The sequence below is a fragment of the Miniopterus natalensis genome, chromosome 19 (assembly GCF_054644295.1).
Source record: "Miniopterus natalensis isolate mMinNat1 chromosome 19, mMinNat1.hap1, whole genome shotgun sequence".
Lineage (NCBI taxonomy): Eukaryota > Metazoa > Chordata > Mammalia > Chiroptera > Miniopteridae > Miniopterus > Miniopterus natalensis.
Genome location: NC_142099.1, coordinates 14,190,011 through 14,257,081, shown reverse-complemented (window position 1 = coordinate 14,257,081; position 67,071 = coordinate 14,190,011). Strand labels below are relative to the sequence as shown.

General features: G+C 52.7%; 2 protein-coding genes across 2 annotated transcripts; one reads left to right on the top strand and one right to left on the bottom strand.

Moving 5' to 3' along the window:
- Positions 1-31,367: 31,367 nt before the first annotated feature.
- Positions 31,368-36,919, top strand: LOC148090896 (protein CROC-4-like). Its single transcript, XM_087828176.1, is given in 6 exon segments — positions 31,368-31,382; positions 31,546-31,634; positions 31,987-32,016; positions 32,018-32,147; positions 35,132-35,187; positions 36,847-36,919. Coding segments are annotated over 6 exon segments (393 nt in total).
- A 17,011-nt stretch (positions 36,920-53,930) lies between these two features.
- RHBG (Rh family B glycoprotein) lies at positions 53,931-65,330 on the bottom strand. The gene is made up of 10 exons (XM_016221358.2): positions 65,144-65,330; positions 59,727-59,913; positions 59,068-59,218; positions 58,782-58,929; positions 57,021-57,187; positions 56,574-56,711; positions 56,329-56,462; positions 55,421-55,542; positions 54,330-54,403; positions 53,931-54,141 (listed from the first exon to the last, which is right to left on the bottom strand). The coding sequence occupies exons 1-10, from the start codon at positions 65,328-65,330 to the stop codon at positions 54,073-54,075; spliced, it is 1,377 nt and encodes a 458-aa protein (XP_016076844.2). The 3' UTR covers positions 53,931-54,072.
- Between the last annotated feature and the right edge of the window lie 1,741 nt (positions 65,331-67,071).

The following is a 67,071-nucleotide window of genomic DNA, read 5'->3' as shown; positions in this document are numbered from 1 at the left end:
AGGTGATGGCGGGGAGCTCTTGTGTATTTTATCAATAAGGTGGAAGCAAGGGTGCGTCTCCAATAAGGGGGTGGTACAGCAGAACTATGGGTTGCTGGCGATTTTAGAGACATTATTCTTTGTTGGCTAAACTCCTTTTCCGTACCCTGTTGTTTCCTGTGGGTTCTGTCTTTGGCTGCCCGCTCTTTACTCCTTTTCAGAAAACTGTCCCCTATTCCTGCAACCACCTGAATGCTGTTGTCTCCCAATCTATGTCTGTATCTTAAATTGCTCTCTGGAGCTTCATGTCTGTATATCCAGCTACATATGTAACATATTCCCAGGGTATTTCACAGGTTAAATTGAACAGGAACTCAGTATCTTCAGGACTGAAACTTAACTTCTCTTAAGTTCCTTACCTTAGCTAATGGTCACAATGCATTCCCAGTTGCCCAAGCCACCAGATACACATCTTCATTTCTCTTTCTCTCTCTCTCTTCAAATATGTGTGTATATATGTGTGTGTGTAGGAAGGTATTTAATAGAATAGGAACATACACTTTGTGTATTATGTTTTCTTTTCATTTAATAATGTGATTATTTTATGTCTATAAATACTTTTCTACATTTTTAGTGGCGGCATAGGATTACCTCATACACGTACTATATTCTACTGTCTTATTGAAAATTCTGTTTGTTTCCTTTTCCTATTATGAATAGCACATTATATATTATAAATATATATTTGTACATATCTTTTATTTCCTTAGATTGAACATTAGAAGTCAAAATGGAGGGCCAAGGAGTATGCACATTTGAAAAGCTTTTAATGCATGCTGCCAAATTGACCTTCCAGAAAAACTGTACCAGAATTATATGGTAACATTCATTTATTTGCCTGTACCTTTTAATATTATTATTATTTAAATATATATCTTTATTGATTTGAGAGAGGGGAAGGGAGAGGGAGAAAGAGATAGAAACATCAATGATGAGAGAGTCATTGATCGGGTGCCTCCTGCACGCCCCCTGCTGGGGATCGAGCTGAAACCCGGGCATGTGCCACAGGGAATCAAACCAAGATGCTCAACTGCTGAGCCATGTTCAGCCAGGCTGAATATTATTATTTTGAATTTTTGCTGATTTAATAAATTGTATCTGACCCTCCAACTCTCAGTCCGTGACTTTCCAGTAAATCCTTCATCATTCCCTTCTGAGTATTCCCACAACTCCCCAGGGACACACCATTCCCTTCAAAGGCAGAAAGGGAAGCAACACCAAATTTCTCACGGGTAATTCTCAATCTTCTGCACTTTCCTTAAGCCTTGAGCCTCACTTCTGCTGCTCTTGTGCACAGTGGTTTCTTTTGTGTGATTCCTTTTTTTAAAAATCCTCCTCCGAGGACATTTTTTCCATTGCTTTTCAGAGAAAGTAGAAGGGAGAGAGAGAAACATCAATGTGGGAGAAACACCGACTGATTGCTTCCCGCATGGCCCTGACCCAGGCTGGGAATCGAGCCTGCAACCGAGGTATGTGCCCTTGGTTGCAATTGAACCCGGGACCCTTCCGTCTGAGGGCCAGCATTCTAACCACTGAGCAAGACCAGCTAGGACTGTGTGATTCTTCAGCATCTTTCCTGTCTCCCTCTTTTCCTAAATTCCTGTCTCTAAGAGGTGGTTTTTCTCTCCCTTCTCATCAAGGCTGGCCCTCCAAAAGCACCCCTGTTCTTCCCTCCTCCCCTAGAACTTTTGTCTTGTGCCAGCACCATCTCCCACTAATAGAGTATTAATCTTCCATTTGGCAACAAATATATTTAAATCTCTCTTATACAAGAAAGAAAAAAGAGTTCCATTACCCCTTTTAACCTTTCAAGCTACTGCCTTCATTTCTCCTTCCTGCACCATCAAACTTTTCCAACGAGTATCAAGAAGCATCTATTGACTCTCACTCACCTCTGTGTTGCAGCCCCAAGGTCCCGAGCAACCTCACAGCCATACTGGAAGTCTTGGGCTCTGTTCTCTTCCTGACCCCTTTGCAGCTTCTCCTGCACTAACCTGCGGCTGTCACCTGGCTGCTCAATTCTGCCCTCGCCCGGTTCTCCTCTCAGAACAGCCTCTGCGAAGCTAAATGTTTGTGTGCCCCAGGCCTCATCTCTTCTCTCTCTTTGGATTTCTCCCTTCTGTGGCTTCAGTGACCTCCTTTACATTGATGATTCAAAGCCTCTCTCTTGAATTCTAGACCCAAATTATGCAGTTGCTCTACCTGGATGCAATTCCTCAGGCTCCACAGGTCCCAGGCTGAGTTTATTAGCCAGCAACTCTGCTCCCGACACACGCACGGTTTCCGGGTTCAGCTAACGCCGTCACCACACTTCAAGTCATCATGTTCAAAACCATAATCTAAGAGTTGCCATGTACTGAGTACCTACTATATGCCAGGTGCTTTCCACTCATAATCAAATCCTGTCCTCCCACAGTAATCGGGCCAGGTAGATAGACTATCCCCATTGTTATTATGAGGAAACTACTAGAAAGCGGTGGTATTCAATGAGTCTAGTTAGTGCTAAAGTCTCTGTGTGGTATTTTGTTTGTTATTTTTGTTTTGGGGAGTGTTTTTTCTCTGTGTGCTATTCCACCACATAACCTCCTTCCCCCGCTCCTCTGTATATATCCAGCCAGTTTCCAGGTCCCTGTGCATCTGCCTCCTCCCTACCTGCCCCACACCAACTCCTTAGGTGAGGCTCTGCTCTTTTTCGCCTGGCAATTAGCAAACCCTCTTCAACCATAGCTGCCAGATTTCATTCTAAAGCATAGTTTTAAATACAGGGGTGAGCAAAAGTAGGTTTACAGTTGTGAGTACCAAACAGGCAGACAGGGCGACGAGAGCCAGTGGCATGGCCACCGCAGCCACCAGGCCTCTCACCCCAATGGACTTCTTTTGGGGTGTTGTCAAAGAGAAAGTCTTTTTGCCCTAACAGGTTTGGCTCAGTGGTTAGAGCACTGCCGAGGACTAAAGGGTCTCAGAAGGATCTCAGGTTCGATTCCAGCCAAAGGCACGTCCTTCTGTTGCAGGCTGGGTTCCCCAGCCCCTGTCAGGGCATGTGTGGGAGGCAGCCAGCCGATGTCTCTCACATTGATGTTTCTCTCTCTCTCTCTCCCAGTCTCTCTGAAAAGCAATGGAAGAAATATCCTCTGGTGAGGATTAAAAAAAAAAAAAGATAAAGTCTCTTTACAAAAACCACATATTGTGGATGATATGATTCACTACATTAAGAGAAGCACGTCAAGAAGCTGATGACAATAAAGACCTCTGAGCCAAAGTGTGCTTGAGTAGACAGCAAGAATGTAAATGACGAAGGCCGGCAGTTGGAGCACTCAGGAGATCGTACCTAAGCGCACTGTGCCATTGCGACATTCTTTTGAGTTAATAAAGCTATTGTAATAATTATAACCTGCATGTCTTTTTGCCATACGAGCAACTGTAAACCTACTTTTGTCAACCCCCTGTATATCACTCCTTGAAAGTAAAAATCCTAAATGTCTCTTGGTGCTGAGTGAAGTTTAACCCTTTAGCGTGGCATCGAAGGCCCTCCACCCTCTAATGCCATCCTTTCATCCTGCCGGTGCCCTTTGTGAACCTTAGATTCCATCTATTTGAGAACAAGTCTTCCATGTGCCCTGCACTCGCCCCCGCCCCTGCTCCTGGCCTTTGTTCTTGCTATTGCTTCCCCCTATAATTCCCTTTCATTTTAGCTAACACACACACTATTAGGAAGGTATTGCAGAGCACCTCGCCTCTACTTCTGCTAGCAAAAGGAATGGGTTGGAACCACAGCAAGAGGGACTGGAACTGAAGAGATCTGGAATATTTAGGGGAGAAAGGGACAGACTGGGCAGCATGAAAGCAGGGACACCTAGAAACGAGCGGAGTGATGGAGTGACTGGCACCACAATTGGCTAGAGGGAAGGCTTAGTATATTTTTGCCAAAAGATTAAGCAAATCAGTGAATAAAAAATGAGTGTACTGCCATAACATAGATTGATATCTTAAAAATAAAAATAAAAAATGAATGTACTGTATAAATGAATCTGAGTGAATGAATGAAAGAACCATGGTCCCTCTCTAGGGTCAGGCATTTTAAGGTTCGCAGACACTAGGTGGCAGCATGAGACAGCAAACCAGAGGGGGGCGCCTCTTCCCAGCTGCTCAGGAAGGAGGGGCACCGCATCCGCCTTCCCGGGCTGTGAAAGCACCTCTTCCCTTTCTCTACCTATGTTCTTTCTAATCACAACACTCTCTCTCATGGCAAAGACACAGAAGCAGGCAGGGAGAGAAAACCTGGAAGGGAGCCAAATGCATATTACCTAGGGTTGTTTTCAGATAGTCCCTGGAAGCCCCCGAGAGCTGCTTCCAGCTCTCAAAGGGGTATAAGAAAGACAAAAATTTGGAACACTGAGGAGAAATCTGGATTAGGTTAAGGAAATATTTAGATAGAACACCCCCCCCCCCCATCTAGACTGACTGAAGAAAGAACTGGTGGCAGGAATCTTTTTTTTTTTTTTTTTTTTTTTAATTAAATAATGGTAACCTAGAAAGTTACTGCCTCATCCATTCCTGCCTCAGGACTCCTCAGACATCTCTAATTTCTCCATAGACAGAGAGCCTGTAGCCTTTCTTAGCAAAGCAAAGGCAAAGCAGAAATCAGGCCATCTAGTTCACTGGAAGCTCAATATTATCCTTCTGTCAAGTATTAATTCTTTGCTAGAGGAAAGAAGTCTCTGCCAAAAGCCAGGGGCCATTGAGTCAACCCTCCTCTCAGCCAGGAAACCCTGTAAAGCTGCCGTGGTTCTAAGCAGGGAGTTGGTCTTTACCACGTAGCGCAAGTCATGAACATAGTTCCAGTGGGAAGATGCCGCCTTCTCTTTAGCTTCACTCTGCTTGGCTCTACAACTCTATGACAAAATCCCCCTTTCTGTACCATTTCCACTCCTCCTGTTGCTCTGTTCAACATCTTATTTTAGCAGCCACCCCTGGATGTGCAGCCCAGCCACACCCCTCCCAATTTCCTTTAGCACAATAGAACCAAGACCATCTTATCCTATCTTCTCGTCTGTGGCCTGTGACTCCCTGGTTCTTCCTGTGTGCTCCAGACCTCACTTCTTCTTCCCATGCTTTTCCTTTCACTGAATTCCTGCAACACTTACTGCCTTTATAATAGTGCATACAAAGCACTTGAAACAGAACACAAGAATAGTGATTATCATTGCCACTTCTAACGATCTGCAATATTTTACAGTTTACAAGAAATTTTTCATGCACTGTCTCATTCATTCATTAAACGAATATTTATCAAATGCCCATTATATGCCCAGCACTCCTCCGGGCACTTCATAAATAAACCAAATGAGCATGATCCCTGCCTTCACGGAACTTTCAAGGAAGCCTACGGTTTTCTGTTTATGTTGGTATATCCACTGCTTTGTACTAGAATCTTGGCATTGGGAAGAAATGTTAGGAACTGGCTAGTTCAACCACTTAACCAAAACAGAATTCCTTCATCTACATCTTTGATAAGTGGCCACTCTTCACCTGGCATTCTCTATACTTGGTCTTTTCCAGGCATTGGTACATCCTGTGTCCTGCCAACCCTAATCTGCTTATTTTCATTTGCTGATTCTTCTTCTTCCACACCATTAAGTAAGTCGGCCCCTCTTCTCGGGTTGGCCCATTAAATAATTTATTTTTTTAATGTATTTACTTGAGAGAGAGAGGAAGAGAGAGAGAGAGACATCGATTTGTTGTTCCATTTTTTAATGCATCATTGGTTGCTTCTTGTAGGTGCCCTGACCAGGGATCGAACCCGCAACCTTAGCGTGTCAGGATGAAACTCTAACCAACTTAGTTACCCAGCCAGGCCCTGGCCCATTAAATAATTAAAGACAGATACCATGTCTCAGGCATCCATTGTGTTTGGGTTTTTCCCCACCGTGCTTTATTTTTGAAGAGTTTCTCCTTTTCAAGATCATTTCCAGTATTTCCCATTGTTACCCATTTAACCTCACTCTGAACCTCTGCGGTAACCGGCATTCCCACTTTACTGATAAGGGGGGAACCCACCAGCGGTCACAGGCCGTGAATATGGCAGAGCCCCTTATCTTCTCGGTGCTCTCATATGTCAGCATTTCACTCCAGGTGAAACCTTTTCAAAGAATAGGAACACCCTTCCCCTTTCTTGATCTGGATGTGATTCTTCTGCACACAGAGCCAAGGACGCGCTCGCTCTCAGCAGCTCCATCCTTGCTGACTCGCAGTGAGCTGGGGTCACCCAGTGTTGGGGTCTTACTGATCAGCATCCTCTCTGGTCAAGCGGGGCTCCCACATTCTCTGTCTTCCCAACATTCTGCAGGTTCAGGTCCTATCCATTGAAGGACGACCCAGCTCGCGCCGCCTCCTTGATGAAAGCTTTCCTGATTCCACATTACCCCAGTTGAACGTGATCTTTCTCTCTCCATAGAATTTCTATCTCATTTCCTGAACACGTACCATGTTCTGCTAAGTAATCTGTTCCCTTGTTTCACTCTTTGATCAGGGCACCAGCCTCATCCCCCTGTGGGTTTCTTAGTGCCTCGTTGTACCTAGAGGTGGCCAAGCAAACACCTGTCAAATGAACAAATCTTGTTCATGTTTTGTCCCTAAATATATAAATGCTTCACACATCCCCGTGAAGTCTCTTGAGCAAATCCTTTCTAACTTCTCCGTGGCGTGGGGCTGAGTCCCTGCTCTGTCTTGCACCCCCAGGAACTGGATATATCTCGCTGATTTTTCACAGCGGTCCTGTGAGTTAGGCATAGTCTCTGTTTTACAAATGAGGAAATGGAGAGTCAGAGACCCAGGATCCAGACCCAGGATCACACACTGAGGAGCAAAGCTGGGACTGATTCAAAATGACACCTTTCTGACTCCCATGACTGTGTTGTTTCTGTCACTCGGTTGCTTTTCTAAAGTAAAACGTGTGCCCCTGCTGGAGACCAGGTGCGTTTGGGGCTGTCATCCTCCCCCCCCCCCCCAGCTGTTTGGCAGAGTTGGAGACAACCCGCAGAGGATCAGACAGGCTGCTGGGAGCCCCTGTAAGTTCTTGAGCAGATTAAAAATAGCCAAGAATGATGGTTGAGGGACAGAATGGGATAGAAACAACCAAGACAGAAGGAAACCGGGGAGAGAGGGCTATTCTTTGTGTATGAAACTCTCTCCTGATTCCCTTTTGAATAACTGTTATCTCCCATCTTTGCTCAAATGCCACTTTCTGAAGGAGGCATTGCCCCTCACCCCCTTACCCTGTTTTATATTTTATTTTCTATGGCAGTTATCTTTTTTAAAAAAAATATCTTTACTGATTTCAGAGAGAGAGAGAAAGAGATAGAAACATCAATGATAAGAGAGTCATTGATGGGCTGCCTACTGCACACCCCCCACTCAGGATCGAGCCCACAACCTGGGCATGGGCCCAGGCCTGGAATCGAACCTCGATCTCCTGGGTCTCTCCTGGATCTTAGGTCGGTGCTCAACCGCTGAGCCACACTGGCCGAGCACAGCCGTTATCATCTTTTACTGATAACTTGCAGGATCTCAGTCCTGAGCCTGATGCGCCTACACGGTTTTCCTGGTTCTAGCCAGAAGCTTCCCAAGAGGCTCCTCCTAAGCCTCCCTGCCCCCCCCATTTATGAAGCCCCTATAACAAATAAGAGAATAAATGTGAAAAGCCTATAGAATAAATGCCTTTTAGATCGAATCAAATTAGTGTTTATGTGGATTTTCATGGCCTTTTCCCCAACAGTTTGGCCAAGGGAGAGAGGAAAGTTAGATTTCAATAATTTTTTCCCAACAGTCACAGGTGGGAGAAACTCAGAAGAGACTAGAGAGAAAGAGACCAGAAATGAGCTGGGGCTAAGGTGGCCTCAGAGCTGAGACAGCAGGGCTGTGGGGACAGGCTGTCCCACACCTCCGCAGGGAGCTGATCCTCCGAGACCCCCAGAGCCCCGGGCCCGCCCCTCTCCCCATTCCCATCAGCGCAGGCTCCCGAGAAGAATGCAGGTCAGGAGCATAAGTGACCTTTCACACCTCAGACAAACTAAGTTTGTTTTCGCCTTTTCTGTCCAGCCCGCAGCGGGAGGGCGGGGGAAATGGGATGGGCCTTGTCGAACTTTCTTGGGCAACAATACCCCAGAGGAGTTGAGGTGGAGGGAGTAAAGGATCTATTTATTTTGGCTCAGGAAGGACAATGTAAGCAGATGGTCTTTGATGGGATTAGCGGCGTAATCTCTAAGACCCTGGTAAATTGGAAAATGATCCATTATATTCCACAAACCTTTGGCGGCTTCAGCTCCTGAGGAAGGAGGGGCAGGGTTGGGGGGGCACCTTGTTAGAAAGGATCCCCCTCTGGGAGCAGCCAAATCCCCCGCACAGAGAATTTGGGAAGAAGTTCGTTAGCGATGCAAGCCCCTCTCTTCTTGAGAGAGCACAGAAATGAGAATTCTCCCTGTGCCCTGAGCCTCTTCTTTCCCTCTCCCCCTCCCTCTCACTGGGGTGTGCTGGAGTGTCTTCACTGCCATCCCTTACCCCCAACCCTTTCCATTCCCAGGGCATTCAGGAGACTCTTCTTTGAGAACAAACTATATTGGGCCTCCTGCATTGGGAGGTCAGAAAATTCTTCTTAGAATCCAAATTATATTCCTGCACTGTGATCTCTGTCCATTTCCCACTCCACTGCTACAGCTCGGGAGGACCCCTCCACTCTCCATAGGCTTGAAAGCCATAGGGAAAGAACCAGGAGGAGGGGGACTGGGTAAACTGCACCTGGGAGCAGGGATTAGGGGAGAGGGGGAACTGTGAAAGGGGCGATAAGGTGATAATGAACCCCTTTGCCCAACCCTCCATCCCTTTAACTCACCTCCATCCCCAAGAGCCCAAGTGCCTCTAGGCCTAGGATCCCCTCCATCTGGAGAATCTGGGATGCTGAGTTGGGAGCATATGGGAGACCCATTCAGTAGGAGGTGTGGTGCAGTAGGAGGCATTGATGTAGGTTGGATCATATTTGTTATTTACAGTATGTGTGATGTGTTGCAGTCATATGTCACTTTGCAGTTGATAAAGAAACTTTGATGTGCAGAATGTCATTCAGACCTTGTAACGACTAAGTGAGGAGGGCATGTGAAAAATTGGAAAGCAGGTTTAGAGAGGGTAAGTGACTTGCCTAAAGTCACCTAGTTTAGTGACAGAGCTAAGGAATGAAATTTAACTTAATCATTATACTATGAGATCTATTCATGTTGATAAATACAAATCTAGCCCTGGCTGGAGTGGCTGAATTGGTTGGGGTGCACCAAGAGGTTGCTGGTTCAGCTCCTCAGTCAGGGCACACGACCGGGTTGCAGGCTTGATCCCCGCAGCAGGGGTGGTGCAGGAGGCAACTGATGGGTGTTTCACTCTCACATCGATGTTTTGCTCTCTCCCTCTCCTTCCCTCTCTCTCTAAAAATCAATAAAAATATTTTTAAAATATATGTCTAAATTTTTCTTTTAACTACAGCATATTTTATTTATTTATTTCAACATTTAAGTTGTTGCCAAGACTTTATTGTTACAACCATTGTTGGACAAGTTCTTTCTCACTGGAATCGTATCAAATTTATAGAATTAACTTGGGGGATTAAAAACCAAACACAAACTATCTAAACATGCATTTTTCCATACATAGTTACCACCATTCTCTGAAAATAAATATGTAAGTGAATAAAGTGGGAGGGAATGGACAGATAGAAAGGCAACACAAATTACTCAATTCCAAATAGAAATTCCAACACTTCTGAGTGTATTAACTTTAAGAGATGTAGTGGGTGACTGGTGGAGACTCTAGGAGGAATTTCACTTGTATTTTACTTCAGGCTAGTTCAATGAACTGAGGGATGTTTTATTTTATTTTAGTATCATTTTTAAAAAGAATGACACTTTGTGTTATATATTTGTGTATTTGAGGTCATCTGAGGCTGACACAGATTTGTAGACCAGAAAACAGGAAGCACATTGGACAGGCAGCAAGCCACAGTCATTCTCTGCCCCCCAATGTCTCCCCAATTTTGACCCCCAATAAGAAAATCAAAAAGTTGACATGACAGTTCTAAATCAGAAAAAAAGCTACTATTTTTTGAGTATCTATGAAGGGCCAAGCAGGCAGAAAGTGGGTACATTAATTCACTGAGTTCGCACCCCAGGGAAGTAGGTTTCCTCTCCTTCATGTCACCTGTTCAGAAGGGAGGCTCAGAGAGTTTAGGTAATTGGATTAGAGTCGCACAGCCAGTTAGGTGGGGGGGCTGCCATCGCAGACTGTGCTCTTCCCAACACCCTGCACCCTCCACTGAGATGTCTGCTCTTTCTCTGACTTTCTGCCCGCATCACCCTGCCTGTTGAATCACATCAGGGTAGGACCCCTCCTGGGAAGCCCCCTTGCCCCCTGTTCTCCTGGTTTTTTTCTCATAGAAGCAGCGCGCTCCTCACCTCCCACCCCACAGCTGATCGCTTTCTCTGAAGTTGGCTCACATCCTGCCCCAAATTAATATATAACGTTTTCTGATGAAGTCCAAAATGTTCTGGAATGAGACTGACCCACCAAATCTGAGTTGGTCTCATTCCTTTCCGCTATGACCGTCCTTCTATGGGAAGGACTTTGATGATCCCCAGCCCTACGATCTTTTTTTATAAAGAACAGGTGGGGGAACTGACTTGGCCAAGGGCATACAGTTGGTCACAGCAGCCCTTCTGCACTAGTCCACGGATGGAGGGGGGCGGTTAGAGGGAGGTGCTCTGAGCTTGAACCGGCCGCTGGTACTCCTGCCCCCGAGGTCCCCTGAGGTCCCCCGAGGTCCCCCGAGGCCCCCTGGGACGCGGGCGATGCCTGCGCCCTGGGCCCGGCCGGCCCTCCCCGCCCTGCTTCCAGGGTCCTAGAGGGGCTCTGCCCCCGGCTGGGCTCGTCCGGCGCCTCTTACGCACCTTTTCTGTGCCCGGAGGTGTTACAGCTCCCGCCCGCCCGCAGTCTCTCCCTGCCCTTTCTGTCCTGAGAGCCACAGACTCAGAAGTCCCCGGCTCCACAAGTTTTTAATTCTTCTGCGCGTGGTACAGGCTGTAAGTGACAGGCTCCCCATCTGCTGCTGGAAACCCAGGGCCTGCGGGCAGAACTGGGCACCTTTGGAAGAGGAAGGAGGCTCCCAGCGGCTGCTGGAAGAGGAAGGGGCCTCAGGGCCTCTGGCCGACCTCGCGGGGCCGCGGCCGCCCCACCGCCGTCCCCGGCTCTCCGCCCGCGTCTCCCGGCGCCTCTCCTCTCTCGCCCACCGAGTTCTCGGCCCCTCTCATCCGCCTTCTCCGCGGCTCGCCAGGCTCCCCCGTAGCCCGGCGTCTCCCGGTGACTAACTGCTCGGCCCCCGGGCTGGGGTCCGGAGCCGCGGGCAGGCGGAGCGTCCCCGAGGCCTCGCCGCGCGCCGCGGACGCAGAGCGGCGCCTGCGAAGCCCCGCGGAGCCCCGACCCCGCGAGGCGGCGGGTCCAGGATCGTGCTTGGGTTTCTGCCCCGCGGGAACCGCGCGGCCGCGGCGGGCGGAGGCGGCCGGTGTCTCCGCGCGGCCCGCGGCGGGAGCGGGGCCGGGGTCGGGGCTGTTCGCCGGAGCCGGGTCCGCAGCTCCCGCCCCGCGCCTCGCGGGCTCGGCCCCCTTTCCTCGGGCGCCTCGGAGCCTTTTCCTTTGCACTTTGTTTCCTTGCCTTTCCTATAATTAGTTTAATAGTCTTCGTATCTTTGGTATGTTTCTTTGTATCTGTTTTAACATTTATTTCTTTTCAATTGGATTTTGTTTTTTCCCCTTTTCTGTTTCCAGTTCTCGTTTCCTTTTCTGCGCGCTCGGCGCCTCGGCTCCTCTGGCGCGTCCTTCCCGCTCCTGGGCGCCCGCGGCGTCCGGCCTGCAGCGGGAGCGAAGAGGCGCCCGCACCCGCACCCGCACCCGCCGCCCGGGCCCGGGCCCCTCTGCGCGGCGGAGCCGGGACTTGGTGGGAAGCGGGAGCCGAGCGGCCGCCACCCCGGGAGCGCCCCGACCAGACAGGCGGGGCTCGGGCGGGGCGGCGCGGGCGGTGTCAGCCTGGCTTTGACCTGGCCCAGGGCCAGACCGCGGGACGGAGCCGCAGCTCACACATAGAGGCCTCGGGGCCGGCAGACCTTGGTCCTCCAACCACCGAGCCTCGCAGCCAGGTCAAGGGTGTGCGCCCACAGCTCGCAGGGACAAACCCCGAGATCCGCAGATGTCACACATGCAGCCCCAGCCGCACATACAGCACAGCGCGGCCATACGGATTGGGGACATATATGTGACTGTAATACACACACACCAGCCCCACACACATGACTGCACATTGCAAACAGACATGAACCTCCTTGCACACACTCAGCAGCTGAGGGGATTCCAGCCCCGGCCCTAACTCAGGGGTGACCCTCCAACAAGCACCGGGCCATGGGAAGGGAACCTGCCGGGTTTCAGCAGCAGCAGCCACAGGCACAGCCACCCAGAGTTCAGTACCTCTACCTGGCCCAAGGTTGCAGGGGCTTCAAAGATGGGGCATACTGACTACTTGTTTAGCTGAGGGATCCGGCCCACATTCGAGAGCCTGAGTCCCAGAAATGAGCATCAGGCCCAGAGAACCCTCTGTGAAGCAGACGGAAGCCATCACTGCACCAGAAAACAGCACCGTGTTAAGTCTAAAGCAGGCATGTGACATGTGTGCCAGTATGTATTCCGTGCTGCGCGAATCACACACAGAGCTGGTGCTTGGCCAGGTGCCCACAAAGAGACCATTATTTTTGTGGAAATGAGCGGAGGAGGAGATGTATATGGTTTCAGGAACAAAAGTAACACGTGTGTACAAATATAGGTAACAACGCAAACCTAGGGAGATGAAAAGTAGAAAATCTCTCTCCAGCTCATGGGTATTGTCATCAAGCTGGAGAGCTAGGCTGAGCCTCTGTGACAGGGTCTGATCGTCTTTCCAGGGCAGACAGGATTGTTTGGAGTTCTGTGGTGAAAGCCTGGTTTGTGAGAGAGCCATGTGTATCTGATATACTATCAATTCACCAAAAGGGTGATTTTGTCAACGTTAGGGGGGAACTCTGGGGTAAAAGACTATCTAGACTGTGCCCCTGGAGCCCTGGGTCTGGAAGGTGCCCTTGGCTGTAGCAGAGCAAGTGGTGGCCGGACACACCTGCCTGATGGTGGAGGCAGGTGTCAGTACACACAGACCATGCTGGGTAAAAACACAAACCTGTTCATGCCATGCTCGGACCTGCTCCACACACAGCTCCTGACAACCCCTGGGCAAGAGGCAGGAGCTGTGTGTTTCCACATGTCTAATTGGATTGCCAGGGTGATTCATTTTGTGGGAGAGAAGACAAGATAAGAGATATTTATGTGTGTACACATGGCTCCATGGGTTTGCAGCTCAGTTATTGTGCAGGAGAGCCACAGAAGTAGGAAACTGTAGAGCTCAAAAGAGAAATGTTCGTGAGTCACCATCCTAGAATGCCAGGCTGAGTGGAGAAGGGGCAGCCCCGGGAGGGGGCCCATCCCTTGTCCAAATGACTTCAGCTCAATGTAGAGGGATGTGCCTGATGAAGCTGCCAATCTACCTGCCAAGATTCTGGGCTGCGTCTGGGGGAGAGAGTCAGAGTGAGGGCCACATCCCAGGTCTCTAATGTGGGACAGAGAATGGCAAGCTTGGTCCCTGGGGCTGGCTGGCTGTCAGTCTCTGGGTCTGCCCTGTCCTTGACTGGGTTTCTGGTGCCTGTCGGTGCCTTTCTTTTTCACTCTTGTAGGGCTCAGTTGCTGTCTCTAGGTTTCTCTCTCTACTCCGGTTGTCTTTCACTGCCGCTCACCTCTTTTACTATTCTGTATTATATGGCCACAAAGAAACCCAGCCAGACCCAGGAGCTGAAATAAATACAAATGCATATTGTAGATGCACGGTCATTGGTGATAAAACCCATCCGCCTTCTGGTCTATATATATTTATGTGACAGTACATTTTCCTTTCTGTGTAAAAACCTAAGTACAACCTTGAAATTTTGTTTTTGGCTGCTGTCTCTTTAGGTGTCTGTCTCTGCATCCATTTCTCTCAGGGACCTTTCCCTTTCTTCATTATACCACATAAGAGCAGGCCATTTGGTCCTTGGACCCTGCCACAGTATTAGCAACCCTCCCCTCCCCACAATATTGCCTTCTTTGAAGTTTGCCTCAGGTGGGCAAAGGGTTTTTTTGGAGACGGAGATAACTGGATAGCCTCATTGCAAGCAGTGCCTGGAGAAAGATATTTGAAACAATGGGAGATGCAAATATCTTGCTCTAGGGGCTTTGGTGCTGGTGCGAGTCAAACGGATACTTCCTTAATCCACCTGGGGTTGGAAGCCTTTTCTGAGTGGAGCGGAGGGGAGGATGCAGGTGAGGCTCTGAAATCCCAGTAGCTGGTCCGTGGCCACCAAGGGCCACCAGAATGCCAACCAACCAGGCGAAGGAAAAGGGACCCAACTCAGTAGAGCAAATTCTGGGAACAATATGAAGGAAAGCAGTAACCACTGTCAAGGCCCTGCTTCCCCAAGGTGCATTTGGAATTAGTCACATCGGAGTAAAAGCAGCTTATAGTAGAAGAGAGGCAGTGATGTGATTGATTCCTTAGAGACCGAGGCCCCCGTGGACATGGAGTTGGAGAGCTCAGGACTGGACAGACAGCAGACGCCCCCGAGGGAGAGGAGGGCTCCTGCTCAGTCCTGGGGCAGAAAGGAGGGCAGAGTCAGACCTTGTCTTTGCAATCTGTGCTCACCACGTGGTGGTTGGGGTGGAAATGAGCCAAAAGCCTGTGCTTGGTTCTTTGACCACTTACTAGGTGGTAGCAAAAAGGCAAAGGAGTGCTAATGTGGGATGGGCTCCGGAGTCGGCAGGGAACCGAAAGGTCTGGGCCCCCAGGCTGCCCCAAACCGAGTGAGCCTGGAGAACTCACCACTCCACCTCCAGGTAAACAGATCCTTGTTTTGTCCAGATCTGGATTCTTTGTGCCTCTCTCTGGGTGAGTCTGCGACTCTGTCTCTGGCTTCTCCATTCCCGTGAACTGTGGGGTCTGTCTCTCCCCATCTCTGTGATTGCTTCACAGCTTTTCTGGCTTCATCTGTCTCTGTTCTCAGGTCTCTGTCTCTCCATTACCCCCCCTCCCCCCCCTTTGTTAATTCAAAAGGTTCTTACTGAGCCCCTCCCCACTCTTCCCAGAATAACATTGAGTAAAATGAGATATAACCCGCTGGGAGGTTTTTTCCTGTCGTCCTCCCTTCAGCCCCCTCTCCCAGGGCTACAGCCCCCTCTTACAATGTCAGATAATTGCTGGTGTGCAGCTCTGAGGAGCCAGAGCTGATACCAGGGAAGGAGGGGGGAGAGAAATAAATAATAATCTGCTTCCATTCAGCGGATATAGGTTACCTGATTTGCATATATGCTAATAATGCTATAATTACCCTGCTGTTCTGGCCTATGATCAAGTTCTATAAATACATAGAAGAGCAGAGCCAGGCTTAGCAACACCACCCCCAAATTGTAAAGTGTGCGTAAGTAGACGTGTGCTCTTCTGTGTGCTCTAAATCCAGGCACCTGTCCCTGTTCAGATACACTCCCTTACAGATCCCAGCTCTTCTGGCTGTCGGAGAGCCCTCCTGTGACTTTTTCTTGCCCTCCTGTGTTTTGAGGCAACCCCAAGGGAGGAAGGAGATGCCTGAATGAGAAAATATGCTAGATTATGTTTAATTCTTAGCATTAATATTATTATGAATAAGTTATTAGTATTTTTAGGAAAATCAAACACTTCCCAAAATTATCAAATGCCACACACACCCTACAGGTCCACGCTTTGGGGGTGCAGGTTGGGAGATAAGAAGAGGACACCTCCATCTCCCAGGCCTGCTGAGATGTCTAAGAACGTGCTGTCTGCAGGGCGAGGCAGCGGACTCCCTTTCCCCAAATCACCCCCGTGCTTCCGTCTCCGGCACATTCCCCGGCTCAGGAGACCAGGGGAAGAGGCTGGTGAAGTTGTGCAGATTTTCGGATGATGGTGCAGAAGTGGGTAGGAAGCTTGGAGGAACATAAAAGACGCAATCCACAGCTGTCTGCTTTTAATTATAATTACCCCCTTTTGCTTCCTTTCTGGCTAATGAGGGGGGGATTTGATTTTTTTCTCCCTTTCCTCCCCCCTCCCTCCTTTCCCTAGAATTGAGGAGTGGGGGGAGCTCAGGGTCCTCCTCCCCTTCTCTCCTGTCCCCTGGTTACTGGGAGAAAGGCAGACTCCAGAGGGTGGTGACGGTATGAAGAGATTTATAGGAACAAAAGGACAGGTTTGGATTGCTGGACACGTCCCAGAGTTGGAGAGACCCCCCCTCCATTCCACTGGCACCCCCTCCCGTCAACCCCACAGCTCCCTAGACAAGGAACTCAATGTCTTCCAGCCGGTGAGAAAGGAGCTAAAGGGAGCCCTGGTCTAGAGGGAAGGAGGAGGGAAGGGGTGGGGAGCTGGGGGGTGCAAAATTAGTCTCAAAGGATCTTTATTTCTGAGCTAGTGAAGCAGATGTAATCAAGGGGAGAGCAAAATAATCGTAATGGAAGGAATGAGGGGAGGGGGAAGCTGAGGCTGGAATTGGGGGACTGGGCCAGGACAGGGCTGTGGATTGGGGGGCAGGGAGCCTTGAGTGGGGGGATCTGTTGCCTTCTATGACCTCCCCAAAGTCCTCCAACTTTGGGGTGGGGAAAGAAGGATCAGGTCTACAGACTCTGACCTTAGCCCTCAGAATCCCTCTTTCAGAGCTCAGGGATGGCCAGGCCAGAAGGTGGCTGGGAAGGCACCAGGGAGCAGAGAGCCCCCGCCCCAGTTGAGGGAGGTGGTGTGGAGAGGGAAGACTGAAAGCAGTGGGGGAGGGGGGAGAGGGGAGCCGGCGGAGACTCAAGTGGCCTCCAGGTCTGTGGGACAAAAGTTGGAAAGAGATTTGTGTATGGGAGAGGAGGGGAGGGGGCCTTGGGGACGGGAGGGGCTTTGACAATGAACTTGAGACAAACTTCATTAGCATGCAGGCCTGCTGTCTGTCACCTCGAGCTCAGACTGAGTTCTCAGGCCGGCCAGGAAGAGTGGGAGGGAGAAAAAGGGGAGGGCTGAGGGTGGGGGTGAGAGAGAGAGAAAAGAGACCCGACCATTGTATCATTCTGGGCCCCAGCTTCCACCAAATATCAGACTGGCCCTGGAAACCAACCCCCAAATTGCGCTCCCTCCTCTAAGAACAAGATGATTTATCTCCTACTTTGAATCTGTGGCCCCACCCCTCCTCTTCTCTTGTCTGGATTCTCGAGCGGTGGCCTTCAAGGCCCCCTAGCTGGCTGCCCGCGCCCCAGCTCTCAGCCTTCATCTTCCATTGTCACTTACTCCTTCAAAACTAAGATCTGGATTTGTGATTAGTTGAGCTGACAGGGACAGGGAGTGGGGGAAGGCTTGGGAAGGAGGGACCGGAACACCCTGACCGTCCAAACGGCAAGTTTTGCCCTCCATGGCTCTTTATCATTCTCAGCTCCGCTCCCCTGTGAGAAGCGCACGGCGTATGATCCTGCTCTCAAGTCCCAAGGCGGACGAGACGTGGAAGGAGACTGGGGACAGGGCTCTTTCTGTTGCACCCTTCCTCCCGCTTCCTCTGGGGATGAGGGTGGCCTGGAGGAACAATAGCATCCCTTAGCCCCTCATCCTGCCTCAGGCTAGGAAAGGCAGAGGGAGGAGGTGGGACCCGGTGGAGATGACAGAGACCCTTTCCCACACAGGTACGAGAAGGAAACAGGACGGAGCTCACAGAGCGCGTGGTTATTTTGGTGGTGGTGTCTCCAGACAGGGGCAGCACCCCCTCTTTGCTGCCTTTCCGGGGAGAGCAGCGAGAGAAAGAGAGGCCAGCGAAATTCCTGAATGGAGAGACGATGCTACGTCATCAGCGCGGCATCCTCTGCTCCACGAGAGGCCGGGAGCCAGGGAGAGGCGCAGTCCAGCAGCAGGGGCCACCGAGCGGTCTCTCCTCCCAGAAGCCTGGTAAGTGGCCATTCCCGAGAGTCTTAACCCCCCCCAGACACCTGGGCTGGGCGTGGGAAGGGATCCCCTAAAATCACTCAGCGCCCCCTAACCTCCCTACTTTGCCCACTGACTAAGGGAGGGAGGTGCAACGATCTCAGAAGGGAAAGGCCCATAGAGGCTTAGGGAGTGAGCAGAGGGGAGGAAGCAGGTGCGCGGAGCAGTTGGCAGAGTGAGGTTTCACCTCCTGCTCGCAGGGCATCTACCAAGGCAGCTGAGGCAGGGGCCCCGCCCCGCCGGCCCAGAGCTCCTCTTGGTCCCCCTTCCTCCCCTCGCCCAGGCCAACTGGGAGACAGCTCACTAAGTTTGTCAATAGGATTCAGGGGGCTTTAGGGTCATGGTGCAACTGATCCTATTAGTCTGCCCCGCCCTTCCCTCTACGAAACGCGGCCAACGTCTTAATGCCTACACCGGAGGAGAGACAGGAAGGCAGATGTGGTGGGGATGGGAGGGAAGAGAGAATGCTTCTGTTTGGACCCCTGACCTCTCCTCGCTCCGGCCCTTACTCCTGTCTGTCCAAGTCTGAGGGACTGGGGTGTGGGAGGAAAGGAGGCACATGTCCAAAAAAGGAAGACAAGAATTAGAAAAAAATCCAAGACCATGTTCTAGGAATTAGATTAATTTCATTCCTTTCTTCCCTGCTTTTCCCATGAGCGGGCAGGTGGGAAAGGGGCTTAATGGCAAGTGAGGTGCTGGGAGCAGACGCTTAGGTTCTAGAAGGGGGAGAGCCCTACTCTATCCCTCATCAGACCCATCTGATAGTGGGGTTTTGTGTGTGTGTGTTTTTTTAATTTCTTGTTTTTTTAAGAAGAGCCAGAGGATATAAAAAGAAGGCACGATTCTCACCCCTCATCCCCACCCACACGGTGCTTTCTGGAAGACTGGCTGGGGTCATTGTGGGGCAGTGGAGGCTGGAGGCCAGCAGACTACTTTGGTACCCCAGAGGCCAGGTTTCCCAGCAAGGCTGAGGCTACCAGACACCAAACATGCACACACATGTTCCATGCCTCCTGGGCTGTGGTCCTCGGTCACCACTTTCCCCTGGGCATTGTGTGCGGGGGGAGGGGGGGCAAGACAGAGATCCTATTGCTCCAGGAACCCTAGGACTCTTTGATTTGGGTGGAAGAAGGGATCAGAGGCTCCCCAGTGTGCTTGTACCTATTTTCTAGCAAGCCTGCAAATTGAGGGGTGAGGTTGCTCCCCTCTTTGGTATGAAGATAATTTATGAAATGGATGGGCTAGCAGAGGTGAGGCTGGGGGTCAAGTGGGTATTTGTGGTGTTAGAAGTGGGGAGGGGGCATTCAAAGCTTGCATTTAAGGCTTATCGCTGCTCCCCAGCCCTCCTTCTGTCTGATTTCCTCTGCATGTAGTTAGGTTATCTTCTTAACTTTTAAAAAAAGAAGAATTAGTTGTGGAATTGAGTTTGAGGTAAAAGAATTCACCAACTTACCCCAACACACACACACACACACACACACTCCTTTTAGTATTTTAGTATCTGGGTCACCTGTGGTATTCTTGTCATTCCCTCAAATCATCATTTAGCCTGAAAGCAAAATACTGGGAAAGTTAGGCTATAAAATATTGAGACTGGGCTCCATACCCAACATTATAAAAACAAAAAACTACTTTATGTTCACACCTTTTGTGTATGTGAAAGAGAAGGAGAGGGAGAGAGGGAGAGAATTGATGGATGCAGGATGTGTCTCTATGGATCTGTAGTGGGTAGATGACAGGTAAACAGGTAATGGCAGAGATCGGGAAGAAAGCTACAGATATAACACAACTGACAATATCTTAACTGCATAGCACTGTACAATTTACAATGCAATTAGATCTAGACAGACAAAAATATATCCCTGACCCCAGACCCTTTCTTCTGTCCTGAGCATGATTTCTGGTGGGCCATGGACAGCAGAAACCTGTGAGGAGATAGTGTCCGCTGGACAGAAGGTTATTCCTGTAGGTTTAAGTCAGAAGAGCCACAGCACCTCCATAGGCTCAGTTCAAACGCCTGAGCCCTAAGGTTTTGGGTGGAGGTGGAGGGAGGTTGTGAGGATGGGGCTGGGTTGGAGTCCTCTGGGCAAGATGGAGCTGGAGCTGGAGCTGGAGCTGGAGTCTCTGGCCCAGGGGCCTTGCCCTCCCCACATGTCTAGGCTTTTCTCACTTGGCTGTCTCCTTGTGCAGCCTCAAGCTCTTGCAGTTGAAGAGATGAACCTAGACTGTCTAGGTCCTGAAAAACGTAAGGCTAGGAAAAAAGGAGTTGGTGAGAGAAAGACAGGGAAACCGGGGGATGTTAGGGAGAGAAGATTGGTGCCACTCAAAGCACTTTAACCTTGGTGTTCTCCTCCTTGGCAGGAGCTGGGCATCCAAGAAGAAGCCTCGTTTGTTTCTGGTGTCATCGTAGGTGGCCACCTTTGGCTTTGGGGGTATTTATTTTCTTATTTGTTTGTTTTTGATGTGGTGTGGGTGTGGGAGAAAAGGAATGCTGGCCTGTCACCTGTGTTTTCTCCTGTTCTCTTCGCCTCTCTACCCCACTCCCTGGCTCTTCTAGCTTTCAGCCCCTGATTTTGGTCTACTCTGATTATAGTAAGACCCTTATAGTCACTGATAATGGAACAAGGTAGCTTAGGAGTGAATGGCCACCCTGTGACCAGTTCTGAGAGAGAGAGAAGGAGGTGTTGGGGATTCAGGCAACTCTTCTGCCTTCTCTCATAGGCTCCTGAGGGCAAAGACGAAGGTCAGTGGACCCTGGAAGAGGTGATTGGTTGCAAATGGGGGCAGAGATACCTGTTCATGGCTGACAGAGGTGAGAAAAGAGAGGAATGTGGCTTGTGGTTGTGGGTTGTGAGTGGGTGTGTGTGGAGGGTGTAAGCACAGGGAGTGGTACAGCTGGAAGTATCTGCGAGATGTCATCACATCTGTCGTAGTTGACAGTTTGCGGGTGTGCCCTGGTGCATGTCTGCAAGCACAGCACCCTCACACACTCATGTTTTTGCCCCTTGAGACCATTTGCTGATAGCCAAGCCTTTACCATCTCTGTCACCTTGTCCTCACCTCCCAACTCCATAGGCTCTTAGGCAAGTGAGTAGACTGAGGGTTCAAGAACAGAATTAGGAGCAGGTGGGGGAGGCATTGCTTAGACAGGCCTGAGGAATTCTCAGGCTGGCCTCTCAACAGGGAAAAACACTTGTGGGGAGGGGTGAGTGGTGTCCCCAGGGACAAAATCTTCCAGATAATGTCCTTATGCACCTCTAACCTCATCTGCCCATGTGGAGATTTAAATTTTTTTTTCACGGTTTCATCATTTTTTAATGCCATTTCTTATTTTTATTTATCACTATTCGGAAGACAATGCAAATATCCTTATAACAAAAGAATAATTATGATAATGTCTATAATAATGCTGCACTTATAAAACAGAATAAATGCCCAAAACCACCTTCCTCCAAATGCAGCTTTCATCTGTATCTTCAAGGCAAATTAACCTGATAATTAAAATAAAGAAGAAATATGCATTTTATTTAATTACCTGATTATTTCAAGAGAGTGGCTTAACGCCAAAGTGTATTTTGGGATCCAAATTATAAATATCTGTCCAAAAGCCGCACCTGAGATAATAATTTAGGCTATGTTCTCCTATCCATGGGCCTCTTCAGGCACACAGACAATGGGTGGGCATAAGGACCAGAGGGAGTGGGGTGGGGCTGGGCACTGGCAAAGAATGCAGTCTCCCAGGCTGAATTTGCAGACTCAGATCAGCACCAGGGATTTGGTGTGCTCTCCTTGCAGTCCCCCAGAATTTCCCTGGAAGGACTCGGGGTGGGCTCTGCAGACCCTCTCTCTATGGAGCACTGCAATGGTCTGTGCTGCGTGCTAGAAGCAGAGGGCTCTGCTTCAACCGAGGCCATTCTAGGGAGACTGAAGCTGGTTTGCCAAGCACAAGGGGGACCTAATGCACCCATTTGGCTACTTAATTACCAAGCATCCACAGTCTTAGGCATGTGTTAGATACCATAAATTGAATATATATGAAATTGCCTCTGCCCTCGAGGGGCTGTCTCATTTGCTACCTAGTTTCGCTTTTGAAACTGGAGCAACATGGTTTAATATACAAATGAATCCCCTGAACATGGTGGGCAGTTTTCTGCTTCTTTCATGTCTTATCACTCCGTCTCCATTGGAATAAAGACAGGTGTCCTGCTTACCTTCATCCCGGAGCAGGAGTGCTGAGAGACTGGTTGGCAAGTCCACCCAGACAAAATCAATTACTTCATCAGGAATCTGGACAGAGAGGGGTATTCCATGCAGATAGTACCCGGACAATTTAGACTAATCTCCATTTTCTTTTGTGGGGCCTCCTTAAATTTGGATACTCTGTTTAGGTTGAGGTTCTACACTCTGTAGAACCCAAAGCCACAGTAAGAGGCAAGGGGATCTAGCTCTTTATTGAGCTACTTTGGGGAAATTTAGATATGTACCCATTTCTCTCCTGACCGTGGTTTTGAGGAACTCCAGTTTAATCCAAATTTGGCCAATAGGGTGGGGGTGGGCAATGAAACCTTTCTGTCCCCCCCTTCCCAACAAAAATGTAGCAGTGGCTGAAAGAGAAAGGAGGTTCATGCTGATCCCAGCTGCCTCTTGCTACACAGTCTCGATGGCCAAGGCCAGGGTATGGGGCTGTGCAAATAAAATTGGGCCCCACAAAGGGCAGAAGAATAGGTTGGAAATTGGTGACAGTGAAGAAAGGGGACAATGTTAGGTAGCAGGACAGCCAGCTCTTTCCCAAAAGCTGGCCCCAGCCTTCCAGGCACTGGGTGAGGGAAGGAAGAAAGGGAAGAAAGGTTCACTTAAAGAGCTTTCAAGGGATCTTGTGGGAGGGCAAAAGGAGAAATCTTTGTAGGGGAAGTTGGTGCTGTGTCTGGAGAAGTGTAGACCCTATTTAGAATTGCTGGAATGTCTAGAGATTATTGGGTATTCTATAAAAGGTTGTGGGGTGGTGTACTGAGAAATATTTGAGGACGTTTGTAGGCATAAAGAGGAATGGCAGAGGGAGCTCACAGTTCCTCTGGGGCCTGGAATGGGGGATGTACTTAGGGAATGCATTTAGCAGCATCCAAGTGGGGTATATCTACCTGTGAGAGTGTTTGGGAAGGTTTCTGCTTTTCTACAACTGTACTGGAGCCACAGGGACCCCAGTGCTCTTAGTGTTCCACTCTGAGCTGTAGGGGCACCTAGGAGGGACAGAAGGAAACAAAGCAGGGAGTAGACACTTTGTCTCTATCCTTCCCTCTCCACCATTGGCTGGTGTGCTCCCAGTTCTGGGAGGGTGAAGAATTGACACTGTGAAAGCTTCTAAAATGTCTTTCCTTTGAGTAAGGGCCCTGAGACGCTCTACAATTATTCAGACATTCTCCAGTCTTGAGGGAAGCATCAAATGAAACCCACTGGCAGTTGGCTTGCATCTAACCAAGGCAAATAGCATCAGGCTCAGCTTTGTCCTAGACTGAGCAGAGATGGGACCCTGGGGCACATAAAACAATCTACCCAGGCCCAATGGCCAAACCAGGGGTGCGGTGGAGTGCACCCCTGTTGGCGTAGTGTTCAAATATCCCTGGTGATAGGAACAGCCCATATTAAAGCTGACAGTCTCCAGGTTTCTAAATCGTAGGATTTTTTTAAAGAAAAGCGGCTGAGCAGGGTCGAGGAGTTGTAGGTTAGCTCCGTTCCAGGGATTCTAACTGCTCCCAGACAGGCAGAGGCTCAGCTAGGCCACGACTGGCTCTCAGAGAGCTGGGGGGGGGGGGGGGGGGAATCCGAATACCTCCAGCGGGCTGGCGTGTGCCACTCTGGGTTGGGAAGCAGCATTACTGGGCTCCGGTTCTCCCAGCCAGATGGGGAGCCAGGTCGGGAAAGACAGAACCCTGAAACCCTGCTGGAGAGTGGTCCTTCTCCATTACCCCAGTTCTCCAGACACCTGGAGATGGAACAAGGATGGGGGCCCAGGCTCCATGGATGCAGACATACGGGGTAGGGGAAGGAAAGGAAGGCACTAGCGAGAGTCTCCACGACTGAGTCAAAATCTGTAGGTGCTGCCCAGGCTAACGGTGGCTGGAGTCCTCCAGCCTCTCCCACCTGGAACTTTGGCGCTGTGAACAGGTTCAAGAGATATTCCCATTTCTGCACAACAAAAGAGGAGGCCCAGCCTCGATCAGACTCCACATCTCGCAATAGGAGTCCCAGACTTCCAGAGTCCCTCACTATTTTGGGTTGGAAACCAACAAGAAGGGTTTCTGCCCATCCTGAAAGATTAGGATCACAGTCTGGGAGGAACCAGAACCCAAGAGGCATAAAGAATATCCTAATGAGAGGAGGCAGGTAGGGATAGGGTCTCTAGTCATTTGGTTGTCTTTTCCATCTTTGAGCCCCGGTCCTGGCGCAGTGTACCTAGGGCCAAAATGGAAAATGTAGGATCTGCAAAAAGAGTGACGCTGGGTATCAAAGCTACACATGGCAATAGATTGGAGATGGCAGGCCGGTGTCGGGACGTCAGGCAGCAGCAAGAGGTTGGGAATCGGCACAGAGACGTGGTAGTTCCTCCCCGCCCCGCCCCCACTCCATTCTCCTGGGGTGGGGCGCCCCAATTGCGCGCTCCAGCTCCTACTGGGGAAGGGGCAGGGCGGGGCCAGAGGGGCATAAGGTGGTGACGTCAGACTTAGCGGAGCCAATCAGAGGATGGCCTAGGGAGCGAGCGTGAAAGGATGAATGAAAAGTCCGGAGCCGGAGCGCGCCGGGGCCAGAGCCGCCGCGGAGGCTGAGGCTGCAGCTGGGGAGGTGAGACCCGCTCTGCCCCGCTCGCCTGGGTTCCGAGGCTGAGATTCGGGTGGGCGCCTCCGCCCCGGCGCCTGCTGAGCCCAGACACCCAGGACCCAGGGCCGTGGCGCTTCGTGGGCCGGAAGGACCCGAAAGGACAGCGCCTGAGAGCATGGATGGGCACCTTGGGCTCGATGTAAGTGGCCTGGCCGGCTCGGGGACCGAGAGGGGCTAGCACCTCGGAATCCAGAGTGCCTGTGCGTCGCCTCAAGGGGCTGGCCGAGCCCCACATCTTCCTCGGGGCTCCCGGGACCTTCTTAACGGTTCTTGTTTCTGATCGAAACCCCCGCCAATCCCCGGGGTACCTCTCACCTAGGACCCCCGGCCATTTTCACCGCCCTGGGTGATATTTGGAGCTCTGGTACAACGCCGCTTTTCTGGGGAGTCCTGCGGGGCCTGGAACGCGGCTCACGTGCCCCGCCCGCCGTCCACTTTCCTTCCCGCACTCCATCTCGCTGGCGCCGTGTGCGCTCTCTTCTCGGGGAGGGTCGCTGCCCTCTCCATCTCTCCTGGAGAGCCTCGCTTCGGAATCTCTGGGTCGCCTCCCACCCCGCCCCGCTGGCTTCCCTCTCTCTGGGTTGCCGCGATTTCCCTGTTCCCTACTGGGGCACCTCGGGGGTTTTATCCCCGGGTTTCGCTGCCTGCTCCCCCTTTGGTCCGCTGCTGGATCGAGCCGCGTCGCCTGCACGAGCTCCGCTCCGCCTCCGCTGCCTTCGCGAGTTGGGAGACTTGGTGGGGCTGGCCGCGCGCCCCCCGCTACGACCCCGCGCAGCGGCTCGGGCTCCAGCGAAGGCTAAGGCTCGGGCTGTGGGTGCGCCCTGCGTCTTCCAGGGGAGGGCAGTGGAGGCCGGTGAGGTTGGGAGGCCTCGCCTCGGTGCCCGTGGTCTTCCCGGGTGGCACGAAAGCCCGCGGCTCCCTCCTCCCCGGGACCAGCGGAACCCCCACCGGGCTGGATTGGGGAGCGGGAAACGCGGCGTCGGAAGCTTTGGGGTCCGAGTCCGGGGGCGATTCCTGGACTTCCGTGCCACCGGCCGTCGTGACCTTTCCACGCCTTTTTCGGTCTCTGTCGTGTCCGTATCCCTGTGCCTCTGAGTCTTTCGGTGTCCGACTCCGTTTCTCTCTCCGCCCCCCACCTCCATCCGTGTACCCTCCCCGCGGCGGGCGACCCGGAGGCGGCGGCGGCCGAGAGGCTGCGTGGAAGAGGCGGCGGCGGCGGCGGCCAGGAGGCGGGGTTGGTTGTTATCTTTGGTTATCTAGCTGTATGAGTGGTGTGGAGTCTTCATAAAGCTAGATAACCGAAAGTAAAAATAACCCCATACACGGCGCAGAGGGGACCCCGGGGCAGCGGTCGCACGGGCGGGGGAGGAAGCCGGGGAGGCCTGAGCGAGGGTCTAGAGCCGCGGGGACCCACGGACCGCAGGAGGCGACGAGAGGACCGGGCGGCCCGCAAGCCTCACGACCACGCCCGGCCGGGGGACGTCCCACCCTCCGCGCAGGTGGGAGGCGCAGTCCCAGCTCACTTTAGCCAGGTGCAGCGACTTCCGCGCTGAGTTAGGGAGCGAGAAAGGGGCGTGTGGCTCCCTCTCGGGCCGGGGCCTTTCCTGGCAGGCTGTGGACTGGGTCACTGCTGGGGAAGCTGCTCCCAGAGCGGATCTGCTGAAGCCTGGTGCGGGGATGTTCAGGGCGGCACCTGGGGCTCCCCGCCCGGGCCTCCCCCTGGCTTCTGGCAGTCTCCTGCAGGCTCTCACAGCTATCGCAGGGGTGGGAGCTGAGAACGCTGCTCTTGGCTTTTATGGCTCTCTGAAGCCTTGGAGCTCTATCCAGGGAGTGGCAAAGTGGAAACGGGGCTGGAGGTACTAGGTGGGGGGTTGCTCAAAGGGGGGCGGAGTGGCTGGGGAAGAACCTGGGCTCTGGGGCAATGAGTGCAGAGTAATTCTCAGCTCCCTTCTTTCTGTATGCCTTCCTCCTTACAGCCCAGGACCCGAGTCTGATGCCCTGAAAAGCTCCTCATGCCAGCCTTGTCTTCACTGACCAAAGGGGTTGGGTTGGGGTTTTTCAGAAGACCCTCCCCTCCCACTCCACCCTCTCTCTCCCTCTCCCTCTCTCTCTCCCTCTCCCTCTCTCTCTCCCTCTCCCTCTCTCTCTCAAATCATCTCCAAGAGCAAATGGCCTGAAAGAGCTCAAACACAAAGGAATTTGTAGCTTAGTATTTATGCTGCCCAAAGAAAGCAAAGAATTAGAGATTAATCAGGGTCATTCCTAAAAGAATCCATTTATCTGGCCTGACCTAAATATTTTAAGCAAAAGAGAGTTTAGGTGCAGTTGAGAGGAGCATGGTCTAGAGTCACTTGGTAAAATAAAAGTAAATGTGGCCAAAGCTAGAAAAGCAGCCCCCTCTGTATGTATTACCTCTCTGTCCCACCCCACACCTCCTGGCGTTCCAGAACACAAGGCAGGGCAGTAAGGAGTAAAAAGAGGGCAGGAGAACTGGACAAAATGACTTTGTACTGACTCCTGTTTCCAGTGTAAATTTTAAATCTCCCAGGAACTGATTTTAAAGGTAGAATTATGATTCAATTATATATTCTATGGGGGAAATCTTGGGGAATCCAAACTAAAACAATTGTGCTTCAGGGAGCCCAGAGTACATGTTTCCTTCCTTCCGATGTCTGGAGGAATGAGAGATTAATGGCTTCTTGCTTCTTTAGCTGTTTGAAATTTGGGGGATATTGTTTTTTGAGGGAAGCCGCTGGATACAGGATTAGGGAGGAAGGGAGCAGGTTTGGGGCAGGGACTAATGATCCTTAACACCCACCATACTTTCAGGTAACAGTGCTCTGCCTACATGCCTGCCTTTGCTGCTCCAATACTGTCAGGTAGCCTTTTTTAATTCCATTTTACAGATGAGGAACCACAGGCTCAAATGAGTTGCTATGTCACTCATTGGTCTTAAATCCAATGCTTTTCCCACTGCTTTCCACTTACCTGTGAGAGGATCTGGAGAGGGTGAGGTAGGGAGACTGAGACAGGGATGAGCTGCATCAGGGAAGAGGGAAGGGCCACGCAGATCCAAGCCTGGTGGTGACCATGGGCTGAAGGGAGTTGGCATCTGATGAGATGCCAAGAAAGATAAGTTTTTTTAAAAACTTCTCGCGTCTCAGGTTGGAAATGTGGACTTGGGATCTGCTGAGGCTCATCCACACGAGACTTAGAACCTGTATTATTAAGCACAATGGGTTTATGTTATGATCACTGTGTCCCATTAGCACATTTGACCACAGAATCTCCAAAAGAGAATAGATAGCCTGAGGGAACTGGTGGTTGAGGGTTTACATTCTACGAAATAAGTATTGCAGTAGAAAGCGGGAATAGAGGCCAGAAGGATGTGGGGGTGAGGGTTTGTGTCTGCCTCATGTGTGCCTGCAGGTGTGTGGGTGGGGTTGTCAAAATGATGGGTGACTGTGCTTGTGAGCCGTGTGTGTCTGCACATGAAGGTGAGACACTGAGTGGTGTGTGGCCTCCTGTGAGTCTGGATGTGTGTGATCCATGGTGAGCAGGAAGCTCCGCTGTGAGACAAGAATACATGGCTACGTGCAGGCATAAGTCCACTAGAGGAACAGGCGCTCTGGGATTGGGGAGGGGGGCAGATTTACCAAATGCAGACATCACAGTGACACAACTGAGTCCTGTCTTTCTACTCCCCCAACCTTCATGCAAAATAGCACCTTCTCCAATTGAATCCAAGATGAGAACTGATGGAATGGGGTGCAAGAAAGATGGGTTGAGAGGGGCTGGGAAGGACCTCATCAGCTACCAGTTAGGAAATTTTTTCCTTTGTATCATAATGCTTCTGTCTGTGTCCAAGAATTTTTGGCTCTATCCTTCAGATCTTGTAATATCCATCTATTCCTACGGACACCAAATTCTAAGCTGGTTTCTTTATTTCTGTCCTTGGGCCTTCATCCCAATACCTTCCTGTTGAATTCTGGGTCTAGGAGTTCAAAGGCAATTTCTTTCCCAGTAGCTTACTCAGGTTTTCGTTATCACTCACAGCCTCATCCTGGGACACATTTTTTGGAATCCTAGGCATTGAAAGGGTCTTGTTGAAATGTCCTTCCACAATCATCACAATCAGCCAGCCTGAGGAGGGACAGGAATAGAAAGTAAATGTGACTGATCCAAGGCCTGTCTTCAGGGGCCATCATTTACGCAGATCTCTGAGCCTCGGCGTGGGTGTTTGTATCGTGGGGATGAGAGTGCATATATTGGGCTGATACATGGTGCAAATGAAGAATTCTGTATGGGAGATCTCATACTATGTTCTGATGCCCATGGGTAGAGAGTAATTCTTAGACTGCAGAGGGTTGAAGGCTACAGTTTGGAACCACCCTCTGAAAGCATGTGATTGATCTCAGAATGCAAAAAGAACGGCTTTTTGGCATATTCTTGACTGAGGAGCTCAAAGCATTTACACTCGAGGAAGTTTCTTCTGCTTTTATGGTCAAGGAAGCTTTTGGAGTCGAGGAAGGGCTCCTGGGAGCGGTGCAGGCAGTGTCTGAAGTCTGGGGAGAGGACGAGCGGTCCTTGAGAAGCCTGCTAAGGGAAGAGTCTGGGGTCCACGTGGCAGAATGGCCATTGTGCTTTTCTCCTTAATGGATCTTACCACCTGTCTGTAAGAGTACTTGTGATTGGTAAACTGACTTATGTAGATAGAGAGACAAGACTTGTGTAAATGACAATTCCACAATTGTCAATTCCACAATTTTTCATTAAGCTTCTAGAGTTACTAAAAACAGTTTATTAAGTTAAAGGAACAGTTAGGTAGTAGGCATAATTAACAAACCAAATAGAGGCCTTCCCATCAGCATGCGTGAGTGACTTTAAGAAAGGGTGTTTTCTCTCCTCTTGCCTCCCAACCCCTACCTCCCCAACTCCCATCTGGATTCCCAAGATTGGTAACCCACCGGAGAAGCACCAGCCCCTCTGCATTCTTCATCTGGAAGGCCTTGAAGTCTGCACTTTCCTAAGGTTTGGGAGTTGGAATACTGATACTTATTTCTTTACCTCCTTCCCAACCTGATGTTCTGGGGACAGATTGATCTTTCCACCTTCTTTCCTTTGCCCTTGAGACCTCAGATCTTGAAGTATTATGGCACTGTCTCATCCAGGAGCAGGGTATGCTAACTTCCCTAGGAGATACGTGATTTTAGGTTAATGCTTTAAAATCACTGGCAGGAAAGAGGAGACAGAACTAACTGTAAAAACATTCTTGGGTCTTTGAGGAGAATGCAGAGCAGGGTTATGGACGGTAAAGGTGAGTGGGTACATATTGAGGTAGGAGAGAGGTGAGGGGAAAGGGGAACCCCTTCTTGCCACCCAGGCTCTCCCAGGACTCAGAGTGATAGCCCCCTCCTCCTGCCCTAATCCCCCATTAAGGCTGCTCTGAATTTGTTATGACAGCAGCTGAAGGCGGCTGAATTGCTGTTTGCTGTGTCTGCTAATTGGGCTGAAGGGTTGGAATCTGGACACTGAAAGAGACCATTGTTGCTGTTTACCTTCCACAACTGCCTCCCTGGGGACTTTCTGGGTGAAGGGGAGCAGCGTGCCCTCTGGGTCATTGCACCCATTCCCTGTCTCTGCACAGGAACTGGAGTGGGGAGACAGTTCATCTCATTGCCTTGGAGTGGTTTGAGCTTTCACAACACAGAAAGGACACACCAGCACCCGAGTTGTTCTCCAGGACAGCCCCAGGCCAACGGGAGTTCTAGGAGAGGAGTCGCATGCTTGCCTTCCCTATTCATTCCCTTCCTCTTCAGGGGCCCTAGCCTTGACTCTTCCTCCACCTGATCAGGCTTAGCCCCTGCACTTTTTAACTCTGCTTTCTTCCAAGGCAGTGGTGCTCGACTTGGTTATGCACTAAAATTACCTGGGGAGCTTTTTAAAAAATACTAATGTTTGGGCCCAGCCTCAGACCAATAAACTCAGAGTATCTGGGAATGAGGCTGAGGCCTCAGTATTGTTTAAAGCTCCTTTGGTGTTTCTAATGTGCAGCTAGGGTTAAGAACCACTGATATAGGCTTATCTCTCTACCTGGGACACACACACACACACACACACACACGCCCTTTCCCATCTTCCCCACCTTTCCTCTCAAGCTCCTGGTATCTCTTATACTATAGGCAGATTGTGTATCTTCATCTTTCTCATCTTTATTACTAAATTCCTTTTAGGAGCCTTAGAATTTAGGGTGGAGCTTAGAGTGTTGTACCCTGTCAACTACCAAGATAATCCTGGACACTTGAGTCATGCGGGATGAAGGGGTGGGAGGCTCAGGGTTCCCAGGACTTTTGTGGAACTCATCGGCAAGTTGGAGGTCTTCAGAGAGGAGAAACTTTTTTCAGGAATACATCTGCTCCTTTCCTTACACTTTCCAAGTGTTTCTGCTGCTTCTTCACCTTTTAACTTCTCACCTGGGGTGGGCAGGTGGATTCCCCACCACCCTCCCTCCCTCTTTTCATCCACACGGGCATCCGAGCCGCCGCCAGCACCACGGACAGCTCCCGGGCGGGTGAGTGAGATGACTGCGGCTGACCCTTGTTGAGAGGGTTAGGAGGGAGTCCCTCTGTCTGTACCCGCAGATATCAAAGACTCTAGCTTCTTTTAACCTGCGGGAGTTGTTTGCAGGCAGCTTTGGAGTCTCAGGGAGAGGAAAAGGCTGAGGGCAGTTGGCATTCCTTCTCCAGGAAGCAGGGTTTGTCCACGTAGGGGAGTTCGAATGACAGGGGCTGCTCTAACAGTAAGGCGGGTGAGAGTTAGAGTTCAGGAAGGATTTAACGTATGTTCATGTAAGATACAGAGCGAACTAATCAGGTAGAGCTAAACTGAGCTTTAGATGTCATCAGCCCTATATCCCTCATTTTACAGATCTCAAGAGAGTGGAAGAGGTGTGACCAACACTGCTGGTTAGTGAAAATGCCAACTCCTGCCAATCCAGGCTCCTGAGTTCCAGCCTGGCCCACCTATTGTGTCTGATGCCACCTTTAGGAGTCTCCCTGCCTGAGTTGGATGGAGCTGTCCTAAAGCTGGTAGGGAGAGTTCACAGGTTGCCCCCTTACAAAAAAAGAACAGAATGCATGTCTGGGTATATGAGATGTCCACACAAGCCAGGAAGGGGTGTGACTGACTGCATCTCTGCCTGAAGGGTTTGGAGGGGTTTGGAGGGAGAAGCACAGGGGAAGGCATACCTAGCAGTAGCTGGCAAACCCATGAGAGAAAAGGCACAGGAGCAGCCATCTGGCAGGGCACAGAGGCCAGTGATGGCCACAAGGATTCTCCAGAGGCCAGCAAGAGTCATGCAAACTGGAACAGGGCCTGGGAAAGGCCCTTCTGTGAGCTCCAGCCTGCTCCCCCAACATCGTGAGCCTAGAAACAAAGGGGCCATTCTCTCTAGGATTTGATGGCGCCATCTCCGGCTGGCAGTGCCAGGTGGTGGGGGCACCAGGGGGTGTCAATCTATTATCCCCCCCCAACTCCTAGGTCCTCTGGGGCTGGATGATGGGGAGGTGGGTGTTTCATGCTATGTTGCTATGGCGACCACTCCAACCCTCACCTTCCAAAGCACAAAGAGAGGCAGCTTTTACCCCCCACTCCCAGGAAGAACCTGGGTCTGGTTGGGAATCTTCCCTCGGGAATCTCTTTCTGATGCACAGCCCTGGTGTGCATAAGCATCACCCTCTTTTCAGGACCTGGAGCTGAAGGTTGGGAAGCTGGTGTATTAGAGTCTCTGGGCAATGCTATGCAAGTGAGCAGGGATCCTTTGTACTTAACCCTCTCCTCCCAGGCTCTCCTGTCCCTTACCTATAGCCAAGGCCATCCTAGGCCTTCTCAGCTGAAGCGACGGGGCCTTGACCTACTCTCAGCCAGAAGAGAGGGATACCCCGCTACCCCCAGCAAGCCTCCAGGCTGTGGGAACAAAGAGGAGGGGTCATTCCTGCCATCCTCCATCTGCACCCTTCCGCCATTACTCATTAGGCATTCTGCCCCCTCCTTCCGCTCGTTAAGCCTGATTTGCATAGATTTGCATAATACAACTCATTTGCATTCCAGGAGGCTGGTGGTAGGAGCCAGGAAAAGGGGGGAGGAGGAGGGAGGAGAGAAAAGGGGAGAGATTTTGTTTTCATCAAAGTGTGTGTGGAGTGGGGGAGGCGGCAGGAAGAAGACAGAAATAAAAACTCACACTACTTTCTTTCTTCCCTCCTGCCCTCCCTCCCTAAGCTGGACTCAGATGCCAGGGAGATGCCAAGGGACCAGCTTTTCTGTCCTTTTTTGTCTTGCTTCCTCCGGCCTTGGCTCCCCAGCCTGGCCCCCCACCTTGCTGGGCTCAGGCTTCAGAAAGAAAGAGGCAGTGGGGTAGGAGGCTCGGGTAGGAGGCGAGGCTGTGGGAACGGAAGCAGAGCGAGGCTGCCATCTTAGCGGCCGCCGGGGAGAAGGCCTCTCGGACAGGTCCGGGCCCAGGGCCAGGCCCAGGCCCAGGCCCAGGCAGAGGGAGGTGAGATGAGAAGGACGTCCTGGCGGATGGGGAAGGTCGCTGAGTCTTCCCACGAGTGGAACTGGGAGGGGTGGGCGGGAAGAGAAGAAAGGAGGGAGCAACCACCACGAATGGCAGCCCCAGGAGAGATGGGAGCATCAGGCAGGAGGGAGCAGGGCCGGGAGAGAGGCCTCCGCACCGGGTTTCGGTCCAGAGGCCCGGGGAGGACCGTGGGTGATGAGAACACCCCAGAGGAATCAGCGCTGAGAGCCTCAGCAGGAGGAGAGGGGAAGGCGCGGGCTGGCAGGGTCACCTGCCATCGGTCTCTCTGGGGCCTGCGAGGGGCCGCTGTGTCCTTGAAGCGAGGCTCACGGCCTCCCTTCCTCAGCCCAGAAGGCTGGCTTCCTAACTCTGTCCTGACTCCGGGGGACCAGCCCCGCTCCCAGCCTTCCCGGCTGGACCCGCAGCCCCTGCTCGGCCTGGTGAGCTCTGGCGCATCTCCTACTGACAGCAGGGCCGTCAGTCTTCTCCCTTGGCCTTTGGCTCTTCTCTCGTGTCCCTGATTATTCCCGGCCTCAGGGCCAACCAGTTCTCCAGCCAAAAGCTTTTCCCCCAGGCTCAGCCATGAGGTTTTCCTCCCCTTTCTTCTCACTCTTATTCCCATTTATCACCTCAGCCCTCACTCCTGAGGGGGCTTCCCAGAGGGGGACAAAGATAAGGGACAAAAGATACGGGGGATGGAGGGTAAGCAGGGGGTTGTGAGTCTCAGGGGTCTGAGCAAGTGGGTGGTGGAGAGTCGGGAGCGTACTTGAAAGCAAGGAGGTAGGGAGAGCCTGGCGTGTTAGGGAACCAGTGTCCAGCAAAGGGGGCCTGGGTAGGAGGAGATAGGAAATGGAGGCAGAAGCTTGGTTATTAGGAGCCTCTGTGCTCCACCGGGAGGGCTGACTCCATGGGGTACTGGGCGATTAGCTGACGTGCTCAGAGATGCTGGGCAGGGTGTGGCTGGGAAGCAGCATATAACCTCGCCCAGGAGGGGAGAAGACGCCCATCCAGCTGCCCGCTGAGCCCAGCACCCAACCAGACACTTAACTGGCTCTCAGCTAGTTCAGAACAAATGAAGGAACATATAAAAAGCCTGGAAGCTCTTTCTCCACTAGAATGGCCCCATACACACACACACACTCACACACACACACACACTCATACACACTCACACTGGGGCTTGTGGGAGCTCTCTGGAGAAAGGTGCCCAGAAGCCAAGTTGGTCCCTAGCACAATGAGTGCCCTGAGGTCAGGACAGGAGGTGGGCTGCTGGGGACGGCAGTGAAGAACAGAAGTAGGTTCAGTCCTGGAAACTTCTGGAAGAGGGAATGACAGGAGGGGGAAGGGGTATCCAGGGCTGGCCCAAGGCTCTGAGGGGATTCTTCCCAGAGAAAGGGGGTGAGAGACTGGAGAGACAGCTGAGGAGATGATCAGCCATGTTATGTTGCTGGGCACTGAGGAGGAATGTAAGTGGGGTGCTGGCTACCGCCCCTCCCCCAGCCTCAGCCTCTGCACAAAGACCTCTCTGTGAGTGGCCATGGAAGTGGCCCTGTCAGGTGAGGGTGCTTAGCTCCCAGGGGGCCCCTTGGGGGTGGAATGGAATGGGGTTGGGGGCGGGAAGGCAGGAGGGATGGCTTTAAGTTTTACCGAAGTCCAGGAAGGAAAAAGAAGCTGAGACCTGGCCATAGTCTCACAGGCATGGTTGACTCATTCCCAGGACAGGCTCCTTCTGATCCAGGCAGAACCCACGGGTCCCCAGCACCAAGTCCCTGCCCCCACCACCTTCCCATTTCTTGCAGCTGAAACTCCCAATCCTGCCAGGCCTCCTCACCTCCCTTCCCCAGCCTGCACCTGCCCCCCTGGGCTACCGAGGCTGACTCTACTCTGAGTCTCTCATCTTCCCAACATAGGGACTGTTTCAGTCCCCCTCCATCTCCTGTACAGGGGGGGCTGTGATGAGAGGGTGGAAAGGCAAGATTGACCAGAACTGAAAAGGAATCCCCCAGCCCTGGCCAGGTGGCTCAGTTGGTTGGAGCATCGTCCTATATACCAAAAGGTTGCAGGTTTGATCCCTCGTCGGGTCCAGGACAAGGAGGTTTTGGTTTTTGATTCAAATTGGACAGGCTGATCAGGATACAAATCCTGGCTTTCCTACCTTACTAGAGGGTGACCTTAGACAAGTCACCTAATGTCACTTACTTACTCCCACGTTCTCCTGAGGGTCAAATGGGCCAGAGTGAATGAGTTTGAAAGGCTGTGTGCAGATGTCCGGGGTTAATTTTAAATGCTGAGGGACACAGAGGGACAACTGCAGGTATGTGAGGACCATCAAGGAAGGCTCCCAGGGTTTGGAAAGGAGGGCAGGGATCGCTGGGTGCAGCTCATGGTGAAGGGTTGTCTGAGAAGCCTTACTGGGCACCAGGGACTGGCTGGAGTGCTCGAGCAGGCGAGCATCTTGCTGAGACTGGTTTGGGAGGCACATTTGTAACAACGAGGTGACAGACCCCTTGACCACAGCTTCTTTCGTCCTCAGGAAGGACTCCTCCCTGGCCCTGTGTAAACACTGTGCAGCAATCCTGGGAGGGGGCAGGGGGAAGTTAGATCCCTCAGCCCAAGGCCTAGGGAGACTTCTCACGGGAGGGGGCTTTTGTCTCTAAGCGGTCATGCCTTATACAAGCCAGAGCTGGAAGGAGGAATGGTTTTGGCGTCATCCCCCACTGATAGCAGTGGAGCCCTTAGTTCTGGAGGGAAGGAGCAGGCGGAGGCTGGCATATGGAGGGAGAGCCCTGGGCACAGGGGACATGAGCTTCGCCCGGCTGGGGCTACCTTCTGCTGGGTTCATCCATCTGGCACCAGCTGGCTTCCTCGAGCTGCCCTGCAACCAACCAGGCTCCTGCTGTTGCCATAGCAATCGGCTGCCATGTTGTACTCAGGGCACTACCTCATACCTAGATTTTCCCATAGGTTCCTGGAGGGTGGGAGATAGGTCTTCAGGGATTTATCCCTTCTTCCTGATATCTATCCAATAACAATCTATATTAATATATGATTTTTTAAAATAGCCCAAATGGAAGCTCACTATATGTCAGGTTCTGTGCTAAATATTCCCTATGTGTTATTTAATATGGCTAAGAAAGCAATAATGAGATAAAAATGTAAGAGGTTCCCACCCAATTTCCTGTTCCTATGACAGACTTTTCCCTCTTTCCGACCAGGAAATTCTATGATCTTGCCTATTCCTGTCTTGGGAAGTCCTTCCCAATGTCTAACCAAGATCTGTACTGCTGAAGCACCAGTTCTTTAACCCTTGGCCTGCCATGACTAATTTGAGAGGTAAGGAAGAAACTGCCACCCAGCTTTAGTCACTTGTTTGGGCTCCCTGGACTTCAGCTATTGGGATAGGGAAACTGAGACTTGGCTAGCTAGGTGAGAGGTCCAAGTACCCCTTAAAAACTTGGGGGCCCCAAGTCTAAAACCTTTTATTTAGAGGAGAGTCAATGTCACCCTCTGGACTCAAGCAGAAGATAGAGAATGGTCACCTTGACCTAGAGGGGCACCTGCAAGGGGCACTGAGCAGGGCCAGCTTTGCTGAGGGATCCAGAATGCTTAGCAGGTGGGGAGAAAAAGCCATCCTTAACTGAGGGAGAGTGGGCTGGCAGGGAGGGACTGCGGATAATTTATGATATCATTGTTCCCCGCCCCCCTTTCCCAGCCCCCACCTTCTTCCCAGACCCCAGCTACTGTACTGTTGCTAGGAGATGCTGGCTCTGTGGGGCTGGGCGGGTGGAACAGGTGGAAACTTCCATCTGGACTCCTCCTCCACCCAGGGGAGGGCCCTTCATAGACCTTCATCCACCACCCTTTCCCAGGTCCTGCAGACACCAATCTCTTCTGCTGTTCCCCCCAACCCAGCCAGCCTGGTGCTAGGAGGGCTCCCAGACAGCCTGAGGATCTGGAGCAAGGAATGGGGAAGGGAGCTGTGGAGGGAGAGGCAGACTGTTGGGGCACTGAGAAAACAGCTGGCTCAGCTTGGGGCCTCTGGGAGCCAGTCCAGGCCCAGAAGAGGGCCAGAAGGAGTCAGGGGCACAGGCCTCAAGGAGCCCCGGTTTGAGGCAGACCAAGTCCTTACCTTTGGGGAGTTTCCAATGTGATGGGTGAGGCAGATCTCCCATCCCCACCCCTCCATATTAAGGTCAAGGTCAAGGTTAGGGACCTGGCAAAGGTAGAGTTGGGGGAGGGTGACTGGGTGGGGGAAGAATGTGCGACAGGGAAGAGGGAAGGAAGTTCGGGCAGTCTGAGAGTGGGTAGGAAGAAAGCGACAGGGATCTGAGCAGAGTTGGGCAGTGTGGAGGCATGGCTCAGATTCCCTTCTCTTTCTGAAATTCTCAGATTTTAAAGCCCTTGGAGAAGTGGACTTTGGGGGCTTCCAAAGATGCTGGCTCCCAACCCCAGATGGGGCAGGAAAGGAATTATTTCCCCACAGCTGAGCATCTGACTCCTGATTTCTGTACAGCCCCTAATTTTATCTTTTCCTAGGCACAGCTCCCCTGCACCCCAAGGAGGGAAGAAGCTGACCTTGAGGCACCCACTTGCTTGTGTAAGTCCTTTCTTAGCTGTTATCTGGGTCAATCTTCCCAAAGTCTTGGAAACTGGGTGATATTGTCCCCACTTTACAAAGGTAGAATCAAAGCCTCAAGAAAGACATGTTGCCCTGAGTCCCAGGGCTGTGCTTCAAATGGGGCTTTGTGGATCCAAAGCATATGCTTTCTCCCTCCCTTTCTGTGTTGACTTTCAGGAGAACATAATCCAAACACAGTGGAGGGACTGAGAGGAGAGAGGAGCAGATAGGTGTGTGTGTGTGGGGGGAGGGGGGGCGCTTCTCAACAAGTTCTCAGGAAAGGAAGGAGCCCTGCTTCTTAGGTCCAGGGGTGAAGTCTGAGGGATGCTAAAACATTCATTCCTTGCAGGCTGAAGACAGGACTGGGGAGAGGACACAGGAGCTGTGGGAGTCACCCAACTCCTCCCAGGTTGGTCCCTGCCTTCCTGAAGCAAGTCCCCTGGGCTTCCACCTATTCTCTCCCTGCTTAGCATCCGAGTCTCCACCCTGGGCATCCCCTGTGCCCCATGGCCCCAGAGCACCTAGAAGAGGTGCCTAGAGTCAGCCACTGTCATGGTGGCCCCTTTGTTGGGGGACCCTCCCAACCACTTCCCTTTCCTGATGGAGAGGAAGCCTTTCCAGGGCCACTGGACGCTCCCCCCGGAAGTCGGTCCTCTGCCTCCTGCTAAGGTCTCCATCCAAACAGAATCTTTTTCACTCTGGACATTTTTTCTTTTCAGACCAAAAAGAAGAATTTACTCTACCCAGTTGGCCTGGGTTTCCTCTAAGAAGCCTTCCTGGATTGATTGAGAAATGAGGCTAAATTCTAGCAAGTTGACTGCCTCCTCCAAGAAGCCTTTGAGCAGGATGGAACTGGGAGGCCCCAGTCTCCCGTCTGGGCAGCCTATCACACCTGGAACTGCCTGGGATAAGACTTGGCTTCACCCTTGCTCCGGTCCCATTCCATCCTGGTTTCTCCTGTGTCATCTGAGCTGAGATTATTCTGAGATGGAAGTCCCATCTCCTGTCTAATAAAGACTCTTGACTACTGAACAACAGTACTAGTGGTAGTGGGTGTGCTTGTACAGGGTTTGGAGGGGAGGGACTCAATGAGAGGAGGGCAATCCTGGGCTCCCTCTAAGAGACCGATGCTAGAAGCCACCACTGCAACAGAAGAGGGAAGCCTCACTCAGGCAGAACTCCCATGGTGGGGGGGTGAGGGGAACAGCCACCCCAAGGCTCCTGGGAATGCCATCCATGATCTGGTCAGTCCCAACTCAGAGCAATGGACTGATGCCCCCAGTCAAGGAGGCCCCTCAATATCATCCCAAGAACCAAGAGAATGGGGGGGTTGCTCCCCCAGAGTGCCTGTATGGGAGATCACTGGGTGAGTGGGCCTCTGTCTCCTCCATGAAGGGACCCTTCCTCAGATATGTCCTCCTGGGTTTGAACAGACCACAAAGAAAGAGCACCCCTGCACCACAGGGCCACCCCACTCCTGCTTCCTCCCTCAGTAGTGACAGAAGGGAAAGAGTATGTCCAGCAAGAGAAATTCAGGTTAGAGACCAGGTAGGACTTTCCAATAAGATCTTGGGAGGGAAGCTGAGGGGGCAAGGGAACCACATCAAGAAGAGGCTGGGACCGTGCTTTTGACCCCATTTCCCCCATAACACATCTGTATCCAACATGCTTCTCCAACAGATAGGCCTCCTCTCACTCTCAAGAGAGCTCCTGCTGGAAAGTGTTAGCAGAGACCAGACTGCCAGCACATTTTAAACTCTCCACCATCCTCTAAAAAGTCTTTCCTCTCACCATGGATGGTGTGGCTCAGTTGGTTTGGCATCAACCTGTGTACCAAAAGGTTGCCGGTTCAATTTCAGATCTGGGCACAAGCCTGGGTTGAGGGCTCAAACACTGGTAGGGGGTGTGTAGGAGGCAGCCAATCAATGTTTCACTCTTACATCAATGTTTCTCTTTCTCCCTCCCTCTCTCTCTCTCTCTCAAAAAAATCAATAAAATATCTTTAAAAATAAAATAAATAAATAAAAAGTCCTTCCTCTCATCTAACCACAATCCCTCTATGGAATTATAGTCAGACTCCTAGAATTTTTCTAAATAAAAAACTTGTGATAATACACATGCTACAACTTCTAACAGCACAAAAGGGAAAGTATGCCTCCTTCCCATTCCTGTCACCTTCTGTCCCAAGAGGCAACCACCGGTACCTGCCTCTTCACTGAGATACTCCACATGCATTTAAGAACGTGTCTACACCCCCATTTAAACACTGATCACAGCTTTTTAGTTCCTCTAGACCAGGTCTCCTAGCCTAAGGTCAAGATGAACCTCAGGGGATCCTTGCATCTGCTGAAATTGCATACAGAATGCTGGCTCGGCACCTGGGCCCTGTTTCCAGGAAGGAGGCTCACATTAAGAGCCACCTGGTCCAGCCCAGCTCCTCATTTTACAGAGGAAATGAGGCCAGAGAGAGGAAGGGCACTGTTCAGGGTCCTCAGCCTGGTGAAGGCCTGTCAGGAGAAAACTCCCAGACTCCCCCACTCTACATGCCGAAGAGCCCCAGGGCACCCCACAAAGACGGTGTCAAAGGGGGCTGTAGGAGGCCTAGGAAGCAGCCAGGAAGAGGCAGTTCTATTTGCGTCAATGTGACATACTTAAGGGGCTGAGTCCTAGGCTCTCCAGGCCCAGGGGAGTGTCTCTGAGGTTCCCAGCCCTCCTTTCAGTGCCTTCCTGCTGCCCAGCCCGGCGAGGACCCACTTCAGTGTCCTCCTCACCACCACCCACCTCGGTCCTTAGAGACGAATGGAGACAGGGTCTGGTCTGGGGTCAGCACGAGGGAAGTTGCCCAGGACTGCCTTCCCCCTCCCCCGGCTTTTGTTTGGACTCCAGAGCATCAATCTATCAGCAGTGACTGGGGCCAGCCCCCTGCCTCCATTGGTGGCCTCCTTCCTGGCTTGGAAGGGAGGCTCCTGGTGAAGGAGCTAGAGCAGACACAAGGAGGTGGGAAAACTCCACTGAGCACAGGAAAGGAAAGCAGGGCACCAGCGACAGCAGGTGGGAGAGGGGCGACAGAGGGTGGACTGCCTTTTGGAAAGAAGAAGACTGGGACACTGACAGGGGCAGTAGGGCTGGGGACAAACCCCTCCTAGGCAGGGATGCCGGGACTGGGGTAGGAGGGTCGGGGGGACACTCGGGAATGTGCTCTCAGAGTCCTACTGAGCCTATGCAGATGAGACCTGTCTCTATGCAAATGAGTCTGTCTGTATGCAGATGAGGAGAGAGGGCATTCTTTTTCCGAGTTACCATAGAGTCCACCCCACCCCCTTCCCTCAGGGCCCCAGCTGCAGGGCAGCGTGGGAAAAGGCCAGGCCCGGGGAGGGGTAACTGGCAATGGGCTAGCTTTCAGGAAGGACTTACAGAAGAAAAATGGCCAGTTCTGGAGATGAAATGGGAACTATAAAGGGGCTGCTGGGAGAGTCAGGCAAAAAAGATGGGGGTAGGCCGTGAAAGAACACAGGGAAACAAGCAGACTGACCTAGAGTTTTGGGAAGGAGACAGGAATAAAAAGAACTTCCGTTGAGCATCCACTCCATGCCAGGTCCCCACAGAGAACCTTCCACTCGCAGTCTCGCTGGATCCTGAAGATATCTGTGAGGCCTTTCACAGATGAGGCCCAGACAGGCTGACAGACATACCCAGGCCACATATTTTGCAAATGGCAGGTTCATATGGGACCCCATGGCAAGCAACCACAGCTTAGAGCCTTCTTACTTCTTCCTGGCATGTAGAGACTAGGACAGCTCCTCCTGACCTGAAGTGAGGTGAGGGTGTTAGGGGGCTAGGGGCAGTGCCTGGGTGTGGGGTCCTGATATCCCTAAGGGGAGGTCTGGCTGCATCTCAGCCAGATAAGGCCTGCAGAGGGCTGAGAATTGGCAGAGGAGGGTGGGATAGGGCTGTTGGTGATAGCTCAGTGGGTAGAAATTCGGAGGGACACATCAGGGCTGGGAAGGATGCCAGGGATATTATAGTGGGGAAAACTGAGGCCCAGAGAGATTGGGAGGGTGGCCCTCCTTGCTCAGCAGATCCAAGTGCAAACTGGGCCTGAACCCAAGGCACTGGGCCCCCAGCCCAGGCCCCCTTCCTGGGAGTGCAGAGCCTGGGAGTGGGGGTGTCTTTGAGACTGGCCTCTCTTCCTCCAGTGCCCCAGCCCCCCACATCCAATGGTGCAGCCAAGGCCTTTGTGGGGAAACCATGGGGAAGAGAGGCCCCTTGTTGGCCCATTCATTGTGCCGGAGGCTCGGCCATGCCAGGCCCCCGGTACCGGCTGGGATCTCCTTCCTGGGGGTGCTAGCCAGCCAGCCCCCACCCGCTGCCACTGCCCATTCCCCAGCTCTGTCATTTCCTGGAGCCTCAAGGCTTTGGCCCTTGTCCCAGCTGAAGGATGGCGGGGAGCCCTGGTCCCCACTCCCCCACCCCCCTGCACCTCGCCTTTTACATGCTGGCACCAGAGCCGTGGGAACGCTGGACAGCAGCTGGGCACCGGTGCCCAGCTCTGCCCACCCCCAGCCCAGCCGACCTCAGAGAGGGGAGAGGAACAGGCCGCCCCCAAAAGAGCCCCTCCAGGATGGGGCCCTAGAAATCCTTAGCACTAATTATGAATCTAGGGACAAACGAAGAATTTGCAAGTCAATTAGTGAAAGAACTTTCCCAGGGAAGAGCCTTCATCCAGACTCAGCTTCAGACAGGGCCACATACTGGGTCATCTTGTCCCTCCCCCTACCTCTGCTCTTCTCAAAGCTTGGGATGGAGGCCCACCCAATGCTCTGCCAGCCCCTATGTGGCTAAGAGTGTCAGAGGCCTGACTGGGCATGAAGGGCCAAGATCAAGGCTGCACTCTGCTGAGGTCAGCTGGAGGTCATTATAGGGCTGCCACCAGGAGATAGCCTGTCAGGGCTCTGACCTCAATGCCACCTGCAACAGAACCTGGTGGCTCCTGGATGGGATTGCCAAGGAAGACAGCTGGCCTGGACAGGGTGCCCTGGGTGGGTTGACAGAAAAATAGAAATCACTATGAAAGAGCCAGGGGAAGATGCTTCCCAGAGAACACAGAGAAACCAGGACAAGAGGAGACCAAAGGAGAGACAAATGGTCCCAGGCATCTCAACTTGTGCCCAGGCAGGAGCCACACGGTTGAAAGAGGTTCAGCTACACCTATGGGCACTTCAGGTGGACTGGCCACCATCTGTTCATGATCTTGTCTCTCCCAGGCTGGGAGGCCTTTAGCTGGGAAAGGGGCTCTCTGCTGAGGGGACCCCTTAATTGGGAGAAAAGAGGGAGGGAAAGGGCTGTTGGGGCAAAAGCCCTAGAGCCAGCCTCACCATCTGAAGGAGATTAAGGGATTTTAATTAAAACTTGTTTGAGGGACTCTGAGCAGGTGGGTTGGGGCTCGTGCTAACGATCTAATTGCTGCCTTTATTTAGCCAGGGCTTTCGCCAGGGCCTGGCTGCTGGGCTTGGTAATAAGTGGGGTGGCTTTTTAAAGGAGGGTGGAAGAAAAGAGGCGGAGTTGAGGGGCCAGGAGTAAAAGTTTTTTTCTTCACTTTGAACATCCAGCTCACAGGATCACGTGCCCAGAGAGGCTCCCCCTACTGCCCTCCCTGAGAAGCCAAGGTAAGGTTGGAGCATAATAGAGTAATGGGAGGCCTGAGAAGACTTTTTGGGGCCAGGAATGAGCAAAGAGAACACATTGGTCCCCATAGAGAGGGGACATTGAGACAGGGGATGGTTAGGATGTCCTTGGAATAATTATAACAGCCAACATTAGTTGAAAATGTACTCTGTCAAGCATTCTTTGAAACAGTTTATATACACTTACTCAACTCTCACAACCACATTATAAAGTAGCTCTCCCTCAGGACTAGACTGAGCAGGCGATACCTGTCTCTAGAGCAGGGCTCAGCCCCTAGCTAAGCAGATATTATGGGCCCCACTGACTAAGGGCAGCTCCTTTTAAGGAAGGGACAGGTGGACAAACCCTCTCTGGACTCTGAGAGACCTCAGGTTGAGGGTCTAAAACATGCAAGTTGCAGCCCAAAGGCCTGTGGCTATGGCAGTCCAGCCTCACCAAGGTGGTGCAGCCTCCTCTCCTGCAAAAATTGCAGTAGGGGCCAGCTGGTGTGACTCAGTGGTTGAGTATTGACCCAAGAACCAGGAGGTCACCAGTTCGATTCCCAGTCAGGGTACGTGCACAGGTTGCCATGTTCGATCCCCAATGGGGAGCATGCAGGAGGCAGCCGATTGATGTTTCTCTCTCATCAGTGTTTCTCATCTGCAAAATGGGGACATAAACAGTAGCTATATGCCAGAGCCATTTTGGGAATTAAATAAGATTATGTATGTGAAGTGCTTGGCACACACAGGCCTGATGCAGGGCTCATAAACGGTGGCTGTCGTTATTGTTATTAAAGGGAGGGACTCTGCAAAATGCGCTAGCCTAGGGCAGGCTCCTCATTATTGCTCCGAGGAATAATGAGGCCTTGTGGTAATAGCTGCTCACAGCACAGGCCCCTCCGACAAAAGGACTCAGTGGCTGTGGATGGGCCCAACAAAGTGAGAAGTGAATGGTGCATAATGAGACACTTAGGGGCTTAGCCCCTGGGGGGGGGGGGGCGCTGGGAAGGACCCTCCAGCTGTGGCTCCAGGTGCTGGTGGACCCCACAGGTTAGAAACCCAAGCCCAGAGGCCACATTTTTTCTGCTTCAAGGTGGCTCAGCCAAGAGCCTTCAAATGCAAACCCAGGTCACCTGTGCCTTTGCTAACAGGTACAGAGCCCCTCCAAGTGCCAGGTGCTGCTCTGTGTGCTGGGGCACCAGCCCCTGCAGATGGACCCCAGGACCTCGGACCTCATGAGGCTAGTGGGGAGACAAACAAGGACCCAAACAAATAGGTAAAACACATAGAGTGTCAGGTGGTGATAAATGATCTGGAGAAAAACAGATCATGAAAAGGGACGTGGAGGGCTGGGGTTGGGTGAGGAACTGCAATTTAAAATAAGGTGCTTAGGAAAGGCCAGGTTTTTTTTTTTTCCAACTCTTTCTTGTAAAAAATGTTAAATAGAAGCAAAATTCCCTGGCCAGTGTTGCGCAGTGGTTAGAGCATCGGCCTGCTCACTGAAGGGTTGAGGGTTCGATTCCCCATCAAGGGCACATACCTGGTTTATAGGTTTGATCCCCAGCCAGGGTTGAGGCAGGTGTGGGAGGCAATCAGTTGATGTGTCTCTCTCACACAGATGTTTCTCTCTCTCTCTCTCTGTCTCTCCCCTTCCCTCCCTTCCACTCTCTCTAAAAATCAATGGAAAAAATATCCTCAGGTGAGAATTCACAACAACAAAATAGATACAAAAATAAACACTAGCTTGGCCTGTTTGGTTCAGCGGTTGAGCATTGACCTATGATCCAGGCAATAGCAGTTCAGTTCCCAGTCAGGGCACATGTCTGGGTTTTAGGCTTGATCCCCAGTTGGGGGAGGGCGTGCAGGAGGCAGCCGATCAATGACTCTCTCATCATTGCTGTTTCTATCTCTCTCCCTTCCTCTCTCTGAGATCAATAAAGACATATTTTAAAACATAAATAAACAAATAAACAGACTAGCCTAATGAAGCCTCACCTCTCCATCACCCAGCTTCAACAACTGCCAATCTTGTTCAACCTGCACTTTCACCTCCTAAGTTGTTTTGAAGCAAATCTCAGATATCTCTTTTCATGGAGGCTGTGATTCAAGCAAAGACCAAAGGAGACAAGGAAGCCAGCTGAGGAAGCCAGCCATGTGGTCACTGGGGAGGCGAGTGTTCTAAGCAGAAGGTCAGCAAATGCAAAAGCCTCGTGCCTGGTATTTGGAAAACCAGGCTCTCATCTGGGCTTTGCCCCCGCTGGCTGTTTAACCTTACATGAGTCTCTTAACTGCTCTGAACTGAAGTTTTGTCATCTGTGAATCGGGACTGATGCCCTTACTCTATAGGACATTTGTAGTGGTGGAGAGAGGACCCCTGGAGTGTTTCATAGAAGTGGAGCAATGTGGCAGAGTCAAAGTCTACTCGCAGGCAGGTCTGGCCCCAGAGAAACTCAGTGAGTTGGTGGAGGTGAGACAAAGGCCCCTAAGGTTCCCAAGACTAGGTGGAGGTTAGAAAGGGAGTCGGGGGGTGATTTTGTGTAGAAGGCTACCCTTGAACTCAGTCTACCAGGCCACAGTGATGGGGAGGGCTTGGCCATGTTTGCTGGCCCACCCCTCACTCCCTCCCCCCATGGATGGGCCATGGGATCCCAGGCTGCTAGAGACAAAGTGAGGGGCTGAAGGCTGAATGGCCAACTGTTCTCTGTGGAGGCTTGGCGTCCTATAAAGACTCTTAGCACCACCTCCACCTCCCTCCCAGGGTGATTATCACCCAGAGGGGCCTTTCCTTGGGGACAAAAAAAAGACCCTCAATTCCCATCCTCTAGGCAGGATAATGGGCCATTCACACCGAGGGACCCCAGCCCACACCTGGACCTCTCAGGCAGCCCCCACAGCCCCATTGTCCCAGGCCTGCCTTACAAGGGTGTCATTGGCAGGGACGCCCTAGCCCCAGCTGGAGCACTCCTGGCCCTTCCCCCACCTCTTCAGCCGTCTGGACTCAGGGCTTGATTTGGGGGGAGGTCAGCCCACCATTCATCCCACAATCGTTCACTGAATTCCCCTCCTCTTGAAGTCCTTACGGGGCAATGGGAAAATGGGAAGAAATAATTAGGAAAACCATTAGCGTCTCCAGGCCCATCTGAGAGGGATTAAGGGATTAAAGCCTTCCAACCAATCTCTCCTACTTTAAGGTTGTTGTAGGGGTTTTGTGTTCAGGACTTTTTTTCTCTTCTTTTTCCCTGGGTTGGGCAGACGAAAGTCTTGGTGGATCCTTCCTTCAAAAGCTTCAGATAAAAGTCAAGACATTGAAGTTTCAGATGGAGAAAAATGAAAGCAGGTGTCGGGGGAGGGTCCCTTTCCAAGCTCTCCTGGGCCACCTTGGACCACTTCTGGGACATGAGTGGATGGGGGAATGGGGTGGGGGTGGGGGGCAGGCTGGGCCAGAGGGGAAGCCCAGACAGGCCTGCTGAGAGCCAACAGGCTCCTTTGGAGGGCCCAGCCCTGCTTGCCAGGCCACCTACCACCTCCTTCAAGTCCTAGCTGAGGGCTCAGCTGCTTCTCTTGTCCTTGATCAGGTCCAACTGAGGCAAACTGGGACAAAGGGCAACTGGCCATTCATGGAGCTCTGGTAGCCTGAGGGTGGAGGTCAGGGAGGGTAGAGCAGAGCGGGCAAGGCTCAGCAACGAAACTGATGGGGCTCTCATTGTTTGGAACAACAGGCAGCCACTGGCTTCCCGCAGTGTCTGGTTAGGGTGACAGATAAAAGAACAGCTCCTTACAACACCCTGTGAAAGGGGCTGGACTATGAAAGGGGTGAGGGCACCTACAGTGGACAGGCCTCATCTGGTCTGGAGGGATGAGGGACAGTTCCCTGGAAGATATAACTACATCTTATTTATGAGAGTACTCCCTCCAGAGGCCTGGCACCCAGTAGGTACTCAGTAATTGTGAGGTACACGGTCCATTCAGATGCATGATTCCCATTTTACAGAGTGTTTTACGGTCCCATTGACATGGTTCCCTAACCACAGGCAAAATTCAAATACTCTATCACCTGGCTGAAGGCAAAGGGGAACTGTGGAGGCACCAACAGCTCTGGGTGCTGGGAAGCAGAGGTGCACATTAGGGTGTTCACCCCAATTCTCCCTTGAGTCTTCCTGTACTCCATCCAACCTGCCCCTAAATCTTCTGGGGAAGACAGATAGTGGCATCACTGGCTCACACAGTCCGTCTCATGCATGCACATACTGGCTTCCCTGGTTCCAGTGTGGGGCTCCGAGGAGTGAAGGTTGCCCCTCCACCTCTCTAGAAGTCTCAGCTAAATCCCCTTTGAGCCTCTGTACCCACCCACCTGTGCCTCGAAGGGCCTAAGGCGAGGCGGGGCAGGCCCTTCCCAAGCTGGAGGCAGGCAGGTCACCCTGGAGCCTGCACCTGGCCAGTGGTGCGGGTGATAGATGCTGGCAGCTGCAGCCTGCTAGAGTATTAATAATCAAGTTCATTAATGGTCTTAATTAGCAACTGCCAACAAGAAGCCCAGTGCTAATTCCAGCAATAATCGAGGCTGGAGGGGCCTGGACAGGAAGGGTGGGTGCAGGATGGATGGCTTGTAGGCACAGTGTATAGAGTTGGGTTCAGCTACAGCCTGAATAGCTGGAGAGATGGGAAGAAGGGGGACCCTGCCCCCCACTGCTTCCCACACCAGGGTTCCTCGACCCCCCCAGGCACAGGCACCTCAGATGGTGGCTGGGACACAATGAAATGTGAGGGATTGCAGGGAGGGGAGACCTCTGTCTGTGCTTCAGAGCCAGAACTCAGACAGCAGCCCGTGGGATGAAGGCGAGTCTGTAAAAGCCCAAGTGAAATGAGCTAGAAGGGGATTGGGAACAAGCTCCACAGTGTCCTGGAGCCACATTCCTTGCTCTGAGGAGACGGAGATGGATGGTGCTGAGCTGGAGAGGAGGGACACTGGAGTGTGTGTGTGTGCGTGTGTGTGTGTGTGTGTGTGTGTGTGTTGGGGGGTGGAGGGGAGCAGCTTAGCAGCTTCTCCAGCTCAGCATTCTCCTGCCAAGAAGAGCAGGGTAGGAAAAGCAAGTTTAAGAATCCAGACAATGCCCAGGGACAACAAAGCCCACTTCCTCTCTCAGCCTCAGAGCCAAGCTGAGCCTGCTTGGGTCCTGCCTAGGCACCCAAAGACACACCAGAGCAGACCCTGAGGGCCATGGAAATACAGGCTGAAGAGAGAGGGCCAAAAAGAGGGAGGGCGAAGGGAGGGAGGGTGTGCTCTGGGGTTCAGGCAGCTGGAGGTTCTGGCCCTGTGTGGAGACGTGTGAGGATGTGGGTTTATCTTCTTTCTGCAGTGGCTCTCAGGGATGAGTTTCCATGAACCTGCGTGGCCCCAGGTCAGACTGCTTTGAAGCAGAGACCCAGACAAGAGAGCAACAGGGCGAGAAGCTGCAGGAGGGCTCCCTTCCAAAGGTGGGGAGTGGGCAGAGCTCTGGCTTCCATGCTTCCCTGGCACCATGCATTAATGCTTCAGCACCCAGCCCACGTCCCCTGATCCCACTTTTATCCAATAGCCTCCCAAACGCTCTCCCAGGAAGCCAGGCTCCTCCGCCCCCACCCCAACTCACCGCCACCCCAAGATGGGGACATTGTGCCTGGATCCTCATCAAGGCCAGGAAGAGAGAAGGGCGGGAAGAGCTCCACCTTAGTGGAAGGCTGGGCCGACCCTCAAATGAACAGGCCTCATAGGTAGCTAGGACTCCTGCCTGCGGGAAGACTGCCTGCCCTGCAGCATCTTCTCCCTCCTCTCTCATTCAGCCCTCTCCTGCCATACTGGAGACCTGAACTTCCTGGGACAGTTCTCAGTTTGGTGTTGCCTTGATTGATTTTGCCCCCCTCAACCATTATGAGTCCTCGAAGCATCACTGAACCATCTCCGAAACAGATTTTCACCTTAGTGGCATCAGCCCTTGATCTAAGTCTTTGTGGGCATTTAGGAAAGAGGGACTTGGGTCCTGCACTGTGCTGGGTCTCAAGCCTGTACCCTGTACTGTCCTGAAGCAGGGGCTGAGTGCCCAGCTAAAAGAGACTCTGCTCTGAGCACAGAGCTCCCTTGCCCACTGTCCAGGTATTTTCCTCCAGTGTTGGATCAATACCATCTGTTGGATGGACACAGACTCCTGGGCAGGGATAGAGGGACTCACCTCTTCCACTTGTGGGAAGCGACTTGCTGTGACAACCCCCCACCTTACATCATTGGAGAAGTTTATTTCAGTCGGGTGCTCTGTACCGGCCTTTCTCCCAGTTCCTCAACTGGCGGTGGACAGAGAGGGAGGTGGGAAGGAAGGCCCGGACTAGTCTTGGGCTCAGAAGTAAGAGAGGATCCCTGGGGCATCTGGCCAGTAACAACCCACTCTGGGGAAACCAGGGGTATTTCTCTTGGGGTTCTGGAAGGGAGCTGGCTCCAGAGACAGCTGTGAGATTCCATTGGCTGAAGCAATGGGAAAAAGTGGACAGAGAGGGAGGAGGGGCGTGGTTAACAGGTAGGGCGGGTGGGAAGAGCTGCAATATGGACCAGGTTTACCATCCTGGAGACGGAGCCTCAGAGAAAGGCAGGGGCTTGTGCAGGTCACTGAGACGGGGGGTGGGGGGGTGTCAAGCTGTGGGCCCGCCGTGGCCCGGCCCCTCTTTGGAGAGAGGAGTAGGTGTGGGGCGGACAGGTGACCATCCCTCCGGGGCCGAGGCCTGGCTGCAGTCGCCGTCTGCCCGCCTCGCCGGGCGGCCGCGGCCGGGATCAGACGGCGCGCAGACAATGGCGCTCTGTGCGCGGGCGGGCTCGCGGCTCATCCCTATGCAGCGAGCCCTCCCGCCCCGCCGGCCGCCTCGCCTCCCCTTTCAGGCGGCCCGGGGAGTTCTCACAGGCCGCGGGCATTAGCATAGCGGGCTCGCCGCCGGGAGACATTGGCTCTCATTGTTCCCCGCGCTCCGGCGGCGGCGCGGGGCCCGGGATCTTGGCCGGCGCGGGACGGCTGCGGGCGGGCGGGCCAGACAAAGGGGATGGGCGCCGCGCCGGGAGGCGGCGGGCTGGGCGATCCCGACGGTGGGAGAGAAATATCGAGGTGAGGTGGGGGGTCGCGGCGGCCGAGTTTGTCTGCCCCTGGACGGCCACCCCCCCCTTCGGACACCCAGGCCGCGTCTAATTCCGACCCCCGCTGGGGCAGCTGCGCGCCGTGATGTGAATCCCAATGAGGGGGCGGGGTCAGGTCTCAGGCCTTTCCCTGGCCGCCCGCGCTCAGCACAGGTCCTCCAGAGGTCACAGGAGCAGCTCCTAGCTCCTGGCCCGGGGGTATATGGCCACACGGGCACAGGCGCACCCTGAGGCCCCTGGGGGACCTTGGGTCTCCCATTCACATGCACTTGTGCCAGAAGAGTGGGAAACCTTGCTCTCAGTGCCTCTGGCTCTGCCAGCTTCACCACTGACTGACCTCAGTGCAGCCTGGCTCCCCTTCAGTAGGGCCCTGGGAGATGAGCAGGGGCTGTGTCCTTGGCCATCACTGTCCCCAGAGCTCAGGTACTGGGGCTCGAAAGAGTTCATGAATGGGCAAATGTCTGATGGCCCTGCATTGAGAGATATGATGGTGGTGATCAGAGGGGCTGTCCCTGAGGGGCAGAGGCTTCATTGTCCTGACGGGGTGAGGAAGGAGCCCCCTGGACCCCTGTCCCTGCCATCTTCTTGACCTTATCATTGTCACCCTGTTGACCTTGCCTGAATGGATGGGCCGCCATGTGGGGGACCAACAGTGATAAGCAAAGAGGACCAAGGAGGAGTTTGGTCCTGGTTCAGCCAAGGGCTCCAAGGATACCTGTCTTTTCTGCCCACTGAACTCCCTGCCTGAAAGCAATGATGGGGGAGATGGCCCCCATATCCAGACCACAAATGATGGCTCAGTCCAACTAAACAGAACAATCTATGGATGACCTACCAATGTGCTAGTCATTAGAGGCAAAACTAGGGGTGGGGGAGAGAAGGAAATGCAGAGTTAAAAACCAAGGGCCTGTTCTAGGAGACTTCACCGCTGGACAGAGTACCCAAAGCCATGGGGCCAGAGCTCAGCTACATCTTCCAGGACTCATGGGAATGATAGAGCTTGGAACTACCTGGCTACAGGAGGTGCAGGGCCATCTCTTATAGGACAGCAGCCACCTTGTCTATCCTTCCTCAGGGACCTCTTGGAGGGCCATCCTGGGACCTGTGGCCTTTCTTCCCTTGGAAGCTGGCTGGATAACTGCCCTCCACCAGAGAGGGCTCAGTTGTCCCTTCTCTAGGAAGCCTCTCTGGAGTGAGGTGAGAGCAGTGAAGAATGCAGGCTAGAACAGCCCATCTTTTCAGGCCTGGAGAAGATTTAGTAGTGGTCAAGAAGGAACCGGCAGTAGAGGGAGAGGATCAGGTCAAGAAAATTTAGGTATCGTGAATAAATGAATATTCATAGCTTTCCCCACCCAGAATGAGTTGGGGTAGGGAGGGATCTTATCCCTATCGTTGAATTTTCCTTTGCCTGGAGTCGTTCAGGTCTCTGAGGACTGCTTGGAGAGCTTTGGGGCAGAGCAGGTCAGCAGGACTGGGAGCTAAAGTCCCAGAGGGTGGCATGCGGGCTGGGGCCTCAGCTCTCTCAAACTCCCTCCCAGGAGGGGCTGACAGGACTGGAACCTCTTTGCCATGTCAGCACTCGTCCTTATGACTCAGCACCAGAATCTCCCCCAACACACCTACCCAGCCAGCACTGGGCAGGAGAGGGCGGGGGTAGGGGGGTGTCCCAGTTCTTTAGGGTTGGGAAAGGAGCTTGGGTCTACTGGAGGGATGGATTCTCTGTTGGATGAGATCTGAAAGCCCTAGTGCCCGCTTGATATGTAGTGGGGGCTGGGAGCTCAAAAACGAGTGTGGCATTAATGGTGAGGACCAAAGATGAAGCAGACAGGAAGGCTGTTAGGCTATAGGAAGAACTTCCATTGGTGATAGGACAGAGGGGCAAGAAAGCCTCATTCCTCTGCTGTGTCTGGAGCGCCCTCTGGTGGTCAGATGACTTGAGGCCATCCGAGGCCCTGGCCCTTTTTCCCCCCATCCTTCTGAGGCAACTCTCATGAGCTCCTCTACTCCTCAAAAGTGGGACAGGGACATCAGGTGGCATCTGGCTGCTTCCAGCTTCTGAGGAGTTAGTAGCAAAGAATTCCTTATGCCCCTCATAGGCCCTGTGGGTGCCCTCTTCCTACTCTGCTCAGAAGCTGCCCAAGTTGAGGGTCACAGTGGCAGCAGTTCTGGAATATAAGAACTCTCCAGCAGCCTGGGCTGTCCTCTAACAAACACAGGCTTTCTGGCAGAGAGTGAGCTCCTTGTTTCTCCAGGCAGGCAAGCCCATGCTGGGTACCCATCTGGTAGAACACAGCATCCTAGAGGGGGTTCCATAGACCCAGAGAGGTGAGATGTTTCCCACCTCAAGTTTCTTTTTCTTTTTTAAAATATATTTTTATTGATTTCAGACAGAGAGGAAGGGAGAGGGAGAGAGAGATAGAAACATCAATGATGAGAGAGAGTCATTGATTGGCTGCCTCCTGCACACCCCTGCTGGGGATTGAGCCTGCAACCTAGGCATGTGCCCTGACCAGGAATCAATGGTCGATGCTCCTGGATCATAGGTTGATGCTCAACTGCTGAGCCATGCTGGCCAGGCCCACCCCAAGTTTCTAACACTGAATTAGAGGGTAAGAGGAACTCCCCAAGTTCCCAGTTCACAAAAAAAGGAGTCAGAGTCCTTGGTGATAGTGTTATCATCCTCGGAGAGCCAGGCCCTGGCTCACACTGTAACTGTGTTGACCAGTGGATCAGCGGTCACCTGGGTGCCTCATGAGTTGTGGGTGGTGGTGGTGGTGAGGCTGCTGGGAGGTTGTTACCCCACCACGGCCAGTCACAGCCCTGCTCCTCCACCACTTCCCAGGCCTTCTCCAGCCCTTCCCCTAGTGCTGCCTATGGAAAGGAGGCTCCTTCTGGCTCATGACTTCTTTTTTGCAGTAGGAAGGATGGGAGCTACAAAAGAACTTCCCAATCGTAGCCAGTCATTATCTTCTAAAAGGAGAGCATCTTCTCAAGGGCTGGAAGCAAGTCAGGCTTGAGTGTCTCGTTCCTCCTCCCTGAGAGGTCCCTGGGCTTCATCCTCATGCTCCCCAGGTACCTGGAGGGCAGGGGTAGGGGGGCAGGTAAAAGGGTTGCTCCAGGTGGCTGAATGCCACAGCTCAGGGGTATACCCCAGAGAAGAATGAATGAGCAGGCAAGGAAGGGGAGGCAGGTTGGATCTTAGGAAGTGAGGCAGGGGAGGGTGACAGGGCCCTGTGGGCCTGAGGGGCTGCAGCTTGGTCTTACCTCCCAGTAAATCTGGTCCTCGTAACACTGAGAGTCTGGGGGGGCATCCAGAAAGGGCAGCCTCAGTAGGAGCCCTGGTGGTGGTAGGGGAAGATGTGTGAGGCTTTTTGCTGTCTCCATAAGGGAGGCTGCCACCCAGTGCCACAAGGCACAGAGGAGTTGGGAGGCCTGGGGTCAGCAAGATGCCTAGCCCAGGCAAGTCACAGTTGTATCTGTCAAGCACCTACTGTGTGCCAGGCCCTGTGCAAAGGGCTTGACAAGCACTGCCTTCCTGAGTAATCATAGCAATCCTGAAGGTGAATGTGACCCCTATATTACAGAGAAGTTAAGTAATTCACTCAAGTTGTACACAGTTGGTAATGAACCAAATAGTGATTCTGTCATGAATCACAGCTGCTTTCTGTGGCCTCCTGTCCAGGAGGGGTGCAGAAAGTGTTTATTGAATGAATGATTGATTCATTCAATCAATCAATCAATCAATCAATCAATCAATCAAACCTAGTCTAAGAATGAAAATTTAGAGTAGAGAGCAGGAGGATGAAGATACTAAGTCATAGGTTTTATTTTGAAGACCAAAAGGACTAAGGCCAGACATCAGGAAGGACTGCCTGATCCAGCATCAGTGGGCAGTCAGCCTCGTTGGAAGGTTTTTGTGCTTCAACCTAATGGTAAGCCAAGCCAACTCCTTGGCTCCCTGTGCCCCTGCGGGGGAACAAGATAGCTAGCTTGTCATCTCCTTCAGGGACTCAGCCTGAGGTTGGACTGCCCTCTACTGGGGAGAGGGAGCGGCACAGGGAAGCCACAGAACCAAAGTAGTGGAACCCAACACAGCCCCTAGCCAAGCTCCACCTTTCCTTGGCACCAGGGGGAAGCAAGTGCCCACTTGCTCCTCCTTACCTGGAGGAGGTTACCCCTGAACTCTACAACCGCACCCCACACCTGGCACAAAGTAGGTGCTCAATAAATATCTGAGTAAATAAATAGCAGGGGGATGGGATCCAATGGCCTTTCCTCCAGAGAGCCCCCTTTCTCTGTCTTTTGCCCTCCCTGGAGCTCCTGCCAGTCCTCCACCCCCAGCCAAGGTCACTCACCTCCAATACCCCCGCCCACAGAGGCAAACGTCAGTGTGACAAACAACCCGAAGAGCTGGTACATGGCCTGAGACGTGGCACTGCGCTGACCCGTGGCAATGAGTGGAAACACGCTCTGTAGGCTGCAGGGAGAGGTTGTGGGGAGACAGGGCTGGTCAGTGCACCAGAGCATTGCATCATGCAGCGGCTAAAAAGCCTTCAGGGGCCCTGGCTGGTGTTGCTAAGTGGTTAGAGCATTGGCCCACGCACCTAAGGGTCTCAGGTTCAATTCCTGGTCAAGGGCATGTACCTGGGTTGCGGGGTTTGCTCCTCGCCCTGTCAGGCTGTGTTAGGGAGGCAACCAGTAGATGTGTCTCTCTCACAGAGATGTTTCTCTCTGTCTCTCTCCCCTTCCCTCCTTTCCTTCCTCCCTTTCACTCTCTCTGAAAAGCAATGGAAAAAATATCCTCTAGTGAGAATTAACAAAATAAAATAAAAGGGCCTCAGGGGAACCCACCAGGCTGTCTCATCTTGCTCCAGTCAGGCCCGCAGCTGGGAACACCCTCCCACCCTCGTGTGATATCAGACACCCACACACCTTCCAAGACTCAGTTGGAGGGTCACTTTTGCCTGCGCTCTCCTCTGAGCCTTGATGTGCACAAGTTGATCCCAAGGGTCACTATCTCTCACCAACCCTTTAGTAACACTATTGAAATCATTTGTTCAGTGACCTGCCAAACTTGACTGAGGACCAGGAAGGCAGTCCCCTGGGTGGTCTTGCTCACTCTAGTGTCCTCAGCTCCCAGAATATGGATGAATAAATGAAAATAGACTGCTTTTTTTTGTTGGTGCACACAGGAAGGAGAGAGTGAGGGAGATCATTCCAAGGGGGTAATGACTTCGGTGTGGATTGATGGCAGGGGACTTACCCATCTCCGTAAGCTTCATGGGTGGCCAGCCCAGTCACAAGGACCCCCAGTAGGGCTCCCAGGACCCCAGGCATTGCATGAAGGTTATGGACACCACATGTGTCTTGAACTTTGAATTTTGACTCAAGGATGGGCTGGAGAACAGGATACCAATAATGAGTCTCGTGTGCTCCTCCCACCCCAGGCCTGTAGAGAGGTGGGAGGAAGGGCCCCTGTTCTGCCCAGGGTTGGAGAGGCATTTGTACCGTGAAGAACTTGTACCCCAGCGTGGAGACAGTTCCAGCCAGGAAGCCAGCTGCTAGGGCCCCAAAGGGTGTCAGCATCATTTCACTTGATGTCCCCACCACAACCCCTCCAGCCAGTGCTGCATTCTGGATGTGGACCTAAAGGAGCAGGGAAGAGTAAGGCATTGGAGGCCCTTCCAAATCGTCACACCCACATCTAACCCAAGCCTGTCCACCACACCACAGTGGCGCCTACTGCTTCTGGAAGTCCCTCCACCACCTAGCCTCTAACTCTCCTGCTATTGTATCACTGTCTCACACCCTGACCCCACCGCCTCTAGGCCAGGTGGAACTTCATGTGCCTGTGTCCTTACCTGTTCCCCAAGAGAAGTGGCCTCACTGGGTCCCAGACCTCTCCTCCCCCTCCCAGTTCCTCCCTCTGCTTTGCCCAAGGCCTCCTTCCCATACCATGTCCAACCGCCCATCCCTCCCGACAAGGGCTGACAAGGTGAAGGTGCTGAGGGTGCTTGCGGTCAGGGAGTAGTAAGTGTTGAGGACTGTCCGATGCTGCCCGTCCCCCAGCGCAGTGGGTGCGGAGTTGAAACTGGGCCAGAAGATCCACAGGAAGATGGTCCCTAAATGGTGGGCAGGCAGGCAGAGTGAGAGGAAGTAAGTGGCTGCCCACGAGATACAAGCTGAGTAACTGCAGGTAAGTCACCTCCTCTCAGCAGCCTCAGTTTTCTCATCTGTACAGTGGGGATAATACCTGTCTCATAAAGTGAGGACTAAATGAGGTGACACACAGTAGCTATCGAAGGGTTCTGGCCCAAAAGGGAGCTGCCTGACTGAAAACCACAGAGGGTTGAGATTTTTTTTTAAGTATCAGGAAAGGAAAGGAAAAAAGGCAAAGAGCACTGCGTTTCAGCACTAAACTGGGTACTTGATATATGTGTCAGGAAAGGAATTTGTTTTATAACCTCAATGGCCTCTTAGAAAGGACAGATTCTGCAATGTGCAGGCAAGGCCCAAGTGCTGAGCACTGGGTGGGCTGGGCCTGTGCATTTGGGGGTAAGAACTGGAGGTCCATATGCCCTGCCTACCCATGTGAGGTTCCCAGGTCAGTCCTGGAGGGCAAGGGAGGAGCCAAGGGACAAAGTGAGGAAAGGCTGGGAATCTTTGGTAGGGTAAGCATGGCAAGGGGACTAGAGGACGGCCCCCTGGTGTCCAGTGGTCCTTGGGTGTGCCGTAGGACTTCTCCCTGCAACTCGAGAGTCTGCAATAAAATCCACCACACTCACACACTGGTGCTGTGAGGGGGAGAGTTGAGGGAGGAATTAAGGAAAGGTGAGGTGTCTTGTCTGGAAGAAGCTGAGAGGCAGAGGAGAACTGAGAATGTAGGCTTCTGGGCTAGCACGGAAATCTTGGGGAAGCCTTTGAACTTCAAGCCAAACTTACCTGGGTCTCAACGGGCAAGGAGGCCTCAGCTGCCTGAGGGTTACATGTATTCTACTTCACAACAAACCCGGAGCAAGAAATACAAAACCAGCGTCTCTTCAGTCACTTTTCAGTACTACCCATGGGGGGAAAAATCAATTCCTTTCCTGGCTGGTTTATGAAGATAGAGAAAGGAGCCCAGGCCAGGGGAGAGGTACACTCTTAGAAGAAAACAGGTGGTGGTGACTTGTGCTCAAAGGTCAGACCTTACTGCTCCCAGGGATGACCCCCAACCTCCCCCTCCCCCCCAACCCCAGGGCAGGGGCTTCTCTGAAAAACTCCTCGGAGGAAGTGTCCTTAGGAGGTGGGAGGCAGCACTGGGGACAAAGGCCTGGGGGTAAGAGACTCAAAAAGCCTAATGTGAGGGAGACAGTTGGGAGGGAGGAGGAGGGTGAGGGGCCGTGTGCCTGGCTGATGAGTCTGGTTTCTAACTTGTGGGTGGTGGGCCCTGGAGGGTTTTAAGCAGGGATTGGTGCCAACATTTCTGAAAGGCCCCTGGGAATGGGTCTCTGAGCCTATGCATACTCCAGGGCTGAGTTCTACGAAGGCATCATAAAACTGCTGAGAGTCCCAGGTCCCAGGACTCTCATGGAAGAATCCAAGCAGGGAGTTCTCAGCCAGAACCCCAAAGACTACAGGCAGCACCCTGAGACCCGGCCAGGAGATAGTCCTCTCTGGCCCAGATCAAGGTGCCTGGAACTGGCTCCTACCCCACTGCACCCTGGCAGGCCTCACCAATCATGGCAAAGAGGTCCGAATGGTAGATGGAGCTCTGGCGATGCTTGCTCTTTTCCAGATGGGGCCTGTAGAGGACCCGTGAGAGCACCAACCCAAAGTAGGCACCAAAGGTGTGAATGGTCATGGAGCCTCCTGCATCCTTCACCTGGGGAGGCAGAGCTGAGGTGGAGGGGCAGCCCTGCCCCCACTCCCCCACTCCACCCACCCCCTCCTCCTGGTCAGGGACTATCCTGGCCCAGTCCCAGCCCTCGCTCCATTTCCATCCAGACTCACCCAGACTCACCCCCAGGAGACTAAGGAGCACAAACTCGTTGATGCCAAACAGTGTCACCTCCAGCAGGGCCATGAGCAGGAGCTGGGCTGGCCCGGTCTTGCCCAGTACAGCACCAAATGAGATGAGCACAGCCCCGGCGCAAAAGTCAGCATTGATCATGCTGGAGGGTTTCGATGAGGAGGGTGAGAGAGGGCCAAAACAAGGGGAGCCCTGGGGCAAGCGGGGGAGGGGAGGAGGCCAGGAGCCTATTACGTGTCTAAGTTCTTCCCTGGCAGGAGGGGGGATCGCCTTGCCTTTTTGTAGATGGGGAAACCCAGTCTCAGGGAGCAAAGACTCAGAGAACAAAGCCGACAGGTGGAAGAACCGGATCTTGAACTAGGAGCTCTTCTGAACCCTGCCCTTTTCCATGAAGCTCTCCACCCTCCCAACAGCTCTTGGGTAATAACGGGCTTAAAGAAATGCGGGGGGTGGGGGTGGCTGAGTGTGTGGATCAAGGTTGGGAGAAGAAATCAGGCAACGAGAACAGGCAGGGCACCTAAGAGAAATCAACTGATGGGTCAGAAACCGAGTCGTAGAGCAGACGTGAAGGGCAGGGCGTAAGCTGGGGCCGGTGGGCAGGGGCCTCCCAGGCAGACCTGGGGGGGGCAGGGGAGGCAGCTGCTGCCCACCTCTCCACGCCAACATGGATGTAGCTGCCGTGGAAGGAGTGCAGGAAGCCCTGGACGAGTGTGGACCACTGCAGGGCAAAGGCAGCCAGGAGGAAGGTGAAGCCCACGCTGCTGAAGCCGTAACGCTGCAGGAAGGCCATGAGGAAGCCGAAGCCCACGAACACCATGGTGTGCACATCCTGGAAGCCTGAGGGGGTATTTGGGGATGCTCTGGCAACCACCCACAAACCCAGCAGCCACCCTGCCAGGGCCCCCAGCTCTTGAGGCTGGAGCAGATCTATCAAACTCCCCAGTATGGCAGGGCCCCCCAGACTGAGCCACCTGTGCTTAGCTGGCCAGCTTGGAGCAGTGGGACCCAGGCCATCCCTGATGGCCCCATGTCAGAACAAGGGAGCAGAGCCTTTTTCTGCTCTCTTCTCGGCCCCCCCCCCCCCATTTGCCCCATCTCTTGTCCCTTACAACCACCTGCCAAAAAAGTTAAACCTGTGTCTCTGCTGCAATCCCTGTCCCACCACGCTCAAGAGTCTCTCCCCGGTCAGGCTTCTCTTCAATTTCCCCTTTCTGCTGGAAAGTCCTTCTCGAATGTCTAACCTCCTTCCCTCGTACTTCAGGATCTATCCCTCCCCATGTTGAGAATTTTCCCCATATTAAGAAATAATTTACAAAATAGCTTTAAATTGTTAATAGATTACCTCAGGGAAAAGGAAATGAAGGGAGGGACAGGGCTGCTGGCACCCAACGCCTGTGCAAAAGGTGCCCCTGGAGTTATGCAACATGGCGGCTCTGGGAAGGAGGATTCATTTTTTAGTTTGTTTCTTTCTATAGTTTGAATTTTTTATTTTTATAGATGAATTACTTGAATTTTTTTTACTTGTCAATGGGGCTCCTGGGCAGGGAGATTTGGGGCCTTTTCTGTTTGCTTTCTATTCTGCACCAGTGGGCATAAAAAACTAAGCTAATGCTCTAGCCGGCTTGGCTCAGTGGTTAGAGCACCGGCCTGCAGACTGAATGGTCCCAGTTTGGATTTTAGTCAAGGGCGAGTACCTCCGTTGCAGGCAATTGATGTGTCTCTCTCACATCAGTGTTTCTCTCTCTCTCCCCCTTCCACTCTCTCTGAAAAGCAATGGAAAAAAATATCCTCAGGTGAGGATTTAAAAAATACTAAGCTAATAAAAGTAATATACAGTAACACTGACAATAAGATAAATACAAATAATTTGCATTTAGTACTAGTTCTGTGCCCCTCCCCCTCTGTGTAAATAGGGTTTGAAGCATAACCCTGTGTGATATTTGGCATCCATCTGGGCCTGTTTCCTTTGCCTTGGGACTATGTATACAGTGTCATGCTCTGTATCTCTGGCCTTAATTTTTTTTTTAAGTTGTGATTTTTTTAATTTTTAATTTTAGAGAGGAAGGGAAGAGGGGAGAGAGAAGAAGAGGGAGGGCAGGAGGGAGAGAGAGAAAGAGAGAGAAACATCAATCAGCTGCCTCCCTGACTGGAGATTGAACCCACAACCTGGGTATGTGCCCTGACCAGGTATCGAACCAGTGACCTTTTGGTGCTCAGTAGAATGCTCAACCAACTGCGCTACACTGGCCAGGGCACTTTGGCTTTAATTTAAAACACAGCAGAAAGAATATCATGAGTGCTGCTATTGCATTTGTTGTAAATAAGTTCTTGAGAAACAGGGTCAACCATGATCCCAAACTCCCCTTTTACAGCTCCCTGTGAGAAATTTTTCTTAGAACATAGTACTAGGTAATGTTGCTTCCCCTGTAGAACCCAGTCTGCTTTCCCATATTCATGTGACAGATGTTTACAAAGCACTGGTGGTGCATCGGGCTCTAGGAATGGAGCTGCCATCAAGCAGCCACAGTCCCTGCACTCACAGGAGTGAAAAACAGATATCAAAGAATCAAAGCATCACCTATGTAAGCCTTTCTTCGTTCTGATGCGAACACATAACTGATCATATTTCTCTTTTTCCTTGGCCGCCTGGGAGCTCGGAGCTACAATGGAATCTCAACTGCAGCAACTATAAATAGGCCCTTACGGTGTTCATTATTTGTGATACGTGTGTTTTTGTTGTGAATGACCTCAAGTCTCTTGTAGAAAGTAGCAAATCATAAAGAAAACAAAATCATGGTCATCTTTTTTGTTTAATCTGCGAAGCTCCACCAAGCCAAAAATTTATTACTGAACTTCGGAATGTAATCAATAATTTTGAGAGAAACAAACTTTATGCTTTTTTGTGCTGTATGTGGGCTGACAGGAAATGAGTTTGCAAGCTCCTGGCAGAGGTTTGGGTGTGTGCTGGAACTGGAGGGCTGCAGCTCAGCCGCCATCCCCAGCAGCCAAAGGTAGTGAGGATCTAGCGGCCCACTGGCCTTCCTAAATGTTCCCAACGTGGTGTCACTTCTCCAGCCCTGCCCATTACCCAAACCACCAATATTTCTCTTCCCTCCCAGATCTTAAAACCCAATAGAAAAGGAGAGACATCACTTAGAACTCGTCCCACAGTCTAAGTTCTTCTAGGCCTCGCTGCCTGACTTCTTTTCTCCCTGTGCAAACAATAAAGGGGATCCGCCTTGTCTGTTCTTTTGCCCAAGGACAGAAAGATAACGAAGGGGGCTGGGTCACAGGGCTCTGTGCCCATCACATGCTGAAACCACTCCACAACTTGTTTTAAATGGCAATAAGATTTACATCTCCCACCTCAGGTTTGTTTGGAATCAAAACTCAATGCCTTGGCCTTTCAACTGAAGTCTAAACATTAAGAAGTCTCCTTCAGTGGGGAACGTTCCACAGGGACACTCCATGGGCTAGCCAGCTGGAGGGGGGGGGGACGGATAAGATGACCCCTTACCAGTCCCTTCAGGGGATCCCTGTGGGGGCAGGATGGAGCTTACTTGGAGAGAAGATAAGAGCCATCTAGTGCCCTCCCTCCTTCCCTAACTGCCCCTCCCTAACCCCACTAGATGACTCCTGAACAACACTAAGACTATGGGACAAGGAAAGTTAAAGCTGGGGCTTTAGCATCTGACAGAGCTGAACTGAAATTCCAGCTTCTTCCTTCTGACTTTGTGACCTTGGACAAGCCACTTAACCTCTCTGAACCTCGGTTTCCTCATTTGTAAAGTGAGAATTTAAAATATGAAGAGCAGGAAAAATGAGTGTCGAGCTGGGGAGGCCATCCCCCCACGCTCCCTACTCTCACACAAACCACTCTGGTCCTGGTCACATCCCCCTTCCCCACTTCTTCCAAGAAGATCCTGATTCCATCTAAACCTTTCTCCTGGTGAGTGAGGCCTGAGACGTGTGTAAAAAGGACCTATCTATACTTCTTTCTTGAAGCCCTTTCCCATGTTTGCTTCTGTGGTCCCTGCAACCCTGGGTTTTTTTCTTCTTTCTTTTTTCCATTACTCGCCTAATGGGATAAGCAGCATTAATGTGGGGGAAAGGCCCCAGATGGAGAGCCAAGAAACCTGGCTCTAGCCTGGCTTGCTTGCTGTGTGATCTTGGGCAGTAAGATATTTTCTCTGGGTCTCTCTCCTCGTCTCAGTAGAGTTAACCAGATGGGCTCTGAGGGCCCTTCCTACAGGCATAGCAGACAGTCCCTCAGAGGAGCCATCCCCTTGGCATTGGCTAGTCCCCCAGTGGAACAACACTGCAGAGCTCCCTTTCATCTCCCAAATCAAAGGGTGATGGCTACACCCCCTCTGGCCCTGATCCTTTCCCCTGTACACAAGGACAGGTGAAGACCCGGCTCATCAAAGCCACAGGCTCCAGGGACTTCACACCTCCCTCCTCCCCTGACCTTCCCCCACACCAGAGTTCCAAGTCCACAGGGGTGGAAACCTAGGGCAGAAAAAAGAGGGAGGACTCCCAACTGCCATTCCTCTTACTGCCATACAGGGCGGACAAGCTGTGTCCAAGGAGAGCCACCACTGCCGCAGAGGGTGAGAAGCTGGCAGGTTTCAGGGAGGACTTTGAAACAAGCAGGGCTTGGAGGCTTTTAGTGAGGCCTGGGGGAGAAGCAAATGGGGGTACATGGCAGGCAGCCAGGTCAAACCCTTGGACAAAAGCTTAATTCTCTCAGCCTGTGGACTGTTCCCTCCCAACTCCCTATCTCTCTGGACAAATGCATGACCCCAAGAGTCTACCATTCCAGCCCTATTGGCTCTGGCTTTGATCCCAGCTTCCATGGCTCACCTTGTCCAGCGAGGGCTGGGGTGAGGGAGGGGCTATCACCCCCTCTGCCTAGGATGTCTAGGGGTCTGGCGCTTTATGCCCAGGTTTAAACCTCCGCCTCACCCTCTAGATCCTCAGCACTGTGAGCTTCATTTTGTCAGGCTGGGGCTGGGACAGGGTCAGGTGGGGGCAGCCTGCTGCCAGCTCTGCATACAGAAAGGAGGGTAATAACAGCCTGTGGGTTTTTTTATAGAATACTCTCACACTCTGAGCCTTGTTTGAATGTATATCCTTCAACTGAGGCATCCTTCTTCCCATTGCTCAGATGGGGAAACTGAGGCTTAGGGACCTGCCCAAACATTTGTGATGAAGTCCGAGGGATCTGGTGTCCTTGGTCTAAGATGCCCAGGGCCTGGGTCACCAGGCTTGGCCCCCAACCATGAGCTACTGTCCCAGCAGGGGTCAGGGGATTAACACTGGGCCTTGTCAGCAGGCAGGTGAACTGTGGTACAGGGAGCTTGGGATGCCTGAGTCCCAGTTCCCACTCTGCCACTCACATGATGTGTGATCACAAGCAAGTCACAACCTCTTTGAGCCTCAGCTTCCTCCCCTATTAAATGGGCTGATGGCCCTGCCACGCCTCCCATGGGCTGCTACTCTGTGGTTGGCCGGTAGGTAGTTGCATCATTTTTTCTCTGACTCTGGGAAACTAGGGAAGAAATGCCTGAGCCCTGCTAGCCTTGACTGCCCTCATAGCTGGTCCCTGCCATTACCACCTGCTATCTCTCTGGCCCAGGATTCTCCTTCCTGTGGTCAAGGTGGAGGCCCTAGGAAAGGCAAATTCTCTGGAACAGCCGAGCAAGGCCCAGTTAGGCCAACTGGGAGGTGGGACAAAGGAGCCCTTAAAGCTGGGGCTTCAGATCTGGGTTTGAATCCCAGCTCCCTCAATTCTGACAGCGTGATCTTGAACCAGCCACTTAACCTCTGGGGCCTCAGTTTCCCCACCTCTGTCTAATTTATAGACTAAAGGAGGGAATGCATGTGCCGCTCTCAGCGTGATACCTGGAACATGGCAGACACCAGTGAAAGGGTGTTATTATAAATCTGGGGCACCTTCATCTCAGAGCGAGAGGGTTGCCCACCTACCCCTAGGGGTAGACTGGGCACCCAAGTGCCCCCTCCTTTGGGTCCTTGCTCCCGCGAGCCCTCACCCGCACGCACTCACTTGGGTAGCGAAAGTAAAATTCATTGTCCGCGTTACTGTGGTTGCCCCAGTGCCAGAGGGCAGCGTCGGTTTCGCGGTTGTAGCGGACGAACACCGCGAAGAGGACGGCGGTGGCGGCCTGCAGGAGGAGGCAGAGCAGCGGCAGCGGCAGGCGCGGGCCGGCCGCGCGGCGCGGGGGGGCGGCCATGGCAGAGGCGCGGCTCCGGGGCTCCGGCGGCGGGCGCGGGGCGCGGACGGCCGCTCCCGGGCGCGCCGGGCGGCTTTCCCCGAGCCCGTCTCCGCCCACCGAAAGCCCTCCCACGGGCAGGCCCCGCCCGGAGGAGACCTAGCCCCGCGTCTCTGCCCCTCCAGCCCCGGGGGAGGGCGGCGGGCGCCTGGGCAGGGACTGGAAGGGTGGGGCGCGCTCGGACCCGGATCCTGTCTCAGTTTGCCCAGCCGACCCTGGCGCTGTTCTGGCCCGTAGGTATTCTGGGGCACAGCTGTGGACCCAGTGGTGGAAAGGAAGGGAGGGGACCTGCCCCCCCCTTAAAAACAAACAAACCGGTGATAGTTTCGAGAGTGTTTCCCAGTGAATAAGTGGCTCTTAAAGGCCCCGGCCTGGCCTCTCCAGGGTTAACATAAGAGTTTTTTCCAAACTGAAAAATCGGGATGGAGATTGGAGATAAAGGGATGGCTGTCCAGGCCTTGATGATGAACCCAGCTGGGGAGGCCTGAACCCCAGCAGCCCATTTGCTTCCCGGCTCCAATCCTCCTCCCCATCCCCAACCCGCACCCCACCACAGGGCAGCAGGCCTGGCAGGGGCCACATTGACACCTGGCTTCCCTGCCCAGCCCAATGTGGATTTGAGAGGCTTTGGGCTGCCTCAGCAGGTGTAAAGAAGGGAAACCAGATGGAAGGAGGGTCTTCTCACTTAGGAGTCACAGCCCCTTGTTACACAAGCAAGGTTTGCATCCACTGGGGACCTGGTAGACGGACAGTGAGGAGATACTTACTGTGAGCCAGGCTTCAGAGATGAGCCAGATGGGACCCCTCTCTCCAGGAGCCAGTTGGGAGACAGACACTTAGGAGGGAATTTAATTGCCATTGAAGTAAATGTGTGACCCTGGAAGCACAGAGACTCTGGAGATCTAGGAGGAGAGGCTGCAGAACCCACAGGAGTGGGGATGAGGGCGGGGACTGAGATGGAGAATTCCTGTGAGGGAAGGTCCACAGGCAGTCTAGAAGGACAGCCCTGAAATGGGGCAAGTGAAGAAAGAAGAGGGACATTTCAAGAAGGGGCCCAGCATAGACAGAAGCCTGGCTCTGTGAGCATCCAGTGTGCTCAGGAACCGAGGCTGGGGTGGGGAGTCTAGAATGGCCTCGAGGGCCCTGCCGTGGCACATGGCCTCTACCCAGTGGATGCTGGGCCACTGGAGGGCTCTAAACAGGTGGAGGGCCTGGCACTATTGGTTCTGACACCTGCAGGCCTCAAGGGTCTTCAAAAAAGAAAGCTGAAGGCAGGTCTCAGACAGGCTAGTGGGAGGGGAGGCCCTCTGCCTACACTGCCATGCTACTATCTAAGGGGCCCGTCATGTTGGAGGGACTTGTGGGTGTTTGCGCAGATGTTCCAGAGCCCTCCCGGAAAGAAGAGTTGCCATTCCCAGGAGATGTGGTCCAGGTTCGCAGGGCCCAGCCACTCCCCAGAGCAGATGCAGAGTGGGGCTCCTCCTAGGAACGAACTTGCCCCTTCTCAGGAATGGGCAAGCACAGAGGTGACAGTGGAGGCCCTGACCCTCCCCCTTGCTTTCTGTCCTGTTCTTTCCCCAGTTCACCTCCTCCCCCACCTCCCCTCATGGGCTTGAGCCTCCAAGTCAGCATGGGCTCTGGGGGACAGTTGCATTCTAGATGCCCAGCTTCCTGGCCTAAGTCCGCAGCCAGGCAGGCATGG

Bases quoted from the DNA above. Each gene is read 5' to 3' on its own strand.
- RHBG (XM_016221358.2), bottom strand. From the start codon at position 65,330: ATGGCCGCCCCCCCGCGCCGCGCGGCCGGCCCGCGCCTGCCGCTGCCG. The intron at 56,712-57,020 runs GTATGGGAAGGA...CTGCTCCTTTAG, and splicing joins GGGATGGGCGGTTGGACATG to GTCCACATCCAGAATGCAGC. The intron at 54,404-55,420 runs GTGAGTGACCTT...TACCACCACCAG, and splicing joins TGTGGGCGGGGGTATTGGAG to GGCTCCTACTGAGGCTGCCC.